The sequence below is a fragment of the Cibotium barometz genome, chromosome 11 (genome assembly GCF_041138505.1).
Source record: "Cibotium barometz isolate CiBa-2024 chromosome 11, ASM4113850v1, whole genome shotgun sequence".
Lineage (NCBI taxonomy): Eukaryota > Viridiplantae > Streptophyta > Polypodiopsida > Cyatheales > Cibotiaceae > Cibotium > Cibotium barometz.
Window position 1 is genome coordinate 30547475 of NC_141056.1, and position 72089 is coordinate 30619563.

The 72089-nt window shown below is 40.3% G+C and overlaps 3 protein-coding genes, 1 long non-coding RNA gene and 2 pseudogenes across 6 annotated transcripts; 4 read left to right on the forward strand and 2 right to left on the reverse strand.

Annotated features, from left to right (window-relative positions):
• Positions 1-10594: 10594 nt before the first annotated feature.
• Positions 10595-11412, forward strand: LOC147634043 (uncharacterized). Its single transcript, XR_015266968.1, has 2 exons — positions 10595-10852; positions 11161-11412. It is a non-coding gene; the product is annotated as an uncharacterized LOC147634043 (long non-coding RNA).
• A 3360-nt stretch (positions 11413-14772) lies between these two features.
• On the reverse strand, positions 14773-18089 carry LOC147634044 (uncharacterized). The gene is made up of 3 exons (XM_086805618.1): positions 17974-18089; positions 15632-17776; positions 14773-15310 (listed from the first exon to the last, which is right to left on the reverse strand). Exons 1-2 carry the CDS (start codon positions 18087-18089, stop codon positions 17344-17346), a joined length of 549 nt encoding a protein of 182 aa, XP_086661744.1. The 3' UTR covers positions 14773-15310; positions 15632-17343.
• Positions 18090-31182: 13093 nt separating this feature from the next.
• LOC147634045 (uncharacterized) lies at positions 31183-38284 on the forward strand (annotated as a pseudogene).
• A 5339-nt stretch (positions 38285-43623) lies between these two features.
• LOC147634046 (uncharacterized) lies at positions 43624-47272 on the reverse strand (annotated as a pseudogene).
• Positions 47273-57605: 10333 nt separating this feature from the next.
• LOC147634047 (uncharacterized) lies at positions 57606-58544 on the forward strand. Its single transcript, XM_086805620.1, has one exon. It carries the CDS (start codon positions 57606-57608, stop codon positions 58542-58544), a length of 939 nt encoding a protein of 312 aa, XP_086661746.1.
• A 7651-nt stretch (positions 58545-66195) lies between these two features.
• Positions 66196-68303, forward strand: LOC147634048 (uncharacterized). 3 transcript variants are annotated; one of them, XM_086805147.1, is made up of 3 exons: positions 66196-66573; positions 67115-67169; positions 67272-68303. In XM_086805147.1, the coding sequence occupies exon 3, from the start codon at positions 67593-67595 to the stop codon at positions 68301-68303; it is 711 nt and encodes a 236-aa protein (XP_086661273.1). In that variant the 5' UTR covers positions 66196-66573; positions 67115-67169; positions 67272-67592. The 3 variants fall into 3 exon arrangements, with proteins under 3 accessions (XP_086661273.1, XP_086661272.1, XP_086661275.1); XM_086805146.1 differs by lacking the exon at positions 67115-67169; XM_086805149.1 differs by lacking the exon at positions 66196-66573 and having other exon boundaries at positions 66583-67169.
• The last annotated feature ends 3786 nt before the right edge of the window (positions 68304-72089 follow it).

The following is a 72089-nucleotide window of genomic DNA, read 5'->3' on the forward strand; positions in this document are numbered from 1 at the left end:
CTCATAGGCGCTTCCATTCGTATGGCCAATCGACTGAATGCTTCACTCCTCGACGCGGCACAGCGCTGTTTGCAGGTCGACGCGCGCAGATTTTGGCTACAGGCGTGGTCATACATTAATTCGACGCCTACATCACATTATAGGCTGCATAACCTTAGGGCTTGTGTAGCCCATTGAGTCAAGAGTCCACAGCTCAAGTTTGAGCTCCAATGGAGGTTTGACGCGTGCGTTACAGCAGAAAAACCAGTCGCCTCTCCTCAACTCCATGCAAGTTTTCCATTAAAGCTTCAAACTTGATTTTTTTCTTGCTCTAATCCTTCCCTCCTTGCTCTAATCATTCAAGTAATGTTGTGAATGAGTGTTGTGATTCTTCTCTTGAGTTTGAAGTGGTGGCCAACCACATGAGGTATCCATAAGCCTCATTCTCATCAAGCTCCATCATCAACATTCACCTTCAAGCTTTCAAAGTTTTTCAAAATGTGCTTTATGAGCACTAATAGTGTTGATTAACACTAATGAAGCTGTTAATCCAATAAAAGGAAGTTATTATAAAGTGTTTTTAAACACTAAGAGTATTATTAAACACTAATGGTGAATCTAATCACCAAAATAAGTGTCATTAGACATTAAAAATGTGGTTTTAAGCACTAATTATGTTTTTTAAACACTAATGGTGATCTTAATCACCAACCAAAGTGTTCTTTAACACTAATGAAGCTAATCCCCATCAAAATTAGTAATTGGGCACAAACCCTAAGTGTTAAACCATAAAAATTACTATTTTAATCTCCTATTTATGCAACATTCTTGACTTGATTAGGGTTGTTGCACTCTCATAAGCCTCTCTCTTTCTAATTAAGCCTAAATATCATAAATTTTTGGTTTTTTCTTCTTCATAAATCAGCCCATTACTCTCTCATAACCTCTTTCAATACCCAATGTCAAATACCCAATGTCAAAGGACAACACTCAAATCAAGAAGTTCTCGGGAGAGGGCTTCCACACTTGGCAAGTCCTTGGGAGAGGGCTTCCACACTTGGCAAGTCCTTGTCAAGTACAAGATGATGTCCAAAGGCTTTTGGCCATTCATCTCCGGCACTAAGGTTATTGATCGAACAAGGGCTGAAGATATTGAAGATGATGAGAGGGAACAAGCCATCATCATGCTTCATCTTGATGAGGCACTCATTCACCATGTGGACCAGCTTCCGACTGCAAAGGAGAAATGGGATGAGCTTGATAAGCTCTATGGAGCTCGTGGTAAGAATTCCAAGATCTCACTCAAAATTGAATTTTTTAGCTTGGAACTCAAAGAGGGAGAAGGCATTAGAGCCTTCATCTCACTTGAAGGGCCTTATGGCTCAACTTGCATCAGTGAATGCAAGAATGGATGAAGATGATGTAGTGGCTGTTTTGCTAAAAGCAGTCAAGAAGGTGTACCCCACCTTAGTCACCACCCTGAAGAACATACCTAATCCCACCCTCGAAGGAGTCATTTGGAGCTGAATCTTCAAATGCAACCACTTCATCGACTATCGAACAAGCTTTGTCACATCAAGTGGTCAAAGTAAGATGTGCCCATTGCAAAAAGGTGGGTCACTTGGTAAATAATTGTTGGATCAAATATCCCAACAAAATGAAATGTAACAAGCGTAATAAACAAACGGGACATATCACTTCTAAATGTCCTAACAAAGAGTCAGAGGCAAACTTTGTATCAGCCTCTACCTCTGCTGAGAAATTGTTTTAAATCTCAATGTAATCAAAAAAAATATTCCAAACCTTGTACGCCTAATGTTATAAAGGCATCCTATGTCCAATACCACCTATTCCATTTTTTCATAGTTGGTATTGAGGGGGGGTATTAAGAGACTAAGGTTATGTAGAAGGGGAAGAGAAGGGTGTGAGTGTGAAGGGACTTAAGGTCCACTAGCTCACCTATTTAAAGGTGGAGCTAGGAGGCATTTTGTATTGAGCAAGACCTAGTTGTATTCATAAACAACTTAATAAGCAAGATATTGTTCTTGTATTTTGTGAGTCTCTCCTCTCCACACACTTGATCTAGCATGAGCACCACGTTTTCTCAACAATTTTGCCTTGGGAGGTGCACTCATGCAAGAAGGTCATGCAGTGGCCTATGAATCCCGAAAGCTCAGAACGCATGAGAGGAATTATGCTGTTCACGACCTGGAATTACTTTCAGTAGTCTATGCCTTAAAGTTATGGAGACATTCCCTACTGGGAAAAAGATTCACTTTGATGACAGACCATCAAAGTTTAAAGTGGATCTTCACTCAAAAGGACCTCAACATGCGCCAAAGAAGGTGGATGCAGACCCTACAGGAATTTGATTTTGAAATCAAGTACCGCCCAGGCAAAGAAAATGTGGTAGCAGATGCCCTTAGCAGAGAAAAGCCTCCTTGCTTGCAATTACTGTAGTATCAAATCCTTTGATTATTGAAGAAAGAGAGAAGATCATGCAGGATAGATTCTTTGGCCCTATTGCTATCCTACTTATGCAGAAAAACAAAACTCCTCGGGAGTTGAACAGAGTTCAAGGGTACAGCCTGGATGATGGCATTATGTATATAATCGCAGGCTATGCATTCCCAATGATGAGGGAACCAAGGATCAAATTTTGAATGAAGCCCATGACAGCCTTATAGAGCAGGACATCCAGGTTTCATCAAAACCTACATGTCTGCAAAGAAAAGCTTCTTTTGGCCTGGTCTGAAAAAGGATGTACTGAATCATATACGTCAATGTTTGACATGCCAGAAAGTCAAAGCTAAAAGAGTAAAAATGCCTGGGAAGTTACATCCATTGGACATCCCCGAGATGAAGTGGGAGTGTATCAGTATGGACTTTATTACTGGATTACCTTCAGTGCATTCAGGTTACAACTCCATTTTCATGGTAGTTGACAGAGACTAACCAAAGTTGCCAGTAAAAGAAACCTACACTACAGTGGATGTGGCCAGAGTGTTCCTCAAAGAAATCTCTAGATTGCATGGCCTACCCAGGAGAATAGTAAGTGATCGAGATCCTAAATTTACTTCAAGGTTTTGGACTGCATTTTTCGAAGCAGTGGAAACTTTCTTGGATCTCAGCACAGCTTAACACCCTGAGACCGATGGTCAAACTAAAAGGGTAAACCAAGTAATCGAAGATATACTTTGGTCATGCTGCAGTAGGGAACCCAAGAAGTGACTAAGCTATCTGCACACCTAGTCGAGTGAGCCTATAATGCTTCTTATCACCGAAGTATCGGGATGAGCCCTTTTAAGGCTCTGTATGGACAAGATTGCTTAACTCCATTAACTTGGTCCGACCCATTGATTAAGGTTGAGATGTCCAGACAAATGCTTGAAGACATGAAGCAGCAGATGCAGTCAATTCGTAAAGATATTAAAGCTGCCCAGGATCGATAGAAGAAGTATGCAAATAAGAAGAGGAGAGACAGAAAGTTTGAAGAAGCAAATATGGTCTTCATTAGAGTACGGCCCAAAAGAAGTTCTCTATCTCTTGGGAAGTACAAGAAGTTATCTCCCAAATATTGTGGACCATATCTGATTACAAAGAAAGTAGGTGACTTAGCCTACGAACTTCTTTTGCCTCCTCATCTCAAAGTTCATAATGCATTTCATGTAAGCCTTCTAAAGAAATATGTGCCAAGCCCAAATCATGTGCTTGATGATGAAATCCTAACCTCTTAAACCCAAGGGCAGAATGGAACTCCAACCTGAAGAAATTCTTGATGTTCGAGAAAAGATTCTCAGGAATAGAATTCTCAGAGAATTATTGGTAAAATGGAAGTTCTATCCTTTTGAAGATGCCACCTGGGAGGATGAAGCCGATCTGTTTTGCGGGATTACCCCCAGTTTGCGAGATGAGGGCATCTCGCGTTTTTCAAGTGGGAGAGAATGTAAGATTCCTCCCCAGCCTCTAAAGATGTCCAACATCTTCCCCTGTAATCAAATCCCTCTTCAGAAATATAAAAGATCTTGTTTCTACCAGTTTTGGCCTAGAGAGAGAAAATCTTCTAGAGAGTGATAATTCAGTTTTTAAATATTTTTGGATAGAAAAATATCTCATCTTATTAAAATAAGTTTCCCTGAAACAGAATTTCAAAAAGATTTTCAGAAGGTGCATTAGAAATTAAGTATAATCTGTTCAAGAGGCATTATCCTAGGGGTCCAGATTTTCAAAAAAAAAATTAAGGTTCCTATGGACCAATAAGATTTCATCCAAATGTAGGAAGGAGATAAATAGAAGAATAAAAGAAAAATCTCCCAAAAATGAGTAGATACTCACATAAGATGAAGGGTTGACTAAGGACAAGGATAATAGTTAAAAAAGAGAGATATTTAGATGAAATGATGCATTTTTGACACCTTAGTGGAATTTTCCTCATGAAGGAGGCGCCTATTTCACATGTGTGGGAGAGTTTTAAACTCCCAAATAATGAGATATTTTTATCTCTCCTCTCTCCTGTTTCAACGACCCAAAAATGATCAAAAATTGACCAAACTGATCTAGAAAATTCTAGAATCAGTTGGCTTGGTTAGAAGCTCACTTTTTCCTATAAATAGAAGCCTTCTCCTTTGTTGAAGCTTAATAGTGTTTTTACACTGTTACCCTACTTCTCCCAAGAGCCAGAAAACTGTGAATTTACTCATAATTCATTAGTTTTTTGACCTTCCCTCTTCTAAAGATTGGTGGCCACTCTTGTTTCAACAAGAGTAGAACCCTCAAACCATCAAGCCAAAGGAAAGCTCTCAAATTCCTTCGTAAGTTGGAGATTCTTCTCTTGTCTATTCATTTTATGGTTTTTTTATGATTTTTGACTTCTCTAAATTGAATGTGATGTTATGCCTCATTGAAAAAAGGCATTCCCCTCTCTTCTTTAGTAAATCCAACCATTCTTATCCTAGATGAATGATTAATAGATAAAATCAAGTTTTTCATAATGTTTCTCTTTGATAAAGTAGAAAATGTTTACATTAGAATGATTTAAATACTCTTGGTGAACTTCTAATTATTTGTAAAGAGTTAAAAATTGAAAATGATCAGCCATACAAAGGAAGTTATGGTAAAATTTTTCTAAAATTGTGAAAAATAAGTTTTACTTTTTTATTCAAAAGAGTAATTTCCATCGTATATGTATTCTTAAAGTATTACTTTTCATCCTAGGTATAGAAAAATGCTTACTAAAAATACTTTATAAAAAGAAAGTGTTACTTTCTTTAGAATTAAATTCTATGTATAGAAGGAAGCTTATTGAAATTTTATTTTGATCATAAAAGAATTAATTTTATCATAAATGATTTTTATGCATAAATGGGTGCATAAAAGATATTTTTTATATTACAAGTGTGATTTTCATCATAAATGATTTTTATGCATAAACATATGCATAAAAGATATTTTTTTATATTACAAGTGTGATTTTCATCATAAATGATTTTTATGCATAAACATATGCATAAAAGATATTTTTTTATATTACAAGTGTGATTTTCATCATAAATAATTTTTATGCATAAAAGATATTTTATTAATATTAAAAGTGTGATTTTCATCATAAATGATTTTCATGCATAAATGGGTGCATAAAAGATATTTTTCTATATTAAAAGTATGATTTTTATCATAAATAATTTTTATGCATAAATGGGTGCATAAAAGATTTTTTTTTATTATTAAAAGTGTGATTTTCATCATAAATGATTTTTATGCATAAAAGATATATATTTTTATATTAAAAGTGTGATTTTCATCATAAATGATTTTTATGCATAAATGGGTGCATAAAAGATATTTTTTTATATTAAAAGTGTGATTTTCATCATAAATGATTTTTATGCATAAATGAGTGCATAAAAGATATTTTTTATATTAAAAGTGTGATTTTCATTACAAATGATTTTTATGCATAAAAGATTCTTTTTATATTACAAGTGTGATTTTCATCATAAATGATTTTTATGCATAAAAGATATTTTTTTATATTAAAAGTGTGATTTTCATCATAAATGATTTTTATGCATAAATGGGTGCATAAAAGATATTTTTATATTAAAAGTGTGATTTTCATCATAAATGATTTTTATGCATAAATGGGTGCATAAAAGATATTTTTTATTATTAAAAGTGTGATTTTTATCATAAATAATTTTTATGCATAAAAGATATTTTTTTATATTAAAAGTGTGATTTTCATCATAAATGATTTTTATGCATAAACATATGCATAAAAGATAATTTTTTATATTAAAAGTGTGATTTTCATCATAAATGATTTTTATGCATAAATGGGTGCATAAAAGATATTTTTTTATATTAAAAGTGTGATTTTTATCATAAATGATTTTTATGCATAAATGGGTGCATAAAAGATATTTTTGTATATTAAAAGTGTGATTTTCATCATAAATGATTTTTATGCATAAACGTATGCATAAAAGAAATTCTTTTATATTAAAAGAGTGATTTTCATCATAAATGATTTTTATGATGATAAAAGTGTGACTTTCATCAGAATTGGATTTTATGCATAATTAGATGCATATAGAATCTTTATAATTAAATAAAGGTTCTCCTTAATCCTCTGTTAATTTTCATAAAAATTAGAAAAATGAATAAGTAGATAATATGTGAGAGGAAATTCTACCGTTTCATATTCACTAAGATGGGAATGAGAAAATTCAAATAAACTATCGAAGTCGGAGGTCGAGATAAATGATTATTTTATTCCTCCTAGGAATTCATGATTAGTTTAGAAATCTGTAAGCAAATATTCAATGAACAAAATTTTTAAAAAAAGAGAAATTAAAATATTACCTTTCAAGAAAGATAGTTTAGGAAGAACCTTTCCAGGTCCAAAACTCTGATTCAGACTATTGACCAAGACCTAATTCCTTCGTCAGTTTCAATCAATGACGATGTGCCCAGTTCAGGAAAAATGCACTCAAAACACCCACCGAATCCGAAACTAAGTTAAGACTTTTGATTTTGATCTGAGGATCAAGTTAACAGAATTCGAGGAATTCTGTTTGGAATTCAGACCTGGATCTAGAAGTATTGGGATACGGATTTAAGATTTATTCATGGTATTCAAACAAAATCAAAACTGTAAACTTGCATAGAAACCCTGTTTTCTTAAAGGACTGTAAAATGCTATCTTAAAGGACTGTTTTCTTAAAGGACTGTCTTACGCCAGAATGCTGGAGGGAGCATTTGGCATATATGTTTATTTAAGGGAAGGCCGGTTGCAACAGCTAGCGGGGAGTGTTCAAGGGACAGCTCACGCGGCAAAAACCTGCCCAGGCCTTGACCAGCCTGGGTATGGTGAAAAATGGTATGCTTCCGGTACGATGGGCGAGGGCCGACGAAGCGGTCCCTGAGTGAAGTACCAGGATACCTAAGGAGGATCCTGGAGGTTTCTGACTAGGCGATGCACGGGCTCGCGGTGCTTAGGACACCCATACGTATGTCGAGAAAGATATATATATGTATGTTGACGAAATGATTAGTGTAATCTGTTACTGGATCTCGTTGCTGACCAGCTGGTCCCAACGGAGAGTCCAGAGTGGTACTGTTTTTGTGAAACAAGGGATTGAATGGAAATTTTGAATTATGAAATCTGTGACCATATCTGTTTTGGCAATGGATTATTTTTATATTAAAGTTTTAAAGAGGAGTGTGTGCATATCTGTTTTCTAACGCTAAAGTTAAGAAAGGCATTTCAATTATGGGTGGGTGAGTACTTGTTTGGTTCTACCGATTCCAGTTGGTGGCAGGGTGGTGGCTAACCCATGGGTCGGATGGGGTTAGGCTGGAATCAGTGGAGTTTTAATAATCAAACTGAAAAATCTTAGAATTACGCTAGGATTTGAGTAGCTAGTTAATTCCCTGATAAATTTCTCAATTGAGTGGATCAACGGCTGTGCCTGATCTTGATTAGGAAAAAAGCGTTGAAATTACTCAAATGATCAAATTATATCAGCGATAGTTTCCTTCTATCTGGTTTATTCAGGTGAAGGATAGTTTAGAATTGATCTCGTTACAAAAAAATTCGTTAAGAAAATTAAAAAAGGTGGAATCGTCCCCGCTTTCCAGGCATGGGAAATTTTCCCGGTTTCGATTTTCACAGTGACCACCAGCCTAGTCTCGTGCCCGGACATTCGTGTGGGTGAGGCCCTGAGTGAGAAACCCTGCCCCGCACATGAGGGGGCTACTTTCGCTGTCAGCTACTACCGGGAGTCCGGTGCGCAGAGGGGGCAGAGGGATCTCACACAGTACCTCCCTCTACCTAGTGATCAACCTCCTTTGTGAAAAGAGTCAATAAATCTTGAATTTGATCAGTCATGGCCATGGAGGCCATTGCATCCTCCAAAACATCCCCCATAAAACCTACATTGATTAGGATCTGTCTAAGTAGGATATCGATAAAGTGGAAATGGTAGGATCTATGCAGGCTAGGGTCACAAGCTATAATGCGAAGCTGTGTGAATGTAGCTACACTAGGCAAGAATACCAAGCAGGTGTGGGGCCATAAGGTTTGGAGAAGTAGATGGGAGCTATACACAACTAGAGGTGCTCAAGAACTACAAGGAAAGGCGGTAGAGACATTAGGACCTCAATGGAAGGCTTCTTGGGCCCTTTTATTTGGCAGTTTAAGGAGTCAAACCTTTTCTATGACTCTCATACAAAACATGTGCCATGTTAGGAAACATCTATACTAGCCTATATGCATGGGAGCCTATGCCAAATTTCAAATTTATAATGGCAAATAAGTTATCTTCAAAAGTGAACTTTTGCAACGCCGGGCTCATACTTCCAATACTAGGCACAAATGCATTATTTTTGACACTTCTAAGACAATAATGACATACAGTTATTTATTACCACACAAGGCTAGTCTTAGTAGTGGACACCAGATAACCCTTGCCACTAGATAATGAATGTGACACCTTTCTTGAATTGAAGTGCCACATTGACTACATGCGGAAGAATTGATGGAGGATGATTTTGTGGCAAGAACGAGGAGTTAGGTAAACCATGCATGGACATGGCTTCAACATGGAACATGGTAGAGGTTTTGAGGCTAGTACCTATCGTTCCTTTTTGAATGTGTTCCTTTTTGAATGATGCAAAGAGACTATGTCTAGATGAGCACACCATTGCCAACCAGTAACTTCTAGGAGGACCTACCCAAGTCCAACAAATGTTTGTGGACAAGTAGAAATTTTTATTCCAGGACATGTTTGAATAAAGAAATATTTATGTCTAAATTATGGCTCTAGTCAATCCAAATTAGTGCTAGCAAAAATAACAATTAATGTATTTTTGCCCACCTAAATTGAAGAGAATTTGCTAAGATTTTCAAAACCCTTGCATTACAGAGTATTTTCTCATACATTTAAGTTACAAAAGTAGCACTTTCTATACATTTTGGTATCCAAATTTGGTTGAATTGAGGAGTTATCCTTCTTTTGATCGGTTTAACATAAGGTTTTTATGGAGCACTACTCTAGTTTGTCTAAATGAGGATTGCATAAGCATATACATTTCAAGGTGGTTCAAATGAAATTTGAGACTTGGTTGTTGAGTCACTCCTTAAATTCTCCTCTGGGTTTGGATTAAAGTTAGAAAAAAACGTCATCCCTAACCACTATACTTTGGCCGTATTTTCAAGGTAAGAGAAAATTCAAACCCTCTATTTTTAAATTTGAGCCTTGTAAAATACACTCAAGGTCCTAACACTAATTTGGATGATTCTTCTAGTCTACAAAGACAATATACTAGTTAGCATTACCTTTCTAGATCCACACATGGCATAAAAGGTGGTTGTTGAGTCACCACTCACATTAGCGCTTGAAAAAACATTGTACCCAACCAATCAAAAGAAGAGAGGTCTTTACCTTCCTGTGATTTTTTCTTCAAAAATCTACACATCAACCAATTTGGATTAGTGTTAGAAAACACATTGTCCCTAACCAATCAAAAGGAGACCGGCACTCTTTATCTTGCTTGATTTTTCCTTTAAAGATCTACACATCAAGAAGTGGTTTCATAACTAAGATTTTCAAAAACTTTAACCATATATTCAACAAATCGAGATAAGACATGGTATTCCAATTTGAGCCTTGACAAATACACTTAAGGATGAGGTTTTTTTTCCTCGCATTAGTTTTTATAATTCTTCTAGACAAGGACAACATAACATTCTACATTACGTTTCTTGGACCCCACATGGCACAAAAAGCACCATGGTTGAAGCGTTTAAAGGTATGCTTTAATACCTTGATAATAAGTCAAGTAGCACATGGTGTTGAACACTTTTCCAGGCCGTCCTTGTGAGGGGGGTATGTAAAAATAATTGCAGAAATTTGAAGGTTGAAAAAATGGGTTTCAAAAGAAGGAAATGTTGTTGAGTGATGGAAGGTAAGTACCTTGAATTTTTTGAGTGATGGATGTGTAGGCCTTGAATTTTGAATGAGAAATACAATTTACATTCTTCTTTACAAAAAGTGGGGACAAAATGTGTTGTCGTATCTTTAACTTTCACCAACAAAAGCTAAATAAAGATATGGGTATCAAGCCTGGCATCAGATCGCAAATGCTTCTTCTTCATCTCCAAGCTGAGTGACCAATATATTGTGTGTGTTTTTCTTCACCTCTCCAAGCTCTGCTTGCTGACCTCGACTTGAAGACCTGTAATCCTCCGTGTTAAGAGCTTGCCATTATTTCTTCAACGGTCAGCTATGGATGCCCCGCCCGACCAGACTATGTCTTACATGGATCATGTTGCCAGGCGAAGCGAGGAGAAAGGATGCCTCTATGCTTGGTGTGCTCTCTCTCTCTCTCTCTCTCTCACACACACACACACACAGTCGCTCGCTCACATTGAAACAGTCCCTTAATCAGTTTCTAAAGTCCCTTAATCAGTTTCTAATTACGTGAATATTTGCCCTAAACTTAACACTCTCTCTCTCTCTCACACACACACACACAGACACACCCATTCTCTCTCTCTCTCACACACACACACACAGAGTCGGTCGCTCACATTGAAACAGTCCCTTCCTTGATCAGTTGCTAATTACGTGAATATTTGCCCTAATCTTACCTGATCTCTTGCTTTGGCCTCTGCAGCGTCTTCGCCCTCTGTTGCTGCTGTTGCTGCTACGAGACTTGTGAGTGTTGCCTCGACATCCTTTGCTGCTGCTGTGTCTAATCACTAGCTGTAGCACATGTAGATGAAACAGCTTGTCGAGTAGCAGTATGTAGGAGAAGCTTGCTTGAAATTATATTCTGTGTTCCCCCTCTGAGAATAAACTCTGTAAATATTAAATATTTGTTTCTTTGTATTTTGTGGTTTTGGTAATGTGATGAGTTTTTTTCTGATCTCTCTCTCTCTCTCTCTGGGTTGCAAAAAGATGGGAAATAATAGCAGGGCGTGCCTTTATCAGTCTGATTTTAAATTTTACACAATTTATGTGGCGAGGCATAATCTCTGAGGCTGAACATGGTCTGAAGGACACATTTATTTACACTAGCATATTAAAAGTTTATTTCTACATTTACAGTAGCAGATTAAAAGTTTATTTCTACTTTCCGTTGATCTTTTTTCCACACGCATACGCGTACACGTGGGTACACCATCATCATATAATTGTCACACACATGTGATGGTGAAGTATGTAGCATGTTTTTAAGTGGACACGTAGCACAACGGGTCAAGTATTTGATTTATTTGCAATGACATGAAAGATGGTTTTTCTTTTCGTACGTGTGCAACATCCACTAATTGTAAAACTATACTCAAGTAGAAAGACTAATGTATTTTCATGGAGTGAAAAAGTATAGAAACGCTTTTTCTCTTGGAGTTGCTTCATTTGGATTTTTGTGCATCTTTTAAAGAAATTCCACCTTCTATCTCGATACAAATTAATCGTGTATTGGTGAAGTAAAAAGGACTCAACAAAGGTTGCATTTATTCAAATATATAATATGAATTATGCGTTTTATATAAGCAAATTGCATTTTTTTCAAAATAATTTGATCAAATAACTTACTAACATGTCATCATTTTTAAATAATTTATTTGCAACAAAATTCATTTGAATATGAAATAACATTTTCTTTTTTACGAAAGAACGCTTAGAAAAAAAAAGTTTTCCTTTATTTTTTTGTATTAACTTGCTCAAAAAATTTATCAAGAAACCAAAACAATTGTATAGAAATTGAGCCCCTATGCAAACCCATTTTGTTTCCTGATTGCCCTTGCAAGACTACTGTGTCAAGCCAAAAAATCAAGAAAGAAACCCCGATTGACTGAAAAGCTCTCAAAAAGGTGAAAAGTATAAATGGCTATTTAACATTTTCTAAGTATTATTTATGAGTTTTCGTATGTGTTAAGCCAAACTCAAAGGACTAAAGGATAAGCTAAATCATTATACACACAGTGAAGCCTATTAACCAAAACCAATGAGAGTACTTATTTGTCAAGTGGCTATCCGTTTAGAGCTCTCCAAGAAAGGCTCTCCAACCACTTGGTGGAGTAGCCAGCTTCTCCTGCAGTATCCACCGTTGTCACCTGCGATATTGTAGTAGACCCTCACAGCAAGAAGTTATGGGATATGAGACAAGTACCTGCAAGCTCTCACACCCTCTCTCACCACACACACTCTCAAGAGATAAGGTAGAGTAGAGAAGCTAGTGCTCTTAATTTCATATAAGTAAAGTGTCCATTCTCATTAGAGAAAATATTATTTATACAACTTACTAAGTGTCCGGGCACAGATCGGCCTTACTCTAAACTACTCATATCTGTGTCCTAAGCTAACTAATGTACATCCCTTTGATATCAGCATTACACTTAGCTCGATCATTCCTTGATTACATCATTATGAGTGTGTATTGGAGCGAAAAAATTAAACGATTTACATGAAATGCTAAAAAACCACTCAAACACAGCCAAAATTACAAAGTGACCCAAATGAACAGACTTGTTGATACACATCACTCATAATAATTCCATCTTTATTAAAAATGTGTCAATGGAACCCATCAAAGCCATCCACCACATTTACCACCATCAAGTGGCTAGTGTCCACCTTGGATTATAGAGCATCGAAGTTTTATACTTTATCTATGCCTCCGGCAATAAAAATAATTTTTGATAAGGCCCACTAGAGTCGTCCACTTAGTTAACCATCGAAAATGGGATTAACATCTTCCCCTACCTAATGTAAGCCCCTCCTTGGACCTATGCAATGAAGAACAAGATCGAGAGATTGTTTATAGATTGATGTAAAAGAAGTTGGAGACCTGTAGATGTAGTTCACCAGTATCAATGAAGCATTTCACGAACCGTAAATGCAACTAGGTGTTATCATTATGAGAGTAAACTTTAGTCGACAAAGTTACAGATGTCAAGTGCAATGCATGTGCATGGATAAAAACAATAGAAGAGTGCTTAATGCAAGCGCTTGAAAAGGTGCAAATGCGTATATGCGTCACATAAAGGAACAAAATGACATGTAAGAAAAGCATATAATAGAGCTAAGCGGGTGATGGATTGTACCGCATGCCACTGTTCCCATCGCGAAAGAGCACCCATCTAGCTACTATGTACATGGATGGCTTTTGATGTCAAGGCTTCTAATCTATTTGATATGTGAGTACTTTGATAGTGATACTAACAGCACATTAATTCTCAACATGATTTATTTTCTTCACTTGAGTTTGCTTCAATCACATATACAAACAACTCCTCATATTCTATAAAAGGAGTTGGTAAGGTTGTTTTCCTTACCGCAAATGGTGAGACAATCACACTTGTTGTCAGTCTTTGCCATTGCTAGGACATGCCTAGTGGTCACATTTGTTGATAACAAGTGTACAATTCATGACCGAAGTGATAGAAATATCACTGCAGTATCTCGTACTCTAAGACATGTGTTTTATATGTTATAGACAGGCATGATTCAGAACAATTATATGTACCACTTATGTGCTAAACAGATGTCCCACAAAGGCCTTGCAGATAATTACTCCTTATGAAGCTTGGAACAGCAAGAAGCCCTCTATAACTCATTTACATGTTTTTTTTTGTTATTTTACTTATGCTCTTATGCCTAGACAACAACACAATAAAATGGATGATACGACAATAAAATGTATTTTTATGGGATACAGTTTAGAAAGCAAAGGGTATAGACTCTATCATCCCACCACAAAGCGGATTTTGGTAAGGAGAGATGTTGCCTTTATTGAAAACTTAGTTCAACCCATGCTTTAATGTAAAAAACAACAGAACGTATGCTCATATGACATCTTTGATACACTCCTACCCTTGTACAATGCCAAGCAGCCATATGTGGAGTAAATGAATGCTCAAAAAGGTGTTGCAAATCAGCCGCTGAAAATTAGCTTGAATTTCAACCCATAGATCAACCTATTGATGAGGCAATTATGGATGATGCAATGGATGAGGAAAGGATAGCCATACAAACGCCCAAAAGTATGCCAAAATAGCTAATACACATTGTAAGACAGCAATGTCAAATTAACTACTCCCTTATCTAGCAGGACATGTGCCGATTCTCATCATACATCTTATTCTTTTGTGAATCATGCTCTCATTGCCAGTATATGCAATGAAGAGGAACCTATTTCCGTTGAGGAAACACAAGAAAATGATCATTGAATGCAAGCCATGCAAGATAGGTATAACTCAATCCTCATAAATGACACTTGGTATTTAGCAAATTTTCCTTATTAAAAAGGCCATTAGTACAAAGTGGACTTATAAGCTAAAGTGTAAAGCTGATGGTAGCGTTTATCACCTACAAGGCAAGGCTAGTTGCAAAGTATTATGCTCAAGAGAAGGGCATAGATTATGATGAGATCTTTGCACCCAAGTCTCGTATATGAAAGGGGACCGCGGAACTTTATGACTAAAAAGGTTTGTCCGCTACATTCCTGCCTCTTCCAGTTTTAGGTCTTCTTCCTCCCTTGTTTGCCTCTTCAGTGGTCTTTTAAGCATCTTCAAGCAGGTCCTATCAACATGTCCACCAACATGCTTACCTCTCTACGTAGAAGGTACAGTCCACCAGCATGTCCACCAGCATGCTTACCTCTCTACGTAGAAGGTACAGTCCACATCAAGGCTGATGGTGCTACTGAAATACTCCATCCCTCATCCATCTGGACTGTGCACAAATAGAGGTGCAGCCTGGGCCATTGAAGCTGCAATACTTGTAGTTACTCAAGCTTCCCCATTGGCATGCGTATCTCTCTACACAGAAGGTACAGCCCACATCAAGGTTAATGGTGCTACTGAAATACTCCATCCCTCATCCATCTGGACTATGCACAAACAGAGGTGCCCAGCCCATTGAAATGCAGTACTTCTAGTTACTCTAGCTTCCCCATTGAAGCTTCATGCAAGTAAACTAATATGTTGCAATGGTGAAGGTACAACTGCCGCGCAAAGACTTTGGAGAGTCCAAGCACAAAAAACACAAATTCCTGATAAGCTTTCATATCTAATAATCTACTCATTAACATCACAAATAATGACCAAAAGAAACGCAAAAGATTGGAGAATCAAGAGTACCTGAGATCAGATCTCAAAAACGGATCTCATCAAGTTGATGAACTGGATCACCAAATATTTGATCAACCTGCTCATTAATGTAGAGAATCATGCTTCCCTTAGAATCTGACACCTTCACTATCAATAGTACTTGCAAATCATAGGGGCAACACCCATCAGTATAACTTTTATAAGACCTTGAGAGGATGGGAAGATGGATACTAGTAGATGCAAGCATACCTGCTGTGAGATGAACCCATCAAATTGCTACCTTCACACCAAAACTTGGAAGAGCCCATGTCTTATGTGACCTTGCAGTTGCATGACTGGCATACAAGGTACCAAAAGGCTTGCTCTGACTTGACAAAGATTATGCATACCTTGACATTGAAGTAGGCAGGCTTTGCAGATGGGAACCAACATGCACACATTAGATACAGATGGCATGCATATTATGAGATAAATGATAAGCATATATGACATACATGGAATGCATACACATAAATGGAAGCCATGAGAGTGTGATCGGAGGTGGCATGGCCTAAGGCGATGAGTCTTATTGGGGGGGCGGGGGGGGGATAAAGGGCTGGAAAGAGAGGGGTCTTTGAGGCAGCTAAAGTTCAAATACTGTGCTAGTGGTGGAAGGAAGGTTTCTTCAGTAGCGTCCGACTCCTCCCTCTTCATGTACTAATCATGCCTCCTTGGATCTCCCCTCTCATGTGGATGGATACCACCACTACATCAATGTACAGGCTTAGGGAGGTTGATGACAGCCGAGGAGACCTTTCGAAGCTAGCATCACACTGGCCAATGCCATGGCTCTGTATGCTATCCAAAATAATCTCTAGAACTGCCAGCACCGATAGCTTGTAGGCCCCTGTTCAAATTTTTCCTTTGCATTTGTTCTACAGCTTTAATGCTTTCTCTCCTTGTCCCAGGTCAACATATGTTGAAAACATTGCATTTCATGCCACATTGTCGCACTATGTCAGACCACTGAACCCATTTTCTGCTTCCAGAATGTCCCCACATTTACTGTACATAGTCACAAGACAACAAAGACGTTTGAATCAAAGTGCTCCCTTTAGGCATCAGCATGTAATAACCGGCCAGCACTCAAAGACTGTACTTTGATTGTTTGTCCTTCCAATACGGTAGCTTCTTCCTTCTCTGCAGGAATGCAACATGTTTGAAGGGCCGTCACGAAAGGTTGCTCAGCAGGGCTTGTTCCTTCGTCTTGTATTTGTCCATAGAGCTTTAGAACTTTTGGTATAGGAGGGGGGGCCATGTTCATAGGTGTATTCATGGGTATGTTCATGGGTGGAGGGGCTACAGGCACCATTCCACCTGGCCTAAAATGAGGATAATCTTTACCTGGCCAAAACATTTTCTGCCTAGAAAACCTTCTTTCCAAATGAAAAGAAAAGATGTGATGCAGGGGCAATTGTTAGAAAGCCTGTTTTTTTACTCTTTCACAAGAAGACAAAAGCATGATCAAGCCACAACTTCTCTTGGTTCACAGTGGTCACTTCCACCTTCCAGCATGTGCATGCAGCTCCTAAGATCACCAAGCTCTTGCTCAATCAAGATCAAGCGTTCTCTCAAAGTAAAGTTCTCCTCTTCATGATGAGAAATGTGAAACTCCTTATTAACAAGGCGAACCTCTAATGGAGGTGCTCTGTTGGCATCATCCTCATCGTCAATAATGCAAAGGTACACCAAATCAAACCAGCTTAGACTGTGGTCGAAATGCTACTCCAATTGCTGAAGAGACTCTGCGTACTGGCCTTCATTTTCTTCTTCTTCTCCTTCTTGACCAACTTCTCTTCTTCTTCTTCTTCTTCTTCTTCTTCTTCCTCCTCCTCCAAGCTACCATCCCTTCTCTTGTCTCTCACTTTCATTTTGGTAAGGCCGTTCATAGATCCATAGCCATTCATCCCCACTCCGGTCCGGGAGGATGACATCTCCAGTGCTTCTACATAAGCAAGCCTCCCCCTCCCTTTCTTGATGATACAGCGTGTTTCTTGAAACTTTCCCCCTTTCTTCTTCCTCCATTTGAACCTTGCTTTGTGCTTCACAATGTCCCCCTTACAAACGTACCATTTCCTCTTTCCATTGCCACCATTGCTAGCATACGGTGTCCCATCTTGTGAACGAGGAAGGCCACTGCAGGAAGAAAATAGTTTAAGCTCTGTCAGGCGGTGCAAAATAAACCATGAAAGCAAACCTGTACAGCTACATTAACCCTCCTAGCCTGTTAACTGACACTGTGTAGATGGCTATCTAGACCTGTAAACCACATGAGTGCAGGAAGGCAAAGGATCAAATCACAAAACAAGCCAGAAGAAATCGATTGTGCACACCGAGCATGAAGAAAAAACGTATCCAAAAGAACCTCAATATACTGATAGAAGCTCGAGACAAGCGTAGAGTAAAGGGGCTTATTTAATTTTATATATATATATATATACATATACATTTTTAGGTGTATTAAGTAAATGCGTGAGGTTTTTTATAGAGAATTAGGAACTTAAATAGAAAAGACATGGGACAAGGGCTACTGGTCAAAAAAAAGAGGGAAGTGTTGGAAAACCAAACCCCACTACTAAAGCCATAATGGAAGCCTTTATTCAGTTGGATTACCAAATCTCTTGGGAACAGCCCTATTTTGTGATGGAGGAAGATAGATGGAATCTGTTATGTAAACTTTTGAATGTAGACAAGTAAAGGTTTTTGACTGGGGGTGTGCTCAGGTAGGATTTCTTGTTTAAACAGATTTGAAGTAATATATACACTCACTATTGGTCCAAAAAAAAAGCATATGGGTGGATAGAAACTATATGGGGGTCATCACTTTATTGCCTTAAACAGAGAGGATATGGGGGTCATCATTTCATTGACTTTTCAAGCATTAGTTATTACATACTAAAATGAAACCTTAGAAAAACACTCTTATCCTTGAAAATTTCACATAATATGCTTAATGGAAATGCAAAAAACATTTTGGTACCATATTGTGTAATATATAATGATATATTATATTTTATACACCCATATAGTTTTTTTAAAATTATAATGACACGTGTGTTGTGTGAGTGTGTGTGATATAAGCGTATGTTTGTATTAATGCACACACGAAGAACTAAAAAGTTTTTATGGCACGCAACACCATGAGTATTTTTGGTTACAAGTTTGGAGAATCAAATTGTCTCAAGAGATTGGGTCCTACCCAATTCAAAAAAGTCTCTATTACACCTAGGAATGTACATTCACAAGATAAAGGCACATGTGAGGGATAGCTCCAAGTTGATGAGCAAAAAGACATTCCTAGGGTTTAGGGCTTAGGGTTAGCAAGAGCTTCCCCAAAATACACCAAGTCAAAAACATATTAAAGGCTAAAAATAGCTACAACCAAGAGAGAAGGCCCACTCCTCTATCAAGTCAAAAACATATTAAAGGCTAAAAATAGCTATAACCAAGAGAGAAGGCCCACTTCCTTGATTCCGAGCTATCAATTAACAAAATAGGCATGACCAACAGCTAGCGAGAGTAGCTTGAGGGAGGCCTTCTACAACATTCATGTTTAAGTTACTTTTGTAACCCCCTTGTAATAGACAACCATTGACCTTATGTAGACAAAGAAGAAGAGCTGGGCCAAGTTTTCAAATCGAGCATAACAAACGAAGAAAAGAATTGGGTTGAGTATTCAAATCAGGTGCAGTAGAGGGAGAAACAGAGAGAGAGAGAGAGAGAGAGAGAGAGAGAGAGAGAGAGAGAGAGAGAACTCGTGGTGGTCATACAATAAAACAAAATCATGTTATTCCTTGTGTGGATAGAAAACCCTATGAGTTAAACCCTTAGTTGGTGTTCAAAAAGGTGGTGTAAAGGAACCTTAAATAAGAGGTGGTTCGAATGGGAACCAACGCAAGCATGATTATGGGCTTCATGCATGGAAACTTTCAGATTATGGACTTCATGCATGATTATAGGCTTCATGCATGGAACCTTTTGGATTTCATCTACAAAATCCTTGCCACTATTCCTATGGGAAAGTGATTTATCAACAAGATTGGCATCAACTTTGGGTTCATGTGTTGCTTCTTCGACATGGACGTCATCAATTTTTTTCCTATGTAACCTTTCATGTATGTGGCCATTATGAGCATGCATTTGTTGTGAACCAATATTTGAATGAGATATGTGGAGACTTGGGCTCTAGGACTTGCCACAAGCGAGTAAATTGAAAGGGCATAACTCCTACCTTGTAATTGTAACCCTCCTCCTACCCTTGTGAAAACTCTTATCTGTCTAATTGTGGTTAGTTCTTGATTATTATTCTAATTAATCGTGGAGTTGTTTTGGTACTTTGGACCACCTTAGTTTAGTGAATGTCAATAATGAGCTCATTGTAATAGCTTAAAGAATCTTTGATTGCACGCTAGTGGCATTAATGATAATTTCAATAATAAGCACATTATGATAGCTGAAAGAACATTTGATCGCACCCTAGTGGCATTACGGCTATGTCATTTAGACTATGATCTTTTGCATTTGAGATCGTTAAGCTCCTATGACCTTTTATGTGCTCTTAAATGAAAGGCAAATATCATCAACAGAGGTTCTTGGGCGAGGGTTTCATTCAAAGAAACTTGATGTTGTTTAAGTTCCTATGACATTTTAAGACATTAGAACCAAGCCAAGGATCATCATTGGGTGTTTTAGCTAGAGTAGAAGCACGTCTAATGAGCTGGTGGCTTAAAACGGAGAGGAGATGTCGTGCATCAGATCCTCTCCATCTTCCTTTCCATTATCGTGGGCATCATCACCCAGCCCTTGCCCCTGGTGGGTGCCATTGCGCTCATGGGCCTCAAGGCCTGCGTTCTAACCAAAACCCTAGCCTTCGCTATCCCATGGCTCATCACTCTATCCTTCTTCTTCACGCAGGGCTTGGCAATTGTATCGCATACCAGTTTGTCTATCTCTCTCCTGGCTCTTTGCCTTGCCCTTTATCCTTATCAAACAAAGAGAGGCACATTCCCCTCCACCTTATTCTCTAAGGTTTTCAAAAGTTTTTTGCAGTTTTTGCAAATGAGAGAAAAACTCAAAGAAAAAAAAAATTTTCCTTTCTTCTCACACACAATTCAAATATGCAGAGCAAACAACCATGAAAATAAAAATTGAGATAAACTTATCTCTTTCAAAACTGATTCATGTGCAAGAAGCGGACTACGCTGACTCTGATACCAATGTTACGTCTCTACATACGTTGCCATAGCCAAGGAGGGCTCTGAGCTCTAGTCACCACCCAACCATAGAGGAATGTGGATAAGTGTCCACATTGTCGGGCTTATATAGTGGCCTGCTTGCCCACACTAACTCGACTGCCCATGGTCCTCCAACAAGGGCGCCTTACCCCTAAACCCAGGACACACTCACCACATACGCTCCAGCGTGTGGACCCGTGTCCGGTCAAGCTCTGTCGCCACTCCGGGCGACTCATGCATGCCATTACATGCTAGTGACAGTAGTAAACCCATATCCTTCTAATAAAAGTGCTAAGACACATCACAAATGTGTCCCCTTCCTCACTGAGGACGAGATGGTAGACAAACTATCTAGGCTCGACAAGGAAGCAATGGAAGAAAACCTAGAAGAGGCTAGTGGCCTTATAGCTAGCACTAAGGAGATCGTGCACGACAAGCATGGAAATAGAAAAGAGGTTAAGTTCTTGACAAGATCTTGTATTGCCACATGCTGACAAGCTATATATTATTAGACCACAACCACAACACCTCCATTGTAAGAAGTTGAAAGTATGTGAAGATGACATATGAAAAACTAGTTGTAGAAAGAGAAAAGAGGAAAATGAAAAAATAGGCACTCAAAGGCTAGTAGAGCAACTTTATGATGGTAAGCTTAAAGAAGTGGAAACACATATGTAGTTATTGACTTTAAAGTATGCATCATGCCAAAGAGAGTTATAGTAGCAGAAGGTGCACTCAAAGAAATGGAAATAGATATGGAGTTGCTAACCTTAAAGTATAATCACACCAACGTATGCATCAAGCCAAAGAGAGTTGCAAGTGTGCATAGAGGAATCCACATAATTGAAGTCCAAAGATAGTTGCAAGTGTGCATAGAGGAACCCACACAATTGAAGGCCAAGATCACACGGCAAGAGACACAGATGCAAGAAAAGAGAACATAATATGAATAGAGGCCATAAACTGGAGACATAAAAGTTGAATATAATGTCAACCAAAGTGAAACAAGGTGAAGAAGACTTGTAGAATAATCGTAAGAAAATAGAGGCACTATAAAAGAATAAAGAAGCTCTAAAGCAGCAAATCAAAAACCTCAAAGGTGAAAGAGAAGAACTCAACAAAGCTGTTGCATAAGCTCTTTTCTCCCTTCACAGCAGTGAAATCCAAAAAGGTACAAAAAGTGTTGGAATTAGGGTTGCAGGAATGCACACACAACTTCAAGAAGATGAGGAAGCTTGAGCACAACACTGTAGTGTATTATTAGTGCCAAAAATAAAAGATAACCAACCCTAAAAGATAATGGGCGTATATACAATGCACGGGGGAAAAAACCTCCTAGTGAGGGAAAAAGTGCCCCGGCGGTCCTAAGTGTGTTCACACACATCACTACTATAATATGGTAACAAATCCCCCCTGGAGTGATGCGGTGAACAAGAGCTAGCACTCATGTATAGGGAAGTGTCTAGCTATGTGGACGAATCCACAAAAGGGAGTAAGCCCAAAGCTTTGCGAAAAGCTTCGAACTTTTCACGAGGCAGAGCCTTTGTGAAAAGGTCTGCAAGGTTATCCTGTGTTGGCACATAAGCCAAACTGATCTCTCCTGCAGAGAGTCTCTCCCTGACATAATGGTAGTGTACCTCAATGTGCTTCGTACGAGCATGGAACACTGGGTTCCGCGCAACTGCCAATGCGCTCTGACTGTCAGTGAAGATGGTGGTGGCAGATGGCTGCCCAACACCCAAATCAGCCATAAGGCGTCTGAGCCACACACACTCAACCGTAGCTGTGAAAGCTGCCCTGTACTCAGCTTCACAACTAGAAGTGGCCACAGTAGGCTGCTTCTTGCTCAACCATGATATGCATGAGCTTCCAAGCATGAAGCAAAAACCACTCGTGGACACGCGTGTGTCATAACAACCAGCCCAGTCAGAATCTGAAAAAACATGTAAATCTGGCGGCAATGATCCCCCCTTGGGATAAAACAACCCAAGATGCCGAGTACCACTCAAATAGCGAAAGATACGCTTCACTGCCTGCCAATGCTTAATGCCTGGGCTATGCATAAATCTGCTCACCTGTGAGACTGCAAACTGAATGTCTGGCCTCGTAATGCATACATAAATGAGGCAACCAACAGCTGTCTGATAGAGTGTGACATCAAAGTGATCTCCAGCATCATGAAGACTCAACTTCAAACCTGTCTCCATTGGAGTAGCAATAGGCTTGCAGTCTTCAAGGGCAAATCTCCGCAACAATGTTTCAATATACTTTGTCTGACACAAAGCAATACCTCCATCACACTGCTTAAATTGTATCCCCAAATAATGATGCAAATGCCCCAAATCTGACATCTCAAAAGAGGCATTCAAATCAGCCTTAAAATCAGCAATATGACTCTCATTTGGTCCTGTGAGCAGCATGTCATCGACATAGAGAGCAATGATTAGATGTACACCATCCACACGTTTAACATACAAAGTGCTTTCTGTTGGACTATTCTGAAACCCATGTGCAGTCAAATATGCATGTATTTTTTCATACCAAGCTCGTGGAGCTTGCTTTAAACCATATAAAGCCTTTTTTAACCTGCACACTTTGTTTTCCTGCCCTCTTTGAACAAAACCACGAGGCTGCGATACATACACCTCCTCATGCAAATCTCCATTTAAGAACGCAGTCTTTATGTCCAGCTGATGTACATTCCAACCATTATGAGCTGCTAATGCACAGATGCTACGAACAGTGGTCATACGACATGTGGCAGCAAAAGTCTCATCAAAATCAATGCCCTTCTCTTGAGCATAACCTTTTGCAACAAGCCTAGCCTTATGGCGATCCACTGTGCCATCAGGCTTACGCTTCAATTTGTATACCCACTTAGTGCCAATGGCCTTCTTGCCAGGGGGCAAGTCACATAAAGACCATGTACCATTCTTCATAATAGCATCGTATTCTGCTTGCATAGCAGCCATCCAATTTTCTGAACTTTGTGCCTCATCAAATGAAACAGGCTCACTTTCATCGCACATACTAGAAACAGCCAATGCATAACAATCTGACGCATAAGAGGCACCATGAGAGCCAGAACGAGTGCGACTAGACAAAGGGGCATCCAACTTGCTGTCACGCAAAGTCTGCACCAGCCATCTAGGCATATTCCTAGAGCCCTCAATCTCTTGTCTCTCATCCTCAAGTGCATCATGCACATCTGCATCAGATATAGGCTGATCTGTGCCATCATTTAAAACCTGCATAGGCTGAAAAACTGCCTCATGAGGTATTGCACTTGACTGTGCACCACTGAAAAGAGGCAACAATGTATCATAGACATCACGTGAGCTGATATCTGTCTCCTTAGTACATGAAACCAAGGGCTGAACTGCATCTTCCACAAATACAACATCACGGCTAACCAAAATGCGCTTTGTCTGTGGATGATACAAACGATAGCCTTTGCTCTCAGCACTATATCCAACAAAAATACATTTGACAGCTTTGTCATCCAATTTTCTGCGATGTTGCACAGGCACTAATGCATATGCCAGGCAACCAAAAACACGTAAATGGCCAACAGATGGCTTGCGGCTATGCCAAGCCTCATATGGAGTGACAACCTGTAATGCTTTGGTGGGACACCTGTTTAGTACATAAGTGGCACACATGACAGCCTCAAGCCAAAAACCATGTGGTAGACTTTGACTCTTAACCATACATCTTGCCATTTCCATGAGAGACCTGTTTTTTCTCTCAGCCACACCATTTTGCTGTGGTGTATACGGCACTGTACATTGGTGTTTTATCCCACGCTCAGCCAGAAATGCATTAAATTCTGAAGACATATACTCCCCCCCTCGATCTGAACGGAGGGTGCCCATCTTACTTTCTGACACATTTTCAGCCATAACCAAAAACTGTTTGAAGCACAAAAACACTTCGGACTTTGCCTTCAAAGGATATACCCATGCATGCCTGGTAAAATCATCAATGAAAGTCACGAAGTAAAGGTAGTTTCCAAATGATGGAGTTTGCATGGGACCACAAACATCACTGTGAACAAGCTGCAATCTGCGTTTAGCTCTCACTGATCCATCTTTGGGAAAGGAAGCACGCTGCATTTTACCCAATATGCAGCCCTCACAAACATGCTTGACAGGTGCCTCAAGCTTAGGCAAAGAAGACACCATTTCAGATTTCTGCAGGCGCAGCAAACTTGCAAAATTCAGATGACCAAAACGTGCATGCCACAGTTTTGCATCTGAAATAGCCTGCGTATCCATAATAGCACATGCTGAATCCTCTACACATTTGCCATCCATATTGAGCTTATACAGCCCTCGACATAGTGAACCAGATGCTACAATGATGTCACCACAAGAGAGATCATGAACAGTACATCTGTCATCCACAAATTTTACAACCAAACCTGTTTTGGCAAATGCGGAGACTGACAGCAGATTCTTTTTGATCCCTGGCACATACAATGCATCAAAAAGTGTAAAGGTGTTGCCATTTGCAACATTCAGCACAATCTGTCCAACTCCTTCAACGGGATAAGAGGAGTTATTGGCACAAGTGACAGTATTCCCTGTGGGAGCAGACTCAAGGAAAGTGAATAAACTGCGCTGCGAGGTGATATGCTTAGTGGCACCACTGTCAAAGTACCATACATCTGAATCTACTGCAGACATACATGTGTCATGCAAAGATGGGTCATAACTGCACTGCGCATTGAATGCCCATTCTGTATCTAGCACAACATTAGCAGATTCATTGTTAGAAGGAGAGGCATCTGCAACAGCCATACCAGCCTCTTTCTTCTTAGCCTCTTTCGCAGCCAGCTTAGGACACGCTTTGATGACATGATCATTTCCCTTACAGTACTTGCAAAATGTCTTCTGTTTGTCACCCTTCTTCTCATCTTTGTCTTCCTTCTTTGGTTGCGCAGCATTTGCAGATTTCTGCTTACTAGAAGAAAAGCCAGCTTTACCTTTCCCGCTTCTCTGACTAGCAACGAAAGCTTGATCTGCGACACGCATAATATTCCTGTTTTGCCTTGACTGGTCTTCTTGCAGCAAAACAGAAACTAACTCCTCAAATGATAAGGCATTGGGATTGCCTTTCATCATCAAGCGAAGAGTGGAAGCAAAACCCTGATAAGAATCTGGTAGACCATTCAAAACAGTCTGCACAAGTGAACTGTCTGACAGGATTTCATCTGCAGAAATGAGCTGCTCTTTGAAATCCTTGATCTTTGTCAAAAAGCTATCCATAGAATCACCTTCGTTCATATGCTCACTCTCCAACTGTTTTCGGAGATAAGCAACACGAGCCTCATTTCTTGCCTGATACAATGTGGCAAGTACATCCCAAGCATCCTTAGAAGTCCTGCAGGAGCGAATATGTGGGATAATGGTACGTTTGACAGACAGCGCAATCAAGGCATGAGCCTGCGCATCTCTACCATCCCAACGAATCTGCTCTGCTGAAAGTGGTGGTTCTCGAACAGCTGCTACAGCACTTGTGCCTGCACCATCATCAACAGTACCTGTTTCTCATGTGTTTGCAGCATTCCCAGCCACAATAGGACGTGCATCAATACCCTGCACAATGTTCCATAACCCCTTTGCTACCAATACATGTCGCATCATATATGCCCACAATGGATAGTTGGTGCCATCCAACTTATCCTCAGCAGCCAACATGCGGAATACATCATTGTTGTCAGCCATGGCCAATGATTGTACTACTAGATGTAAATGCTGTCTGTAAGAGGTAAACCTGTATAAAATCGACCTGTGCTATGTAGCACAGCCCAAAACAGACGAATGGGCACCTGTCCTGCAGATTTTAATCTTGACAGAAAATCTGCACAGTAGGACGATTTTGCCTGCGCAGTACTTGGAATGCAAAAACGGAGGGCGAAATGACTTCAGATCAAAATTCTGAAACGAACAAGCCCGACGGGCTTTCCCACGGCATATACTAACCTGCAGACGCTCGTGAAACCTCGTTGCAATCGGAGGAGATGAAGCGGCAGGTGCCGGTGATGCTGCCCGGGAGGAGGAAGCCTGCTCTGATACCAATTGTTGGAATTAGGGTTGCAGGAATGCACACACAACTTCAAGAAGATGAGGAAGCTTGAGCACAACACTGTAGTGTATTATTAGTGCCAAAAATAAAAGATAACCAACCCTAAAAGATAATGGGCGTATATACAATGCACGGGGGAAAAAACCTCCTAGTGAGGGAAAAAGTGCCCCGGCGGTCCTAAGTGTGTTCACACACATCACTACTATAATATGGTAACAAAAAGTAGATGGACCTGACAATTACCAACAAGTGATCCCCCATCTCTAAACAAAGCAAGTCAGAAGTGGCAGCCAAAGATACAATCGTTAAAGAAGCTCAGCTAAAGTTCAAGGCAACCACCCAGGGACATAGAGACATCGAACAAGAAGAATAAAGCTCTAATTCAAGCTAGAGGAACACGAGGTAACTATTATGGCACTCCACCATGACACTTCTCAATGAGAAGGACACAATGATTGTAAAGCTAGTTGGTGGCCCAAAAGTAATAGCCATAGGCCACTAAGCTCGATGAGTGATTGAAGCAACTCATGGAGGGAGCTTTCATAGTTAGCGCCTGTGTCTTGGCATGAACTCCACCATTGTAGATGAGAGGGAAGAAATGCCAAAATTATTTGTGCTAGCTACCCTCCCCTTTACACCTGCCATTTTTTGAAACTATCACTAACATTTTTGCTTGGTTTTAGACATAAGGCTGTCTAGATGCAAATGATACTCACAATGCTTTGTTTTACATGAGAGAACTCTATATATCAGCCCGCATGGTATTCTTAAAATCTATCATAAAATATATAAACATTTAGAGTCACTTCTTTTATTTGTGGTGTGTGATTTTCCCATTGAACTTATCAAATATCCTACACTAATAACACCTGATGATATTATTAATATAGATATATTCATGACCTCCACAAATCCACCATCTGCACCCACTTCAAGAGAACATAAAATGTCTAATTTTGAAAAAACTTACACACTCATTTTTAAAGAAAATGTGTCCGTGATGTGAGAAAAAAGGGTTAAAATGGTGATTTTAGTTATTAAACGAGTTTAAAAAGCATGAAAAAGCTCGCTTGAAAGAAAAAAGGTTTATACTTTCCAAAATACTTTTTTGTAAAATATCAAGTGAGGGTTTGGGTTCGAATCCTGTTGATTACAACACATGGTAAGGATCTTTTAGCTATAACATTTGCAACCCACTTAATGCAGAGCAATAACTTTTCAGCTAAAAGTTAATGTTTTGCATTAACTTTTAGCTGAAAAGTTAAGTTGATGTTTTAACTTAATTTAAAACATCAACTTTTTAACTAAGAGTTGATGTTTTGCATCAAGTTGATATAAAACATCAACTTTTAGGCTAAAACTTGATGTTTTGCATCAAGTTGATGCAAAACATCAACTTTTCCACAAAACTTGATGTTTTGCAAAACATCAACTTTATTACAAAACTTAATGTTTTGCATCAAGTTTCAGATGGTCTGGAGAAGAAAGTTGGAGAGTTAGAGTCGATTTTCACAAACGGTTTGATTTTGTGATTCCTTCCTCTCGCTAACATGCTTAGATGACCTATTCCACAAATTTTGAGTATCAACATAACCATGTTTCAGTGCGATTGTACATGTCATGGAGTGATTTGTAACATCAATCGCTTTTATGACGTTTGAAATTGCGTCGAAACATAGTCATGTTGGTACTCAAAATTTGTGGAATAGGTCATTTGAGCATGTTCATGTGGATGGAATCGCAAATCAGGCCATGTGTGAAAATTGAGCTTTGATCCTCCAACTTTATTCCCCGGAGCATCTTAAACTTGGTACAAAACATTAAGTTTTGTGTAGTAAAGTTGATGTTTTGCATCAACTTTGATGTAAAATATCAACATTTAGAAAAAAAGACAACCATTATGGGATTTTTTTTCTTTACTTTAAAATATTTTTAGATTTTTTATGAGAAATGTTTTATTTTTATCACCAACAAATCTGTAAAAAATCATTCCAAATAGTAAATGATAGTCGATAAAATCTCAAAAAATAGAAAAATCCTATAAATCATAGAGAATTAAAGAAAAAAATATTCCTTGGATCAGGTGACATAGGTTTAAGGCTAAGGACCTGAAAAAGACACATGGTCACAACCTTTGACTACAAATTTAAGATAAGGTCATTAAAAAGAACACATGTCCATGTATGATGACCTGTAATCCATTGGTTTTGATCCAGACATGCAAGATTGGTTTTGATTTGGAAGACCATAAGTCAATTGGTTTGCTAACCCCGAATTGTGTTCTACAACTCAATTTTAAACCTGAAGAGCTATAAGAAAATACACATGGTGGGACCATGTATGTTGGGGAGGGGAATGCATGTGAGCCTAGACTCTGCCATGTCTGTGTGCAGCAGTATGCTCTCCAACATAGGAGACCTTGAAGCTACCATCATCCTAAAAGCTTCAAGCTTCTCTCTTTCACACCAAGCTCCTCTCTACCACCATTCAAGAAGCTCCAATCTCCTTTCTTTTCTCTTTACACACAAAGATAATGTTGCCCACAAACGAAGATTGAATACCTTAGCATCCTTCACATGTCCTCCAAATAATTGTGACTAGAGTTCATTCCTACACTACCCTCCTTAGACATACCATCTCTTAGCATCCTTCGCATGTTCTCTAAATAATTGTTACTAGAGCTCATTCCTACACTACCCTTAGACATACCATCGCCTAAGTTCATGATAATGGACAAAGCTATCTGGATCAACACACGTATACTACAAATTTTTGCCACCACTACGATTTCTTCCCACTACCATATACCTATAATGAATGTATAACAAGCATTTTCTTCTTAAAAAAATGCCTACCTCGGTCAAAATTTACACCCATAGGCTATATGATGTCTCCCTCTAAATGTCCTGCTGAAACCATATTTCAAATTTTTACTCTTTTAACATGCTTAAGTTTACTCAAAGCCTCCATAGTTGCCATCTTCTACATATGTATGAATAGAATTCTACCTTTGCACACCTATGAAGATGACCTCTTTAAACTCTTAGCATTGGTTGTATATCATGCCCACTACCTCCTTATACATAATAGATCAAATAAATATGTCATGCAAACCATCAAGGTAAGCATATACTCAAGGCTTTGCTATTTGGGTCTAGAAATAGACTCAAGGATGTTTGTAAGATTTTGCATAAATTATGGAGCTCATAATGTTATGTATTCTAATATTTTTTGAGTACTTGTCAAATAATGTTCATATTTATACATACATAGTGGTAGAATTTGTTCCAAGAAAGTCCATTAAAAAAAGTGTCTTTCATTCATGAAAATTATAAAATAATTTTTATTTGAAAAAGATTGATATTTCTTTAAGTTGTCTGGACTCCTATTTCTTTTGTAAGTCAAGTTTATTTTTATGTTAGAAACAATACCAGTTTATAAATCTATGAAGGTCACATGTGTTCTCAATCTTGAAAAAAAATTCAAAATTCATGTAGTTTTAAAATGTATACATGAAATTCTAGATGTGCTTTCAAAAAGCTGTGTTTTTAAGCCATTTTTTATGATTTCACGCATTTTTTGAGGGAATCTTTTCAGGTAACCCTTGTCAATTACCTATTTTCCTCGCACAACCGTGTTTCTATGCATACACATGCATGAGGATATGCATGGACTAAAGCTCTACACATACTCATGCATACACATGCATGAGGATATGCATGGACTAAAGCTCTACACATACACATGCACTATTTAGACATATATATAGAGCTCCGCATCATTAGGAGAAATGTGGGCTCATTTTTGGGCCTTTTAGTTTTAGAGAGAGAGTGGCACTCAACTAATGAGGAAGAGGCTTCCGTAACGGAGAAATTCAACATTTTAAAGCAAGAATTCAAGTAAATAGAGTAAAATTAAGCTCAAAATGCATCTTAAAATAACATTTATTCAACTTAAAATAATAATTAAATAATACTACCGAATCTTTGTATGTAAGCTAAAAGATAGTGGTAGTTAATGGTAGAGAATCTCTAAGTTTCCCCCCAAAACTAGCTCTGATCTTCTTCGTCTCCAACATAGTCGTTCTTTCTTTTTCTAAGTCTCCTCCAAATTAAGCTCTCATCTTCTTCTTCCGCGTGTCTTTTGCTACACAAAATGGCAACCTGTAGAAAGCCTCGTACTAGCATTTCAGCTATTGTTGTATTCAATAGTTATAATATGGACGATGGGACATGGATACCGTCTACAATTATAATCGGGAGTTGAGTACTTTTACAGAGAAGGAAGAGGAAGAGGAGAAATGCTAATGAATTTGTGGAGCCATTCAAGGGACAAGTTAAAGAGTTCAAGGTATGTGAATCTAGCAAGCGTGTGACATAGGTACTAATACAACATGTTTTCCAGCATGTAGACTTGAGGGTGAAAAAATTTCCTCCTGGTCTTCCAACAATATCATCCCAACTGTGAGTAGTATCTCAGTCAAAGATTCTTTTATTTTTAAAGTGTTTAATTGTTGTTATTATGCAGTTGTTTATCCATTCAATCATGTCTCCTTATTGTTTTAAAAGTGTCTAATTGTTGTTTTAAAAGTGTCTAATATTTTGGTTTTATGTAGATATTTATCCATCCAATAGGATAAACTGGCAACCAGTGGAGAGTATAAGTGGGATTTTTGACGCTTTCCATGCATATTTAGGAGAACAAATTTACAAAGGGAGAACTCATAGAGACCTTGCAGACCACGGTATATTTTTTTATGATATGCAGTACTTTGAACCAAACACGTCTTCTGGATGGGGTCGTTTGACTCCATTACTCCTCCCATTATTTGGAAGCAAAGATTGGCCATTGCCAACTTCACAAACTAGTAAAAGTTATAGGATCAGGTTGTATCACGACATACAAAAGTCTCTTAAGGCATCTGTTGCAAACAAAGAATATCAAGCTTACTATTTTTATGCCTATCGAAGTGTTTGTTGACTTTTTCTTTGATGAAGAAATAAGAAATACTTCAACAATGTTTATTTGCAAGTCAAGTAAGGCACTGGACTTTTTGGACAATGGTTGGGACAGGAGAAAGACAGAAGGCATCATTTCTATTTTGGGGAAAAAATCAATAGTTTGCAAGTACATTATTGGCTCTCAAAACTTCATTGTAACTTTTCACTACACCAGATATTATTATGTTAATGGAAACCTTGAATTAGATCAAGATTTGGAGTTAGATCTCGAGAATACGCCTCTAGTAATGGAGATATATTTGGAAGGGCAATTGCTTACAATGCTGAACACACTATCTAAAACATCTCTTTCTCAAATTAGAGAAGACCTTACATATGAGGAGATTGAACAATTGCCAAAAGATTATACATTTACAATGGATACTAAAAAGGTAAACCATTTGTATTTACATTCACCATTTAGTATGCTGTGTAGAACATTATGTAAGATACCACTAACAAAATCCTTTTTTTACAGGTGCCAAGGCGAAAAGAGAAAATGGCTTTCTGCAAAGAATCTGTCTCTCATACTATTCACTTGATTAGTCGTTGAATGATGTGACAATCAAAACATTGTAGCCCCAAAAGCAATTTAATATATGAAAGATTTTTTTCTTACAAAATAATGTCAAGTCTCTTACAAAATTAATGTTAATGTTACAAATGTAAATAAAAGTCTAATGATGCTGATGTCGATCAGAAGACTCTAGGGCACGGAAGCGACATCGTGATTGAGAACTCGACTATTCTTGGGACTGAGGCAGCCTTCGATTTTTCTCCTCTTGCAATCTTTCCATTTCTTCCCACAATCTTTCTTCTCTTTCCCTCTCCACTTGCATCTCGACCTGCCTCCTGGATTCCACCCATTCATCCACCTTAGCTTGCAGCTTGCTATAATCATTGAGGGCAGCCACATGTGCTTCAAATTATCTTTTTCTCTCCTCGTCTCGCTGACGTACTCTCTTTGCAACTTCCCTTGCAAATTCATCAGCCCTCCTGATCTCTTCTTCTGCATACGATCATGTACAGCTAAAATAATTCTTTATACAGCTTTGGTCCTGAACTGTTTTACGTGTAAGGGAGCATATTTGTTTAGAATTATTTCCTATACACAGAGAAAATCTTTATTAGGGACATTATAGCTACGTTAGATTATGCAAGTATACGTTACAAACATCACTTACATCAGGAATATCAAAAAAATTTATTATTAAAAGGTAGGCATTTAGGGCCGTCCTTCATCCACAGGTGATATCTCTGGGCTGGAGTGGCACCCTTATCTTACGATATGTCATGTTTTGTACAAGGTTCGGCTCCATTAAGAGATGTTCCAATGCATATACAAATTTTTGAAAACATCTGAGAGGTCGAAAAAACAAGCATCAGCTTATCCTGCTTAAATAAATCTACATGCTTGTGGAAGAGGGAAATGTCAATAGGGACTTACTCTCTAACACGTCCATGATATTATTGAACAGAGTTTGATAAATAACACGTGTTTTAATCAATGTCATACAAAAGCAAACTCTAGTGTCGGCTGAAAAAAACAAAGAGGACATAGGTGTTATAAAACACATATAGATTACCAAATATTTGATGTCAATTTAAAACTTAACATTCTCAATTCTCTGATATTCTCTGCTTCAATTAGACTTAATTCCCTCTCCATCTTGTCTGCATCTTCTTCTTTTGGAACAAATTCAACTTCAGGCGGAGGGTTATCGCTGTGCTGCAGTAGCCTCTGGTTGTGGTTTGTGTTGCGTGACGAGTGGAGATCAATGCAAGGATGCAACAAAAAGATGCAAGCAGGAAAACAAGTGACATTCTTATTTAGGGCTCTTGTAAAGAGTTCCAAGTTGTAGATGAGTGTGGGAGTGGGCTTAAGAATAATCCCACATGGGAAGTTTTGGGAGTTTTAGAGTTTTTGTATAAAAAGTGGCTCATTTGAGAGCTTATGGACACTTTTGGGCTAAGTTCATGCAAGAGCTCCTTTGAGAGAGCTACTCTCCCTCTTCTCCATAGAGGTGAAGACTCTTCTCTCACCCCATCTACATCTTTGTATGAGATAAATCTCTTCATTGAATCAATAGCAATGTTATGAGTCTTTCTCATCCTCTTCTCTAATCATTTTACTCTTATGCATGCTTTTAGTATTTCATTTTTGAGTATGTGGATTGATTTGAAGCTTTCATGGAAGCTTGATGCTTGAGAGTGTGCATGCTTGTAGGAAGATAGGAGTGGAGTGAGGTCTTTCTCTTTGCTTGAGTGCATAGTGATTGTGTTCCTCTTGCTTGTATTTGTGAATGAATGGGTGTGTAAGAATGAGGGCAAGTTGAGCTTGTGTGTGTGCTTAGTCTAGTGTCATGTGATGGTAGCCATGAGTATTCTCTCCATCAAATGGATAAGCTTTTGTGCACCGGTACGGGTTGAATCCCTAGCTCCGAAAGGGATGCAAATCCCATTGGATTGAGCTACACATGGATCATACTACTCTTGCTACAAGTGAGAGAGTTTTCCGTCTCTCCATTGGCGCCGCTGCCGGGGAGAAGACTCAAATCCGGTTGAGAGTGTGTGGAAACCACCACTATTTCCTCTTTTGGTTGCAAAACCATTGAGTGATTAGGTTAAGTTCGGGTGTGTGATCCCGGTGTGAGTGGATAAGGTTAGGATAAGAAAAACCCATTGAGCGGTTGAGGTTTCTCCCGCATTGTTTTTTATGTTTTGTTGCTTTTATGCTTTTTCAAGTACCGTTCATTATGCTTACCTTCATTGTTTTTTGTCATTTCATGCTTTCATGCTTTTCGCTAACATGTAATTAGTAAAAAATAAAAAAAGAAATAAAAGAAGCGCAGGCGACTGCTGCAGCTGTGAGGCGGCGAAGAGAAAGAAGAAGCCAAGGTGGCTGCTGTTGTAGAGTGGCCAACGGGCTTAATGAAACAAATTGTGGGAATTACACCCCAACGCCATAACCTTCTTAATGTGAGAATACCAGAGAGAGGACCAAATCAACATAGATTACCTGAGGAGGTTCAAGCACAACAATTGAGGGATACATGCATAAATGACTTGCAACCACCTATCTTGCAAACCCTCCTTCCCCCAGCCTCAACATGTCAATTTTGGATCATTATGAGTACATATATTGAGCAGTTCCAAAATCAAAATTGTCTGCTTAACCTTCCCATAGAACCAATGCCATATTTTAGCGAGGAAGCACTCCTTCCTCTACCACCTTCTCCAGAGGCCGGTTTTTGTACAGGGTTGTCATTGCATCCTGAAGTGATTGATACCATCTTCCCAGCAGAAGTGGACACGGATCCACCACCAGTGCAAGGGTAAGCTCATCGACTCCACAATAAGATCAACAAGCCAGGGCACTTTTCTCCCACTGGGTTTTTCCCCTCGGCTATATTCGGTGATTGGCACCAATAACAAATTTTATTCCTTTCTTTTCTTTTCTTGTTTGTTAATAAACATTTTGCAGAGATCTCAGCTAAACAGGAGCATACAAACACGCCCCAATAGTCCACCTACTGTGCACACAAATTAGGAAGGGGGAGACATGCAATGCTGACAAAGAGCAAAGAGAAGCAATCTGCACAACATCAGCAATGCATCAATGCAAACGAACAACATCAACGAGCACTACATCAGGTGTATTCAAATCATAATCTTTTGTTCTTTATGTGCTTTTAACTTTTGGATACATTGTTTGCATGTTCACACACAGTTGGCTGGTTTAAGTTTTAAATTAGTTGTTAAAATGTGGTGAGTGATTTCTAGATTCTTAGAGGACTAGTAGAAGGTATTTCTATTTGGATTGCTTGGTACTGACCCCATGAAAAAAATTATGACAATGGGGTCGCAGCGATATAAAACAAACAGGAGTCTAGAAGGCTTAGAATCGCTTGGTACTAACCACATGGCCAACGTTATCACAGTGGAGTCGGTACCAAGCGATATGTACATACAAAAACCCATAGACCTTTGAATCGCTTGGTACTGTCCCCATGACCACAAGATATCACAGTGGGGTTGGTACCAAGCGAGAATCAATTAAACAGAAATTCTCGCTTGGTACTGACCCCATGACCACAAGATATCACAGTGGGGTCGGTACCAAGCGAGAATCAATTAAACATAAATTCACAGGCCTATTAATCGCTTTATACTGACCCCATAACCAACATTGTGCAGGGTTTGTGCCTGCGGGGTTTGAACCCGTGGGCAACATTCCATAAGAGGGTTAGTACCAAGAGACTTGCTAATCACTGGTACTAGACTCGTGGGCAACGTGAGCCAAGGGGCAAAGTATTAAGCGATATGGGACCAAAAGGACCCCAATGAAACCTTGAGCGCTTTGTACAGACACTATTATCAACATTCACAAACCAGATAGCAAAACGTTAATAGAGGGTCTGAAAGAACTCTGAAATACCTGCAATGGATGTAGAGGCCAGTGGTGTTTGGCTCAGTTTGGGGGCGTTGAGGAGGCTGATGTAGTTGGAGACTCGGAGGACGATGGATGTAGCAGCGATGGCATTTGGCACTTGCTATTTTGTTAGAGACTCAGAGGTGAAAAAAATAAACACATGCAAGAAAGTAGAGGAGTGAGCACATAGTACATACCATATTGACGCATCATTAATGCGTCCGACCTTTTAAATGTCAGCATGAGTGGTATGAGTCAATAATGTCCCAAATCTCCTCGTGTGGTACGAGTCGAACCAGATAGCAAAATGTTAATAGAGGGTCTGAAAGAACTATGAAATACCTGCAATGGATGTAGAGGCCGATGGTGTTTGGCTCAGTTTGGGGGCATTGAGGAGGCTAATGTAGTCGGAGACTCGGAGGACGATGGATGTAGCAGCGATGGCATTTGGCACTTGCTATTTTGTCAGAGACTCAGAGGTGAAAAAAATAAACACATGCAAGAAAGGAGAGGAGTGAGCACATAGTACATACCATATTGACGCGTCATTAATGTGTCCGACCTTTTAAATGTCAACACGAGTGGTATGAGTCGATAACGCCCCAAATCTCCTCGTGTGGTACGAGTCGATAACGTCCCAAATCTCCCTTCGGAGAAGTGTTCGAGGAAAATATTTTTGAGAAACGTACCTAAATTCCCATTGGACTCTTCTCAAACCAGTAAATTAAGCAATTTGGGACATACATTTTCAAAAATTTACACTATTTCATAAATTTTCTTTGCAAGCTAAAATGAGGCTAAAATCCTTCTAGGTTTAAGTCTAATAGGAAATCCTCAAAGCTAACCAGCTCTATGATAAGCTGAGACACCCATTTACATTGAGTTACCTACGTTGAGTTACCTACGTTGCCATCCCTCTGCATCACCAACGCCATCGCCCCTTCGTCTTGGAAAACTGAAGCTTTCAATTTTTTCTGCAGGTATGCCCATCTCTCTCTCTCTCTCCCTCCCTCCCTCCCTCCCTCCCTCCCTCCCTCCCTCCCTCTCTCTCTCGCTCTCTCTCTCTCTCTCTCTCTCTCTCTAAAAAACACTCAAAAGGAACAAACACACACACACACACACACACACACACACACACACGCACACACACACACACACATGATCAGGTGGGGAGGAGGGGCAAGCCGGTTTGAGCCCCCCTCCACTAAAGCAAAAACCTTCATATTTTTTCTATAAATATGAAGGCCAAGTAATTTTATAGGCTTTCACCTTGAAGGTTAGGGTAGGCCATCAATTTTTAGGCCTGGAAGACAGACTATTTTAGCTTACAAAATACAACTAAAATACAAAATATGCCGCTTGTATGTTTTTTATGTAATATATAAAGGCTTTATCTTTAAAAAAAACTTATTGACCCCTTTAAGTCTCTTTAAATTTAGGGGTTAGTACCAAGCGGTGATGGGCTCGTGAATTCCGTGTGAGCCCTCTATCGCTTGGTACTGACTCCTCTTTTTTTGGTGCTGGTACCAAGCGACAGGGGGCTTGCATGTGTATATCCAAATCTCCTTATCTTGCCAGGTACTGATCCCATGCATAATAAGCGTGCATGTTCTAATTGACTGAAATGTTTTTTTTAGGCATGTCTTCGAAAGAGTTGGACATTGTCTACGAATCGGATGACGAGGCAGAAGAGTCTTGTGCAGAAAAGCTGTTTATGTTCTTGTTTAATGCACAAGCCCATGAGCGTTTGCATGAGTTGTCTTCAATGTTCAACAAGGAATTTTCTCTTGAGAACGTTATTAATTCTTGTAGGATTGTTCTCGGTGACCGTGAGCAGGAGTATGAAGACACTGTTTCTACCAATATCGCTATGTCCGATGGTGAATGATAAGTTCATCCATCTAATTTTGCAAGAGACAAAGTTATGAAGAGGAGGCTTAGCTGTTGTCTTGAAAATATTCCTAGCTGCAGCACAATAGAGTAGAGGAGAAATTCCCAATACACTCAAAGAAGTGTCGCCTACTCCAATTTAGTTATGGTTTTCTTTGTTTTATGCATCTTCTTATTGAGGACTCAAAGCCCGAGACAATGACTTAAACAAGCACTCAAGTGCCAATCAAGGATGATGGGGTTGAGGAAGAGGTGGCTATAGCCCAGCAGAGGAGAGGGCAGAGGCTGAAAAGGAAACCTTTGAGGCTAATGCATCCCTTATCCCCTTCGATGTAGCACCTATTTCATTGGAAGACTGTCAATCTAATGAGAATGAACAGGGGGAGTTGTCACTACATTCCTTGCCTAGCTTTAATATGGCAGCCCTATAGTAGCTGATTATGTATTATTAACATACATTATGCAACATTTCAATATTCGTGAAGACTACTGCTTGGCTGCCTTAGAAAATTTTAGTGAAGTAGGCATGGGCTGGATAGTGGAAGGAGTTGACAATTATCTACTAGCTGATTTTGTAGTCTAGGACTCCGAGTACCTACCTGCAAAAGGAGATATTAAAGAAGATGTTCGATGAAGCTAGGACATATGAAACCCAATTGCCTTCCGTGTTGAAATTACAGCAATGTGATGAGCTATGGTGGATCAAATCCTAGAATCAACATCATTAACAAAGTGATTAACAAATAATTAAGACGTGATTAGTGAGTAATTAACAAATAGTTTAATGTAGGCATGGATAATCAAAAACCAATAAATTCTCATTAGGCCAATGCCTCAATTTATAGAGTTTACATCCAAGCATCAAATCCCACTGATTTCTCCTTGATTCACTCCACCTCCTTTGCTTGATTCTCTCCACCTCTTCACTTTTCCCAAAATATCTCCCAGAATATCTCCACACTTCCTAAATCTTCTCATGCTACCCTTTATTCTCTCCCAGTAGATTCTTCTCACCTTTTCACAGGTTCTCTCACATTTACACATTCTCTTTTACAGCCTCTTGCCAAGGGCTTGTTCCCGCACACACCCTATTCACTTGTATATTTCAACACCTCCCCTCAAGTGAATATTTCCTAGCACACCTGGACCCTATACCAAATTTCTCTCTTACTTGATAGTTCGCGAGCGACCAGTGTCTAGCACACCTCCCCTCAAGTTAACTTAGCACACTTGGACCCTATACCAAGTTTCTCTCTTACTTGATAGCCCGCGACCAGTGCCTCAAGTCCCTAAACTCATAGTCCTTGACACTCTCTCTCTCTATGTATCCAGGGCTTACTATACAAGTGCCCACGACCTTGACTAAAGTGCTCACACATACATCTACCACGTGGCCTACATCATCGGTGGCTCAGAGGTGGTTTTACTTTGTTGGGGCAGGTTACATTGGGTTGTGGGGTTTCTCTCTCTCTCTCTCTCTCTCTCTCTCAGAGATTTTCACATGGCTCCTCACTCTTTGGAGCCTCACATCTTCTCTTGTCTTCAGTCTTCTTCTCGTGGCAACTTCTCTTCACGCATCCATGCCTTCCTCTTCTTTCAGTCTTCTTGTGGCAGCTTCTCTTCACACGTCCATGTCTTCCTTCAATGCTTCCTCTAGATCTTCTTGGTGTGGATCTTCTTCTTGGAAAGAGATGTTCTTCTTCTTTCATGGCTAGGGCCATGAGCTTGTCCGTCAGGTCTTCTTGCTCCATGTGAGCAACATGTTTAAATGTTTTGCTGACAGTTCCTTTGGGTTTTTGATGTTTATCTTGTATCATTATGCAATGCAAACCCAAATCTATGTGGGAGGTCTTATCTCTTGCCTTATTCTGGACAAGGGCAGTGTTTGATCCCATTTTTACACTGATGCAATGTGCCCAATACATAATGCGTATAGCATTCATTCGTATGCACATTCCCAAATGCAACTCTGGCTGTGAATAATCTTGAATTTGAGTGAGATTTACAGGCATTAAGCAAGGATTAAATGCAAAATGATGATTATCACAAATTTATCAGCACAATTTTACCAGAAATTATATTAAATCAAGGGTAACCAATTTGTACGGAATGGTTGGAGTATCAAACCAACTCCGAATTGCAATATGAAGTTATAGGGATCTGTATCACATACCTAATGGTTAATTTGAACCCTCAATTGCACCAAAATACAGTGATTAGTACTGATTAATCACTGATTAATATAATGATTAGCACTGATTAATCATTGATTAACAAATTAATCCTCTGTTTTGTGTGCAGAAAACAAAGTATGCGGGGAGTCCAGATCTGGGGCCTTAGAATTCAAATGAGCTCCAATGCTTTCAAGGCCATCAATAGAAATCAGTCTAGTAGAGGATGAAGCCAAGAAACACAAGATTTGACCAAACATTGAATGCTTAATCTCTGTTTTACCAAAGTCACCTGTAGATTTGAAGAAGAGCTTGGATCTCACTGTAGACTTGCTTAAATCAAATCAAATTCTGACTTCACCAGCTTGTAGAGCATGCTTGAAAACACTTGGAGCTATGAGGAATTAGAGCAATTTGATTGGATAAAGACAAGATCTGCACTTTCCTCAGAAAAAATTACGCTGGCTAAAATCGCGATTTCTCCTTCGTCCACCGGTGGTTTGCGCTTCTTTCTTGATGGGCTGGATCGTGGAGAGGCTGGCTATGTTGGGCTAGAAGGGTTTGGCCTAATGTTGAGTGTGCAAGGAGCTAGAGCTCCTCCACCAGCTGGGGGTACAGAGGTGAGCTCCTCCACCAGCTGGGGGTACAGAGGTGAGTTGAAAAATAACTAAAAATTTGATTAATTTCTAATTATCTACTAATCTTGATTAATTAGATAATGGACTCATAAACTTGATGGATTCTAGGCATGGCTCTGATACCATGTTAAAATTACAGCAATGTGATGAGCTATGGTGGATCAAATACTAGAATCAACATCATTAACAAAGTGATTAGTAAATAATTAAGATATGATTAGTGAGTAATCAAGACATGATTAGTGAGTAATTAACAAATAGTTTAATGTAAGCATGGATAATAAAAAACCAGCAAATTCTCATTAGGCCAATGCCTCAATTTATAGAGTTTACATCCAAGCATCAAATCCCACTAATTTCTCCTTGATTCACTCCACCTCTTTTGCTTGATTCTCTCCACCTCTTCACTTTTCCCAGAATATCTTCGAGAATATCTCCACACTTCCTAAATCTTCTCATGCTACCCTTTATTCTCTCCCAGTAGATTCTTCTCACCTTTTCACAGGTTCTCTCACATTTACACATTCTCTTTTACAGCCTCTTGCCAAGGGCTTGTTCCCGCACACACCCTATTCACTTGTATATTTCAACATTCCGAGGAGGAGGCTACAGCAATTTCTGTGACCATCTTGGTTTGGCAGATATGGACAAATTTTTGACACCTACTCTGTATGAAGATAGTAAGTCCACAATCCCTTTGTGGACAAGATCCATGCTTGAGGGTGATGAAAATCAACAGGTAATAGAGCTGAAGATTTTTCAAACAATAAGAAGTTGATTTACGTGGACTTTGTCGATTGTGTCAATTAAACATATAACATTGGTACCAGGTTTTTGTATATGATGATGATTTCCTAAAGAGAGCAGGAGGCTCAAGATCATTTGGAGCTTCCACTTCAAAGTCAACAGGTCATCGAAAGGATGTTGCTCTCGCTCAATATATAAGACATTTGAATCATTAAAAGGTACGTGCAATTTACAACACTTGCTTAAAATTGACAACAGCTAAAGCAGTGACATGAGTCATGATGATTATAATTTTAATACGCAGATCATTATATTTCACCACCAGGAGTTCTCAAAAGATAATGCAAAATTCCCTTTATTTGCATTCAAAGTACTATCCAGGTTTTGTGGTGGACACGAAGTGCCTTTAAATGTTGAGAAGGTGGTGCTTATCGAGAAATAGTTTGCACTGCGAGTGTTTGGTCAGGGGTATGGTTTTCCAATCACTAAGATGCTCCTACTACTTGTCATATACAACGCATGCTATTGTAGTGAGAATTACAGACCCAGACACATTGCATCCATATGGAAAAAGATATCTAATAAGGACAAGAAAAAGCTGGTCGGAACTATTGCCTCCAACGATGCAAATGCCAAAAATAGATCTCCTAGAGCAGATGAAGAGGAAGAAGAGGAAAAGGAAGACGAAGAAGGAAGACCACTGAAGAAGATCAAGCCCAGCTCATCTAGACCACCTTCTCCCAACCCTGACTCTTGAGCGACGCCACAACTGATGGCGCTCTCTCGCAGTTTACTGATTCCAAGCGCATTATCACTTTTCTTTATTAATCAATTGTATTGCACGTGTCAATGATGAGGACTTGAATGTGTCTTTTTATTTTGCTTTGTGAATCAATTTCCTGTAAGTACATTGATGTAACTCTGAAAGACTATTGGCTTGATTCTTGCCTCCACCATGCTTCAAGTAACTTGTTCTTGCCATATAATATGTGACTTCTCCATGCCTTGAGTTGACCATATTGACAAAATGAACCGTATGTCTTTGCAAAATATGGTGTATGATTATATAGTATATGCTACAATAAATGACAAAACAGAAAAAAATCAGATGTATGTATTAGTTGGTCTCACGGTATTGAGATTGCAGCAATTTTTAAAGTTCTTACCATGTAATGAGTTACATGTTGATCACTCCATCCTACAATGAATGCCTTCCTCCAAGTCTCTAATATGTTTTCAAATAATGTAATCTCACTATTGCTCTAGCTCTTTTTCTCCATGAATGCAAAGATCTTGTCAAGTGAAATCCACACATCTGCCTTTCGATTTTGGATTAAACCTTCATTTCCAATTTCCTTGACTGCATTATGTAGATCTTTCCATCGCTTAAACATCTTTTGCTTGTTTTTATCTCGACATTCTTTGAGGCAGTATGACAAAAATCTTTTAGCTTTCACACCACCTATTGATGGTTTTTTTGGTATTTTGCTGCCCCCTTGTGACCGCTTGTCGTCCTCCTCAATTTTAACATGCCCCCCCCATGCAAGCCAATGTCTGATAGCACTTTTTCTATTGCTTTGATTGCTTTTAAAGATTCTTTTTTAGGCTTTAACATCCATGCAAAGCATATGTACAAATACATTAGCTTCTCTACAATTCTACATAGTGCATGTAATGTGCATATGTGCACTCTGGATAGAGGAATATCAAGCACTGCTTTGAAATCTTTATCTTTTAAATGCTTGTCAGGAACTTTGTTCCATAGTACACGATCTAAAGTCTTAGCACCACTTGACATGCCATTCCACTTTATAGTCACCGAACGAGGCACATGAAGGGCCCTTCCAATTCTTTGCTCACTAATTAGTGATGGAATTGTAGTTTGATGAAACACCCAATGCAAAATTTCAAAGTCTTCTTTATCCACCTGTGTCATTAGGAAGAAGCTCATGTTTAATACAAGTTTCATGTTTAAATTATTTCAACGTAATACATAGTCATATTCAATGATAAAGAAGATGCCTCAAAGATCCAAGTGGCAATATGTTATTCTTCGATTGAACGCTGAAATATCTTGCATCATCTTTTGTAATTGATGTATCTAAGGCCCTATTTATTAGAGTGATAGTAACCCTCTCCATTTTTCTGTTCTTTAAAATCTCACACTCATCCAGTTTCAAAACAAATTTTAGAACTCCTTCACATTCTTCTTGAATAATCTCAAAGAACTGAACTCCGTACCTTTGCAAAGCTTCAAGATCAAAGAAAGTATTATTGTCCTAGTTAAAGAGTACCTCTCTCTCTTTAGCACAACGAATGTTGCTTCAATATGTACTGGTGGACCAAGCTTCTCAAACACCTCTGAGTTCACATGTTGGCATGCAGACTTTACTTGCATTGGTTTTGGAAGTAACGAACCTTTATGCTTCTTACTTTGACATTTCTCTGCTAGTGCCTTAAACAGTATACTATATGCTTTCTGAGAGATGCCAGTCTCATCCAGCATTGTTTGCACCCGAGCTGGTTCTTGTTCATAAAAGAAGACACATGCTTCTCATTGATTTTTTGAAACTTCTTTTGATACAGCATCTCTTCCACTATTCCTTTTGGTACCAAATGACTGTAATGCACTCCAACTTCGGAATGTACATTGGACTCTAGATGAAGTAAAGATCTAAAAATAGAATAACATCAAATCTGATTACTTATGTCTAGTTTCAAACAAGGAACCTAATCTAAAAAGAGAAATATATATGAAACAAGAGTTAACATTACCTTACATCCTGTACTCGCTTCTTCATCCCTCCACTTCCAACTTTCATTTTCTCTATGTTGCAAAGTTGCCTTCTTCTTTTACGTGGCCCTAAGTGCTGTGTCCTTTCTCCTTAAAGCATCAATCTTTTTCTCCAAGTCTTGAATTATTTCTTTGTTTGCCATAAGCTTCTCTGCATACAACCCATTTAGTTTTTTTATTTCAGTGTTCTCTATTTGTAGAAAATCCCTCTGCTGTTCTACAACCATCGCTTTTGTTTGGGCATAGCCCAGCAAACCTTGTCTACCAACCATCACCTGTGAAATGTAGTAGGTTTGTAATGTTGTAAAATGGAGGTGGTGCATTTGTAAATGGATCCTTGGGATACAGTGACCCATCGGTCCACAAGTCCAAATGACGCTTTCCATTATTCCTCCTTTGCTCTTTTTGCTCATAACATAAAAAAAATCTCTTATTTTGTTTCTTCAAAGGCTGGTACTCAGATTGTATGTCCACATGAAGATGGTAAGTATCATTAGTTCTTTTACATGCACCATTTCTACTACTGTTATTGAGAATTTAAGTGTTTCCATGTGTTGAAGGTGGATTAATTAGAATCCCCAAATTTGGATTAATGTTCTCATTTGTAAAGCTAGTATTTTCTGTCATCATAAAACATATTAAAGAATTGAAACAAGAATTAACTTGATTAGTAAGGACATTTTTTTAAGTTTCAGCAGCAGTAGGAAAGCCCCCACAGTCGAGATGATGATTAAAGCTTTCCTCGAATCTGTTAAATGTATAACTATCTCAAATTTGTGAAATCTTGGTTCTGACACGTTTTACGTGCATCCAACAAAGAATGCCGCCTCATGATAAAACCTCATTGAAAGAAAATGTATATTCTAATATATTTAAATTAATTATTATAATAGTAACAAAGAATGCCGCCTCATGATAAAACCTCATTGAAAGAATATGTATATTCTAATATATTTAAACTAATTATTATAATAGTAAAAAAATGAGCTGAATTGCAAATTTGGATATGTTTTAAACCTTTTTTTTCTCTCTCTAATCTGAGTTGGAACTTCTTATAGGGCCCAAAATTGAGTCCACATTTCTCCTAATGAGAAGCTCATTGCTCCGTACTCTATCTCTATGCTCTATGCCCATAGTTTACTTGGAGCACTCCAAAGTACACTTCATAATGCTTTCCACATAATGGACAACTGCAAAAGGAGCAAAGTGACCAAAAATTTCTTACAAGTGGAAGGCATTATGAAGTGTGCAAAGAAGTGTTTCTCTTAAGGTATGTCCACCTGCTGAGGATGCATAGTCTGTATAAGCTTTATGCTATCTTCTTTGCTTATTTTGGTTCTTTATTTTAGCCCCGCATATTTGCTTTGGGTTTGTTTTCTTATGTAAACTAATGTCATGCTTTGTATGTATACCCTTATCTATGTAATTCTCCTCCTCACATCAACAGACCATTGTAAATGATCGAGACTATTATCAATGTATCTATGTATAAGCTTATGTGTGCATGAGGCCTTACTCTATATGTGACTTGGACATGATGTATGTATGTTTTTTTCTAGATCTATGGGTGACACAGAGCATGAGATTCAAAACTTCTTCAAGAAGCTCTCCCCTAAGTAGCGAGAGGCAGCTAGGCTAGACCTTGGCACACCCAGCCCATCGTCCTGCACCCAACCCATTGTCCCACATTGTAGGTAGCCAGGCTAGCAACACAAAGGGAGTTTGCATCATAGGTACCAACATAGTGGTAGCAATCTATAGTACTAGTGGTAGCGGTGGTGGTAGTGGTGATGGTGGTGGGACCAATGCTCATACTCCACCACCTCATCTCAGATAGCTAGCATTACCTCAGAACAATTGCATTGCTTGAGAAGTTGGAGAAAGAAGAGCATCAAATTAATTGGACCATGTTGTCAAGTACATAATGGTTTGCTTATTAAGTTTACAAGTATGCAACTTATTTTTTGGTAGCATGTAATTAATGCCTATATTTATGCACAGAATTCCGAAATAGGTTTGCAACAATGACGAGAAAGGGGAAGGAGGCAATGGTGGGAATGATGACGAGTAGATAAGCGATCGTGTAATATAGACTATTTTTTGCTCATAATTTTTGTAAGAGCTTGGCTTGATTTTTTTTCAAGAGCTTACTCCATTTTTTTTGTAACACAATGATGTATAGACTGTGCAACACTAATTTATATCACTGTAAAAGACGTTTATGCAAATGTTAATATCAATCTAGTATTTATATTTAAGTATATTGGCATGCCTTGTAGCTATGCTTTCAAACATAATTTCTTGAATATGAGTACTTGTTGTGGTACCAATAGTAGAATGGGATTTCCATTTTGTAAAAAAAAAACAGAGTCAACATAGGTGTTGGTATGGGTGTGGATAGGAAGCCAGGTCCTCCACACTCCACCAAGAGCTTCCCACCATCACCTCCGTCATCTTTGACCGCTCCAACTGCTAGTGCCCTCCGACTGCCGTCACCACCAGTGCCCTTCGACATCTCTGACCGTCATACCACCGATGCCCTCCGACCACCTCCAACCGCTGTCATTGTGCTGGTACCCTCCGATCGCCGCCGTCACCACCAGTCGACCGCCATCACCGTCGGTGCCCTTCGACATCTCCGACGTGCGTGGCCAACTCCAATGGCACTCATGGAGGCAACACCCTCTCCCTTCCCAAGGAATGGCGAGATCCTCTTCGAGATCCTCTTGAGAGCACCATCTTTATTTTCTCGATGGAAGATCTTCTCTCTAGATCTTCCCTCTACACTACATGATGATGAGGGTTGGGACTTTGAGGAGGAGGACACCCAAGGAGGAGATAAGGGAAGCACTCTCTCAGCAAGCAGGATACACTCTCTCGAACAGACACTCTTGTAGGCCCATTCATTGTAGCACATTATGGTAGGAGACTCTTTCTTCTATCACATTCACTCTAGCACATTCTGACAGAGGAGACTCTCTCTTGTATCATTTTGGTCTACAATTTTGTATACAATGTTGCGCTTTTGTGGTGTTTTGTCTATCTCTCTGTGTGAGCAAAGTGAGTGAGTGGTCAGTGGTGGGTGTTGTGTGAGTGAGAGGCCTGTAGGGATACTGCGGTGCTAGGTGGGGGTTAGAGAGCACGGTAGACACTGTAGAGCATAGGTCTTGCATGTCTAGCTAGTGAGGTCGACTCATCCTTGTTGGTGGGTATACTTCTCTGAGAGGATCCACGCTCCCTTTTCCCCAACCCTAGTGTTTGTGTCGGTAGTCCTTGAGTTCCTTAGCGAGGACCGATGGAGTCATCAATAGTTAAGACAAAATTTGGTGATCTCACGATGGGACTCTCCTAGAGGTCAAGGATAGCCTAAAAAAAAATTTCTTTTTCTTTTTGGTGATTTTTGTTTGTGGTGAGAGGAGTGTTGTGTATGCCACCGACGAATAGTGCTTTTGGAGGTGATTCACCCCTTCATTCTCCTCTTTGAACTAGTCATCGTAGGGTTCATCCTCATTCCCTTACTCTTCCCTCAGCATCTTCCTCTTCTAACCCTATGGCTTCAGGGCGAGAGCCATTGGCTACTGTCCTTAACCGTGTGCAAGTTAAACTACCAACCTTCAAAGGTACCATCACTGAAGATGCGAAAGACATGTGCGGTAGTTCCGACTCAAGAGGTCTCAACCAAGATGATGCACACTTCGTCTTGTTCCCAACAACACTGGAAGAAAGTGCCGACTCGTGGTACAATCAATTTCCCAGATTGGGCCATCCTGAGGCTACAGTCAACCACTACCCAGATTGGGCCACCCTCAGGCTACAGTTCTTGGCTACCTTTCGGCCTAGCAATTACTTCGACCTCATTACTCAAGAGCTCAACCAACTCTCCATGAAGTCGGGGGAGTTAGTGGCCCAACTTGTCACACGAGTTAAAGTTTTGGTCGCTCGGCTACCCCAAGATCCTGGAAAATACATGCTGCACAATAGTGGGTGCTTTGAGCACTCCCTACTCAAACGGCCATGAAGATGAGAGAGACCTTTCCACCCCAAGGCACCTTGCGAGACTTCCAAGACAAAGCTACTCATGGTGGAGCGCAGTACCTCTTGGTCCCCACTTATCCCCAACATGTCTTCGGCTCCTCCAACTGTTCCTCTAGCCCCGAGATGGTAGCTTCTACATCTGCTTCCATGGACGAGCTAGCCAAGCTCAAGGAGCTAGAAGATTTTAAAAGGTCACAACAAGAGGACGCGGCCGTGGGTGGCAACACTCAGGAAGGAGATCGAGCAGCTCAAGGTCAAAGATCATAAGACGAGTCCATGGTGCCCGATATGTATCTTGCAAGGCCATCTTCCAAATGATTGTCCCACCAAGAAATATTGCTCATTTTTCTCAACGGCGGGCCATGAGGACAAGGAGCGTTCCTACCTCAAGGGACTTTGCCTTATGCAACAACTTAAGCAAGGTGCCACCCTGCTTAATCCCTTCGCCGAAGACTACATGGTGACCCCAACCAGTAGCGCTTCAACTTCTGCCCAGGCCTCTAACCACCATCCAAACCCAACACCCTTCTTGAACCCTCAATCAGCTGGAGTAGCTACCCCCCAATCCCAAGTGTATATTAACCCTATCACCGCTGGTCCCTCCTACATAGCTGCCCCACATACCCTTCCCTTTCCCATGGCTACTTTTGTACAAACCCCTCCACCACCCCAGACCACATCATCTCAAGGAACTCAGTTAGCCACAGTAACATACACCAATACCCCTCATCCCATGTTCTATGCGGCAGCTCCTCTAGTACCTCCGAACGTCGCTACCAACACGTATGGGGCTCAGCCTACTAACCAAAGGTTTGCCAATTGCCGTCCTCCCAAAAACCCCATCAGCCTCTTATATGCTACCATTGTGGGGGGAGCGGCCACATGCAAGCTCAATGCATTGTACAAGGAGGCTCGCCCCCAGGCCTCCATTGCTCGGAGAGCCGAGTATTATTTTATTTTATTTATTTTTCCAAAACACCCATGCTTTTTTTCAAAAAAAAAAACTCTCCCCTCTTAATTTTCTTTTTTCTATTACAAAAAAGACTAGTTTTTTTTCCCAAAAAATTTACAAAACTCCCCCCTCTCAGTTTTTCGTTTTTCTATTAATAAAAAAAACACCCGCAACACCTCTCTCTCTCTCTCTCTCTCACTCACTCCCTCCCTCACCCCACTGACCACCCCCTCATGCCCTCTCCTCACCGACCACCCCCTTTTGCCCCTCACTGACCTAGCCCACCCCTCTCTCCCCACCCCACCGACCATGCCCCTCCCTCTCTCCTCACCCCACCAACCAGCCCCTCTCACCCCCTCTCTCACCCCCTCTCTCACCTCTCCCCACCGACCACACACTCGCACCCTGCCTTGTCAACTTACCTCACTGCCCACTGCCCCCCTTTCTCACTCACTCACTCGACCCCACCTCTCGTAGCTCTCTCTCCCTCCCCCCCTCATCAACCCTCACCCTCCCCTTATCTATCGCTCACGCAGTCACCTTACCGCCCACCCCCTTGCCATGTCACTAGCCCACCCCTCACCTACCGACCCACCTACCAGCCCCCCCTCTCACCTGTCGCCCCCCACACTCCCCTCGCGACTCTCACCCAATTCTTCCTCTCACCCGACCCCCCTATACAACAGCAACCCCCCCCCTTGTGGTTCTCACCCACCACCCCCTCTCCCCTTCCAAAAACATAAATAATATAATAATTATTTTATAAAAAAAAACAAACCAAAAGGTTTCTCTCTCACCCACGCTCCCTCTTATACTGACCACCCTATCTCCCCTCCCACTCACCCTCACCTCCTCTCTCACCTCACCCCATCGAGCAATCCGCCCACCTCCCCCTCTTTCACTCACTGACCCCCCACTCTCCAAAATCACTCGCCCCCCCACTCACCCTCACCCCCTCTCTCATCGTCACCCCACCCTCCCCTCTCACCCGACCCCCCTTGCCTCGCTACTCTCCTGACCCCACTCTCACCTGACCCCCCTACGTACAACTCACCGACACCCCCTCCCTCTCTCTCACTTGTGCAGCCTACTCACCCCCCCCCTTCCCCTCTCCACCCTCTCTCTCTCACTCACTCCCCCCCTTCCCCTCTCCACCCTCTCTCTCTCACTCACTCCTCCTCTCACCCAACCCCTCCCCACCCTTCGCTTCCCCTCTCGCTCGCAACCCCCTCTCCCCCTCACCGACCACTCCCCCTCTCACCAGCCCCCCCCTCTCCTTCTCTCTTTGGTGCAAAACCCCCCGAGCTCAAGTCCTAACCCTGATTTGGAGCTCCCACTATGGTCGAACAACTCAGAGGAGAGCAGATCCACTGAGTTGTTCCAGGGAGCCTTCGGTCTCTTTCGACAAGGATGGTGATAGTTGTATCACCAAGCGCTAGGAACTGTGATGTGCTCGCTTGGCCAAAACCCCACAGAAGTTGAGTTACAGGAAATGATTAATGAGGTGGACGCTATTTCTCAATTTCATGGCCCGAAATATGAAGGACACTAATCCTGAAGAGGAACTTAAGGAGGCTTTCAAGGTTTTGGACAAGGATCAAAATGGCTTCATTTCTGCACGGCAGAGCTTCATCACGTGATGATAAATCTTGGTGAGAAGTTGACTGATGAAGAGGTGGATGAGATGTGCTTTTGCTGTTGTTGGATAATGGGGCTATGGTGGATGCATGACTTCATCACAACCAGACACCCTTGATGTCTGCTTGCACGCATGGAAGTAGCTTGCATTGAGTTGTGGTGGAAGGGGGAGCTAATGTCCTTAGGTTTCGATGCATCCCATGGGAGGATTGGTAGGCACTACACTGTAAACAGTGCCCACTGTAAACAGTGGGCACCTCCATTGCCTTTGGATAATCTTGAAGCAGCCTCAGATTTGAGAGCATGCCTTTACATTTTGCAGACCAAGGTGGGTCAACTGAATGTATAACAAAGCTTCTAGCATAGGGTGCAGATAGGTTGCCAAGAACCTCTCAAGGGCACACTCCTTTCTTCATCGCTATGAAGTACCCTCACACAGCATGTGCAACTCTTCTCAACCCTTTGGTTGCCGAGCCCTTGGTATGGCCATCTCTGTGTGACAGTTTATGAGCAGTCTTGACCTTAAAGAAAAAGTTCTGGTTGGAGGCTGCCTTGGCACATGCTCATGATGCTTGGGAGAAGCAAATCTTTTTTGTTAATGAGAGGGATCTTCCTATAGTGGCCATGGTGAGGTTTCATTTTGTATCTCTATATGCTTGGACTTCGTGCCAAAAGTTTTTCCTGGGACGAAGTGGCTAGTGATTATTGTTTAGATTGGTTTTATACTTTTGTTGGCAACATCAGTGTAACCTTCCTACTGGATGCTTTGCCCGGGGGGATGATAGTGGTAATACAAATGTGATGGCTTAGTGGACGAAGTGCCCAAGAGCTCTTAGTTTAATCATTTTTTCTACAGCTCGCTTGTTGCTGGATGAAGTTGCCCACACCAAGAGCCTAGTTGAATCATTTTTATTATTTGTGTATCTCTCTAGAAAGAAGGTTTTCCTAGAAAGATCATTGTATGAGGTATTCTTGGGAGCCCGCCTGCCGGGTGTTTTGCCTAGAGTCTAGCTTGCCAGAGAACCACCTGTGTTTTTCCCATGCCATTCACTGGGACGATGAATGGAGTAGTAGTGGGTGACTTGTGGATAGGAAGCCAGGTCCTCCACAATCCACCCAGAGCTTCCCACCATAACCTCCGGCATCTTCGACCGTTGTCACCGCCGTCGCGGGTGCCTTTCGACATCTCTGACTACCGTCATCGTCGATGCCCTCTGACCGCCGGTGCTCTCTGACATCTCTAACGTGCATGGCCAACTCCGATGGCACTCATGGAGGCAACACCCTCTCCCCTTCCCGAGGGATGGTGAGATCCTCTTTGCGCACCATCTTCCTTTTCCCAACGGAAGATCTTCCCTCTACACTACATGATGAGGGTCAGGACTTCAAGGAGGAGGACGCTCGAGGAGGAGGACACCCAAGGAGGAGATAAGGGGAGAACTCTCTCCGTATAGCAGGACACACTCTCTTGGACAAACACTCTCTTGTAGGCCATTCATTGTAGCACATTCTAGCAGGAGACTCTTTCTTGTATCACATTCACTCTAGCACATTCTGACAAAGGAGACTCTTGGCGGGTATACTTCCCTGAGAGGATCCATGCACCCTTTTCCCCAACCCTAGTGTTTGTGTTGGTAGTCCTCGAGTTCCTTAGTGAGGACTGGCGGAGTCATCAACAATGGGCATGTTGGTAAATAACTAGAGTCAATATAGGGATCAGTATAAGAACATCGATAAATAACCATATTCAGGTATAGGCATCAATAAGAATGTTGATAAATTAAAAAGGTCAGTATAGACATTAGTATATCTCGTTATCAATCTCGATGCTTATATCGACGATCCTGTACCGTCTCATTTATAGACGATGAGAGGGAAAAAAGAGAAAAAAATCCTAAGTCTGAGGCGTCAATATGGAGTCATTCCCTTGTAGTGATTATTTGAATTATGTGATCTGAAGCTTGGTTAATATAAAAGGATCTTGGATATCATTTGCTATAGTATTGTCTGAATGGACGAATGGACATGGTTTTCTAAAATTATCCCTAACGTTAAGTACATTAATTTGATTGGCTCAAGATTGAACCTCTCTTGCTCATCAAAAATATTAATCCTTTTATGCTCCTAGAATAAAACCCAAACCTTAAAAGTTTCACAAAAGTATTCAAATTTCGAATCTCAGTTTGTTTTTTTAAACAATTATATATCTATTAGATGCATTTTTTGGCATACAACTGCAGAACTTTGTCTGATGTATCTTTCTAATTGTATGTGTACAATTGGACATGTTTAATGTACAATCTTTCTAATTGTATGTGGTAGTTTTTTTGGGGTCTTTTTGTATTATATAAAGCAAGTTGTAAGCATACAAAATGAAGTCATTCGACGTACCAAACAAAGTATATAACCTCAATTTTATGACGCTTTACCAGCTAGATATGAAAATACATAAAAGAGAGAGGTGGCAACCTCAATTTTATGATGCATTACTAGCTAGACATACAACAAATACATAAAAGAGAGAGGTGGCTCATGTCATGCACTAGAGGGTTGGGCACAAGGCCAAACATGTTAAATAAAAACAAAAAAAAAAGGACTATGCCTTGCATATTTGAGGTTTGGGTTTTGTTTGTTTGAGCACATAAAGTCATGAAAAATGTGGCCACGTCAGCAGGTGTAATGAAAATGATTGCAAGAGGATAACACGCACAGAGAATGCCAAGATGAGAAGCTGAGTCATCATCACAAGTTGAGTCCATAGGTTGATCATCCATCAATTTTCTCAATGATTGCAAGAGGATAACACGCACAGAGAATGCCAAGATGAGAAGCCGAGTCATCACACAAGTTGAGCCCATAGGTTGATCATCCATCAATTTTCTCAATGACATGTTTGCTATTGTGTTGTAGAAGGAAAGAAATGTGATACTGCATTTGGTGGGAAAGCCTTTGGTCTCTTCGACAAGGATGGTGATAGTTGTATCACCAAGCACTGGGAAATGTGATGCGCTCGCTTGGGCAAAACCCCACAGAAGTTGAGTTACAAGAAATGATTAATGAGGTGGACCCTATTTCTCAATCTCATGGCCCGAAATATGAAGGACACTAATCTTGAAGAGGAACTTAAGGAGGCTTTCAAGGTTTTTGACAAGGATCAAAATGGCTTCATTTCTGCACAGCAGAGCTTCGTCACGTGATGAGAAATCTTGGTGAGAAGCTGATTGATGAAGAGGTGGATGAGATGTGCTTTTGCTGCTGTTGGATAATGGGGCTATGGTGGATGCATGACTTCATCACCAGACACCCTTGATGTCTGCTTGCAAGCATGGAAGTAGCTTGCATTGAGTTGTGGTGGAAGGGGGAGCTAATGTCCTCAAGTTTCGATGCATCCCATGGGAGGACTGGTAGGCACTACACTGTAAATAGTGGGCACTTCCACTGCCTTTGGATAATCTTGAAGCAACCTCAGATTTGAGAGCAGGCCTTTACATTTTGCAGACCAAGGTGGGTCAACTGAATGTATAACAAAGCTTCTAGCATAGGGTGCAAATAGGTTGCCAAGAACCTCTCAAGGGCACACATGAAGTACCCTCACATAGCATGTGCAACTCTTCTCAGCCCTTTGGTTGCCGAGCCCTTGGTATGGCCATCTCTGTGACAGTTTATGAGCAGTCTTGACCCTAAAGAAAAAGTTCTGTTGGAGGCTGCCTTGGCACATGCTCATGATGCTTGGGAGAAGGAAATCTTTTTTGTTAATGAGAGGGATCTTCCTATACTGGCCATGGCCAAGTTTCATTTTGTATCTCTATATGCCTGGACTTCATGCTGGAAGTTTTTCCCAGACGAAGTGGCTACTGATTATTGTTTAGATTGGTTTTGTGCTTTTGTTGGCATCAGTGTAATCTTCCTTCCGGATGCTTTGCCCGAGGATGGTAATACAATTAGTGATGGCTTATTGGATGAAGTGCCCAAGAGCTCTCAGCTCAATCATTTTTCTATAGCTCGCTTGCTGGATGAAGTTGCCCAGGAACCTAGTTGAATCATTTTTATTATTTGTGTATCTCTCTAGAAAGAAGGTTTTCCTAGAAAGATCATTATGTGAGGTATTCCTAGGAGCCTGCCTGCCGGGTGTTTTTCCTGGAGTCTAGCTTGCCAGAGAACCGCCTGTGTTTTTTTCGTGCGCATTCACCGAGACAATGAATGGAGTAGTAGTGGGTGACTTGTGGATAGGAAACCAGGTCCTCCACACTCCACCTAGAGCTTCCCACCATCACCTCTGGCATCTTCGACCGCTGTCACTGCGAGTGCCTTTCGACATCTCTGACTGCCGTCACCGTCGATGCCCTCTGACCACCTTTGATAGCCGGTGCTCTCTGACATCTCCGACGTGCATGGACAACTCCGATGGCACTCATGGAAGCAACACCCTCTCCCCTTCTCGAGGGATGGCGAGATCCTCTTCGAGCACCATCTTCCTTTTCCCAACGGAAGATCTTCTCTCTAGATCTTCCCTCTACACTACATGATGAGGGTTAGGACTTCGAGGAGGAGGATGCCCGAGGAGGAGGACACCCAAGGAGGAGATAAGGGGAGCACTCTCTCAGTGTAGCAGGACACACTCTCTCGGACAGACACTCTCTTGTAGACCATTCATTGTAGCACATTCTGGCAGAAGACTCTTTCTTGTATCATATTCACTCTAGCACATTCTGACAAAGGAGACTCTCTCTTGTATCATTCTGGTCTACAGTTTTGTATATAGTGTTGCGCTTTTGTGGTGTTTTGTCTATCTCTCTGTGTGAGCAAGATGAATGAGTGGTCAATGGTGGGTGTGGTGTGAGTGAGAGGCCTGTAGGGATACTGTGGTGTTAGGTGGTGGGGTCGGAGAGCATGGTAGACACTATAGAGCATAGGTCTTGCATGTCTAGCCAGTGAGGTCAACTCATCCTTGGCGGTTATACTTCCCTGAGAGGATCCACGCTCCCTTTTCCTTAACCCTAATGTTTGTGTTGGTAGTCCTCAAGTTCCATAGTGAGGATCGACGGAGTCATCAACAATGGGCACATTAGTAAATAACTAGAGTCGGTACAGGGATCAGTAAGAACATTGATAAATAACCATAGTCGGGTATAGGCATCAATAAGAACGTCGATAAATTAAAAAGGTCAGTATAGACATCGGTATATCTTGTTATCAATCTCGATGCTTATATCGACGATCTTGTATCGTCTCTTTCATCGATGTATAAGAGGGAAAAAAGAGAAAAAAATCCTAAGTCTGAGGCGTCAATATATGGAATCATTCCCTTGTAGTGATTATTTGAATGATGTGATCTGAAGCTTGGTTAATAAAAGGATCTTGGATATCGTTTGTTTTAGTATTGTCTGAATGGACGAATGGACATTATTTTCTAAAATTCTCCCTAACCTTAAGTACACTAATTTGATTGGCTTAAGATTGAAACTCTCCTGCTCATCGAAAATATTAATCCTTTTATGCTCCTAGAATAAAACCCAAACCTCAAAAGTTTCACAAAAGTATTCAAATTTTGAATCTCGGTTTGTTTTTTTAAACAATTGTATATCTATAAGATGCATTTTTTGGCATATAACTGTAGTTGTCTGATGTATCTTTCTAATTGTATGTGTGCAATTGGATATGTTTAATGTATAATATGAGTTGTATGTGGTAGTTTTTTTGGGATCTTTTTGTATTATACTAAGCAAGTTGTAAGCATACAAAATGAAGTCATTCGACATACCAAACAAAGCATATAACCTCAATTTTTATGACGCATTACTAGCTAGATATGCAAATACATAAAAGAGAGAGGTGGCAACCTCAATTTTATGATGCATTACTAGCTAGACATACAACAAATACATAAGAGAGAGAGGTGGCTCATGTCATGCACTAGAGGGTTGGGCACAAGGCCAAACATGTTAATTAAAAAAAATAATGGAATATGCCTCGCGTATTTGAGGTTTGGGTTTTGTTTGTTTGGGCACATAGAGTCACGAGAAATGTGGCCACGTCAGCAGGTGTACTGAAAATGATTGCACAGAGAATGCCAAGATGAGAAGCCTAGTCATCATCACAAGTTGAGCCCATAGGCTGATCATCCATCAATTGTCTCAAATTCAGTCTTAACGCGCTGCCAAGAAGCCCCTCTTATTCTGCCGAGTTAAGAAGTCCTTCTATCTTTGGACCCTTCAATTCTTGCTCCAATCTCGGCCTCATATTCTTGCCAGCCGCTTTTATATGCTACTTCTACTACTGGTTTTTTTCTGTAGCCCACCAACTCGTGTGAAGATCTTGCTTTGCTTTTTTCAATCTATGCTACCATGGCTACTCTGATGCAACACCCCCTCATCAGCATTATAATAATCCTCTTGCATATCATGATTTTCTGTGCAATGCTTTCCCAAAGCTCCCATGCAAGGTACCCTGGTGCTTATGGGGACCCTCACTTCACAGGCTGGGATGGTGTCAACTTTGATTTCACAGGAGAGCCCGGTGGAATATACTGCATGATCTCCGATGCTTCTCTTCATATTAACATGAAGCTGGGCGGCCAGCTGAAGCTCCTTTCGGATGGGCACACGAAGCCTCAGACATGGATAAAATCACTCGGGATTCTCTACAGAGGCCATAGGATCATAATGTCTGCGGGAGAAGGCGATGATATAAGCCACAAGCAAAGCTTTATGGCGTCAATTGCAGTAAATGGGGAGGAGGTTGCTCGCAATATGATCAAAGAGGGTGATGAATACAAAAGCTTAGATAATGGGGTGATTATCAAATATGAGAAGAGAGAAAGCAATGGCGTGATCCCGTATGACAGCTACAGTGTAGTGCTGGGTGATGTAGCGGTGATGAGGGTGAAGGCGGGGCCGGAGGTGCCTGAGCAGAGGGCGCCCGGCCGGGATGCGTTTTTACACTTGTCTGTGGAGGTTGTGGGCGGGGGGGATCGGCTGACGGGAGGGGTGCACGGAGTGCTGGGGCAGACGCTGCTGAATGCGAGGGGGAGGCTGGTGCATGGCGCCGGCACCTACAAGACGGCGTGGAACCCTCTGCTTGTGCAGCAACAGGTTGCCGGGCCTAACGGTGAGGGCTACCTTGACGGCTCCGTCTCCGACTACGCCTCCACCGACCTCCTTCACTCTGACTGCCGCTTCTCTAGGTTCAATCCAAATCTTATCGGTAACTTCAACAGCCCCGTCGACGTCACGGTGTCGTCCGGCTATTCCCGCAGATATCTGTCCGGCGCCTCTCTCTACTAATCTCATTTACACCATTCTATACAATACCACATATCAAATGCCATAGAAAATATACATGCATCCAAGCTTCCCCCATGACATCTTTGGACCTTGTCTTGATGTGCATCTATAACTTCTTCTTTTCTTTGGGGTTGTGTTTATAACGTATGCACATTCCAAGTTATCTTCTTGTGCTTCCACGTAGGATTTGTGGCCCTTTGCTCGCTTGATCCTTGTAAACTTGTGTACAATACTTGGGTTTTCAACATGAAATGAGCTTTGAAAGTTGGGTTTGGACTTAATGAAGCGTAAAGCAATTGAAAATAATCACCTCCTTTGAAGCTACCAAGATGATGTCCTTATCTTAGAAAGAAACGTCAATGCAAGTCCCATAACTTGAGGCTTACTTATGTAATACCAAGAAAACATGGGTAGAAACATCTCATTTTGAAAGAGTATGTGGGTACAAATTGCACTATATGAAAACCACATATCATATGCAAGTGAAATTCGACATTTAAAAGACACCCCCTTTTATAATTTAGATTTGATAAACTACCCCTTTTTTAATTAAACTTTGTCGAACTCATGTTCAACCCTAAAGGCATAGATTGAAATAGAAAGGTGATACAATCATATACGGGAGAAAAGTGACTTAAAGGTGCTATGTGTGAGTTGGAATGAATATATGAGTATGGATGAGGTATGGACATCTACATAGGTGTGGATGCAAATGTGCTCCTCTTTGTTTTCTTTGAAGCTCCACATCTAAAATGTTTCTCGACAAGGATATGTGCTAATAGTTGACTTCTATAGTCACTCATAAAATCTTGCCCTCAAAATGAACCTTATGCGAGACTAGTTTTAACTAATGTACGGCAATAAAAGCATGAAATCATAATCCAAATGAGTAGAGGTACACTCATGTATCCTCACCCCATGATTTGAACAATGTATGTCTATACTTATACTTAAGGTCATCAATGCATAGATATGCCATAATACTAAAACAATTAGACCTAGTGTAATAGACCAAGCCATGCTATGATCTTACATCTATATACATACTAAGGGTGATTCCAATATCTTGTTATACTATGTCTAGATCACTTCATGATGTCATCCAAAATGTGAATGAATAGGACATGCAAGGCATATATCCAAGTTAAAAAACTACTGCTAAAATCTAGATGGTCTAAATTGATGTCCATAAATGTGGATCCACATCAACAAATGATGTCCATGACTTGCTACATTATATCATTTATGTATCCAATGTATCCATGCACCTCTCCATCATGGTAATGCATGTGAAAGTATGTATAATGTCCTACATAAAATATTTTAAAAATGATGTAAGTAAATTCACCTACATATTTTCCATCTCATACCATGCCCATCATTTGGATAAATTAGAACTTGTATGCTATGTGAACACTTATTGGTTGATGAGAATATCAAGTATCATGTCAAATCCAAATGTGTGGCATCAAAATGTATGGAATTCACGTTTGTATTTTGACATTACATGTTAGCCTATCCATTAGCCTAACTTAAATGAACCTCCATTTCATGCCAAAACTTATCAAATTCTCCTTGAAGTTTGAACTACACACTAGCTAGGCTCCCAAAATTTACTGTATGGAAGCCTTGTATAAGACATGCATTTGAGGGATATTAGTAAAAACCCTTCACTATATATTTGTGTTAAACAAAGTGGTTAATATGATCCACCCCTGATTCTACTCTCCACCATTCCCTACATTCTAGTGATCTTTATGTGTTTTGTTAGCAGTGGCTCTCACTTGTGCTTATTATAGTTTGATTCTCTTTTAGGGCTTCTTCTAAAAGAGAATGCGAGGGAGAGGGAGGGCTTGAGTTCCTTGTAAGGAAACACACACACGCAAGAGAGTAAAAGACACAAGAGAGAGATGGTAGGATGAATTTTCTTCTATCTTCTTCTCTTCTCTACAACCATATAAGTAAAAGATAAGAGTACATACGTAAAGGGAAAGTACTCTCCTACAATAACATATAATGGTCGGTCTATAGTGTGAACCCGACTATATGAGGTGGTGCTATAACTATGCCAGAGCTCATGTCACACATCTTGTCATTTGCTGGTGGGGCAAATCAACCATAATCTCATCAACCATGCCAATGATATAAGAGCGGAAGCTATCACCCGGGCGGGTCATTAATGTCTGCAGCACTAGTTGAGCTTGATATCTTAACACTTCCCCTTGAGCTTAACTCCACACACTACACTCCAAGTAAGATTCTAAACGTGTGGAGCTTCTTTGTGCCCAATGCCTTCGTGAATATGTCATCCACCTGATCCTCTGTGCTTACATATACTAGATCTATATCACAATGTTAGAACCTTCTCTCTCACAAAGTGATAATGCACCTCAATGTGCTTCGTTCTAGCATGGTATACTAGATTACTGGCCAATTGTATGCTAATCATGTTGTCATAATAAATGATAATTTCCTTATCCACGGGCTCATCCATATCACCAAGTAGCTTTTGAAACTAAGCTACCTCATAAGTTGCCATAGTAGCACCCCTGTACTTTGCCTTTGTACTTTACAAGACAACTGTTGGTGGCTACTTCTTACTGCTCATCCATATCACCAAGTAGCTTTTGAAACTAAGCTACCTCATAAGTTGCCATAGTAGCACCCCTGTACTTTGCCTTTGTACTTTACAAGGCAACTGTTGGTGGCTTCTTCTTACTGCTCCAACTCACAACAACACTCCCAAATGAAAACATAAAACCATTTTTAGATCTCCTATCTGCAACACTACCAATCCAATCAGCATCTGTGTACCCTCTCTATAACCATCCTCATAGAAAAGTCTATAATCAACTGTGGACTTTATGCATCAGGCAAAATATAGACTCTCATTTTTACCACTTAAGGATTTCCACACCTCCTCTCTCTAGAAAAATGGGATCATTGTGAAATTTTTACAAATCAAATCCAAAGTTGGTGGATATTGCACATTTGGAATCTACTCATTCAAGTCCTTTCCAATTATATATAGCATGATGGGAAATTTTGATTATTCAATAAGTCATGCCATATCATCACCAAATTAGGGGATTTCAAAATTTCCCATCATGCCATATATCATTGGAAAGGTCTCGATGAGTAGATTCCAAATGTGCAATGTAACATGCCATGTCATCACCAATTTGGGGACTTCTTGAATAATCAAATTTCCCATCATGCTATATACCATTAGAAAGGTCTGAGTAGATTCCAAATGTGCAATCTCCGCCAACTTTTGATTTGATTTGCAAAAATTTCACCATGAGCCACTGTAGACTTGATCAAATCAAAATCTGTCTTCACCAGCTTGTAGAGCACCCTTGAAAACCCCTAGGGCCAAGAGGAATTAGAGCCATTGCATCTGGAGCAGCAGAAATCTCAGATTCTCCTCAGAAAAATGACACTGGAAAATTAGCAAAAATCTACAGTTATACACGGCGGTTTGGCGATTTGTTTGAATGGGCTTATGCCTTGGGAGTATGGCTAGCTATGGCTGAAAGCTTTTGAGCTAATGTTGAGCCTAGAGGGAGAGGGAGCTCCTCCACCAGTTGGGGGTATTGAGGCTACTTGAAAAAGAGGTAAAAAATTATAATTATCTACTAATCCTAATTAGCCAAGTGATTAGCAAGATAATGGGCTCATGATGGATTCTAGGCTAGGCTCTGATACCATGTTAAATTTGCAGCAATGTCATGAGCTATGGTGGATCAAATGCTAGAATTAACATCATTAACAAAGAGATTAGATGATAATTAAGACGTGATTAGTGAGCAATTAACTGATATCTTAATGTAGGCATGGATAATAAAAAACCAGTCTCAATTTATAGAGTTTACATCCAAGCTCCAATCCCACTGATTTCTCCTTGATTTACTTCACCTCTTTTGCTTGATTCTCTCCACCTCTCCCAGAATATCTCCACACCTCCTAAATCTCGTCATGCTACCCTTTATTCTCTCCCAGTAGATACTTCTCACCTTTTCACAGGTTCTCTCACATTTACAGATTCTCTTTTACAGCCTCTTGCCAAGGGCTTGTTCCCGCACACACCCTAGTCACTTGTATATTTTAACAAATCTTCCAAGTCTTCTTTACCTATAAAATATCCAACAATAAATTGGTGAACAATTATTCAATAGGCATACAAACCATCACCACACACTCGTTCATTAGGCATAAGTACTCTAGGGATCACCCTACCATATAAACCAACTGCAACAACCATAGGAAGCCACAAGCATATATCAATATATGCACCAAATGTATTCATATTTAAAATGGCATAACCCATGATATTAACATAATTTGGCATGACACAAACATAATCTAAGACTCCTCGAATCATCTAAGAGGCTAGAATAATATTTTTAAGAGGACTTAAAATACATTCTCATAACATTTCCTCTTGCTTGAATTTGTAATTGCCCTCAATTACGGCTTTGTTGAAAAGAATGGAGGATATTGCGAAGGCACATAAATATTTCGCAGGTACCCATCTCACATCCTAATGAGAATGATTTTAAAAATTCACTAAATATTTGATATATTGATTGCTAGTACGGGTCGATGTAATCTTCTAGTCAATGATAGTTTCTAGAACCAAAACTTCTTCTTCACCCTCAATAAGAGGTGGGTCATCATACATAGGATGAGTGGGAAGTGATCCCATAGACATTTAAGGAAATTAACATCATGAAATGAATTATGAATCTACCAATGAGAAGGTAATTTTAGTCTATAAGCAACATCATTAACTTTGTGAATCACCTTAAAAGGTCTATAAAATCTTGGGGTGAGATTAATAGTGTTGGGAATTTCTCAAGTCTGCATTTCTCAATTCTCAAAAGCACATAATCTCCAATTTCAAAAGAGCTCTTTATGTTTGCATTTTTCTTTCTTAACATATTGCTCTTGTGTGTGGGTATACGAGCTTGAGTGTGGGTCAAAATATGGTCGAAATTAATCTTGCACTTAACCACTACTTGAAATTAATCTTGCACTTAACCACTACTTGAAAAATTCAATTCTAGTTCCCAAAGCTAAAAGAAAATTTCCAAAAAAATTTGGATTTATTTGGGATTTTTGGTATTTTGGTCTATTTTTGGTCTTTTTTATGCTAGAAATAAGCTCATAGTTAAGTTTCGGGTCCCGAAAAAGTACAAAAAATCACTAAAATTTTTCAAAATTATGAAATTGTCTAGCTAAACCTATAAGTATCTGCCATGAAATTCACAACTCATTTAACCACCACCAAAAATCCCAAAATTTGATGATTTGAGCGTTTTTTAAGCCTTTTGAGATCATGGAGCTTAATCATAATTAATCAAAACTCCTTGGCTAAAAATAGGTGCTTTCTAAAAATGTTTTGAAGGTAGAAGTCACCTAGAGCCCTTGAATTTGGAGGAGAAGAAACAACATGTTGGGATGAGATTGAAGCGGTTTTCAAGCCCTCAAGCTTTGCTAATCACATCTATGCCTTCCGATTAAGAAGAGCGTTAATTGAAAAATGGTTTTCAATTTTTTGGGTGATTTTGAATTTACAAGATGGTTTTTCACCTTCTTTTGCCCTTTGGCTATTGATGACTAATGGTCACAAAAACCTCTACTCTTCAACCTTTGCCTTTAGTCTTTAATTTCTTCAATCCTTTTCAATGGTCACAACAACCCCTAGTCTTTATTGACCAATGGTAACAAAAACCTCTACCTTTAGTCTTTAATTTCTTCAATTCTTTTCAATTTCTTCCACAAATTGACCTAGCAAGTGCTTTGCCTTTAGTCTTTAATTTCTTCAATCCTTTTCAATTCTTCCACAAAAATTGACCTAGCATGTGTTGTGATACCATTGACACAAGGATCCCTATCTTAGAATTTGTGGAAGACAATAATTATTCAACTTAAGCTATTACTACAACATAAATCAAGCTTTAGAAATTAACACATGAATATACATGAAAATACTTAGCTCTTTTACTTCACAAACATTGGGTGCAATCTTCCCCCCTCATGTGTGTGGCCTATTCCCCACACATGAGTATTTTTAAGCATTCAATTTCTAAAATAGACCATAGCCTTCAAAAATACAAAGTTATGCTTTTTCTTGCACAACACTCTCTGTCTTTTTCCAAAATAGAGAGCTCTTCAATATTAGATTACTTGGGGCTAGGGGAAAGCTTTTAAGCTTTACAAAATAAATATTTGCAAGTCTATGCGTCAAGTCTAAGCTTGTAGAAATAAATAAATGGATGTGCACAAGTTAGCTTGTCCAAAATAATGAATGCCTTCCAAAAAAAAAGTTTATGCTCTTTCACCTCAATCTTTCAAGTCCTCTTCACCTATGAAGTATTCAATAACAAATTGATAAACAATTATTCCATAGGTATACAAACCATCACCACATGTCCCCAAGGCAAGTAGCCTAGTGGATAAGACGTTCAACTTTCAATATGGAGGTTGTGAGTTCTAAATCTCTTGGGGACATCTATGTCAATGGGTCCATGTTTCATCATGATCCACCCTACCCAAGCGGTCATGATGTTCAAAGCCCTGGTATGGGTGTGTGTGGGTAGTAGAATGGGTGTGTGTGTGTGTGTGTGTGTGTGTAGCCGAGTGAAATTCTCGTGTGCGACTGGAAAAAGAGGTGGGGTAGGATCCACTCATCCTAATGAAAAGAAAACCATCACCACACACACGTTCATTAGGCATAAGTGCTTTAGGAATCACCTTGCCATACAAACCAACACCAAACTTAGGAAGCCACAAGCATACGTCAATGTTGTGCACCAAATGTACTAATATTTAAAATGGCATCACCTATGATATTAACACAATTTGGCATGACACAAAGATAATCCAAGCGTCCCCGAATCATCTAAGAGGGTAGAATAATATTTTTAAGAGGGCTTAAAATACATTCTCATATGCAAGGTGATCATGTGGGCTCTACCATTAGGCAGTAAATTAGTAAGGAGAAACTTCACTAATGGAGTTTGCCAGAGATGTGGATCTGATATGGAGGATGGTAGACATGCCTTTTGGAGTTGTCCTACAATTAGGGGGTTTTGGAAAAAAAATGAATAGATGGGCATATCAAGGTTTAAGGGTGAGATTAACTTGGTCCAACAAGTGGATTGGTAAGGAGCTGGAACAAGGGGATGAATGTACAGTGATTGTGACCATTATCAGATGTGGGACTTTGGGAGTTGTGGAACTCTAGAAATGCCATATTATTTCGGAAAGATACTTACCAATGGGTAGATTTCGAAGGGCTTAGGCAAAAATACATTTCTGATTGCTAGATATCGTACTTTACTGATAAAAGCTGCTGACAAAATAAATGCTGATAAAAGCAGTTTGAGTTATTGCATCAGTTACATGTATAACCATGGCTTAAGATGCAGAATTACAATTGAGGCATCACACCTGGTATTACAAGTGGCATGGGGATCCTTGGGCATACTGGGTCTAACCTCACTCATATTAAACATTTTTCTCCATACATCCTTAAACTTCCATCTTCAAATTTGGGTAGGTTCAAATCTCTCTTTTTATTAGGTGGTGATGAAAAGTCCGGGTCTACTTTTAAAAAAGTACTCTCGTCTTTTAGAGAGTGGCCTGCAAGCCTGGCCTGGAACTGTCTTCGGGAGTTCACTTGTTTCAGTTCTTTTTTCAGCTCTTCGACTGCCTTTCCTTTTTTGTTTTTCTGCCCTTTGCTTTTCCCTCTTCTATCCCATTCATTTCACGCTCAAGCTCAGAAACTTCAATGCATTGTTCTTTAGGGTTTCCCGAGCTTTCTGTTCACCGTGCAAAATGTGTAGCAGAATTGATGTTTCTTTAGCTTTGACAAGCTCTGCAAGACCCTGTCCAGAATGCTATCCCTCTTGATGATGGCCCTGCAATTTGAACAGAATCGAGCCATGGGGTGCGTGCAGTCTCAAGGGAACCGTCAGAGTTTTTTCACAGCCATTAGCTAGAGGACATATGACTCCCAAAGGTAAGATTTTTGAAGAAATCTTCAAAGGTATTTTTCTGGGGGGTGTACGGCAAGAATCTTCTCTTACTGTACGGCATGGATAGTGAGAGAATCTTCTAGTTATGATTCAATCCTGCCAAGTATCTTGATTTAACGGTAAGAATAGTGGGAATCTTTGAGGATTTCCTGCATCATGCATGGATAGTAAGGGAATCCTCTACAGGAATCTTAATACCCCCAAGAATCTTGATTGTACGACAAGAAGAGTTAGGGATTTTGAAAGAACTGTTGAGGATTCTGAGGTATTTATTTGAGTATTCTGAGGTTAACAAGTCAGGCAGGCTCCTCTAAGGGGCTTGATCTTTTCACCTGTCTTGCCTAGTTGTCAATGGAAAGATCTTGAGTACTGTTGTAAGTGCAATTTTGTCATTGCCATTGTGGTGCATCTTTGAGTAAACTGTTTCTCGCCTCGTAACCTTCAACTTGATCTTGCTCATTCATGTGAGCCTATCTATGGACCTCTGTTGTGCCATGATGACAATTTCATTTCCATTTTTTGCAGTTTTCAAAACATTTCGACGGTTGTCATCTTGACAGCTATGTGCCAAGGTCTCCAGGCACGTGCCTGTGATGCCAAGGTTTTTTTCCCCTTGTTGTTCCTTATTTGATGCAATGGACTGGGGCTTGATTCTTGTATCTTCTTGCTGTTTTACTGGCAGAAGCATGGATGATGGCCAGGATGGGTTTTTTGAAGTGAAGCTGTGCCACACTGTCTTGGCCAATATTGCTACTCTTCGAGTAGCCATTGTAATGCAGGTTCTGGGTTGAAGGGCCAGGTCTGCACTTCTCGCGCTACTGTCTCACAGCCAAGAGGGGCCATCCTAATGTGTTTGTGCTTTTTTAGCATGGGAGCAAGGCTAACCACCATGATGCAAGTGCAATTGTTGTAATGTGGGTTTGGGAGAGAGTGAAGTGCTTGCTTTCTCATCATGACAACGTGGGTTCCAGAGGGAAGGGCTTAACCTCGTGTGCTCAGGAACATGAACAGAGATGCAGCCAGAGGGAATTCACTGCAGCCGGCAGCTTCTTCAAATTACTTGGTTTATCTCTTCATCTTTAGTGCTGCTTTTGTAATTTTTATACCTTACCTGTTTCCTCTAGCCGGCATGCTGGTACGACCGAGCAAGAAGGCAGACACAGTTGGGAAGATAAAAACCGACAATTTCAAGAGTAGCTCTGCATCCTCTACTACTTATGCTTCTTTTCCAAGCGATTCCATGCAAAGAGCTTATCATTCGGAAACCAAGTGTGAAGCTCTGGAGTCTCTTATAGTGGATCTCCAGAGGGTGGTGCAGACTGAGAGGGAGAAAACTTTAGTGTTGGACAATGAAATTAGGGTTTTACAAATATCAGAGAGGTTTTTGAAAGAGAGAGTACAGAAGGTAGAAGATAGAAGCTTAGACTCTACAAAGGCGAGTTATAGCTCTATAGATTTCTTGCTGCAAAACACAGTTCAAAGCAATCCGGAGAACTTTGATGGACTAGTGCATGAGCTTTTGAGGATGGTTCAGGTGGAGAAGGAAAGAACAAGTGCTCTAGAATTAGAAGTTGGGAAGCTAAGAAAGTCTGAGACCAATCTTATAGACAGGTTTGAAATGCTTGAACAGAAATTTGCTGCGTTTATGGCCGAATGCAAGAAAAAAGATGTATACGATATTAAAAATGAAGAAAGAGAGTATGTTTTTAGCTGATTTTGTTTTCTTCTTACTTCATATATGTTTTTTTTAAAAAAAAAAGTTGGAACCGTACTGAAACACACATGGCGCTTCCTACCCTGTAGACATCACTCATGTTAGGGCGGAAATTTTAAAACATTCAAGTTTATCCTGCTGCTGCCACATGCAACATTCGATGCACTACTCTTAAACTGTAGATTTGTACAGACTGACTTTTTATGATTGGAGTTACAGGCTATAACCAAACGTCTTCTCTCAAAACATAGGCCACAGTTTGTATATTCAGATGGTATTGCTACAATCACACACACACACACATATACACGAATGCACATGCTTTTGGCAGACATCCCTTGAACATTTGAACTCTACTGGTTCTCAAATTTTTACGTGTCCAATATATATCAATTGTAAAATTCTATCCTTTGGTGTAGTTCAACATGGGGTGCTAAGGAGAAAGAAAGAAAGATACATTAAGCGTCTACGAAATACCCAATGGGCCTAAGAGACCAAAGTGATACGATAATATCCATGGCATTTCTTATCATGGAATAGCAAATAAAATAGAACAAATAAAATCTATGTCATTGGAGTGATACAAAAATGTCCATGAAAATCTCATCATGGAGTACAAAGAATATGAAACATGAGAGGAGCATCAGCCCCCAAGAGATGGCATTATACCACTCCCAATATATCAAGCATGGGGCTCATGAGTATGGTCGAGCGGTCTCCCTCAGCTATGTCATGTGGAAAGGTAGCTTGATGGTGGTGGAGCATGTCTTGGATCTGGAGCTGATGAGTGGATTGTGGTTGTCATCTTGGGAGCCGTGGGCATTGAGCACACCGGAGTGCGCATGCTTGGTATGAGGTAACTCCTCTTAGGGTGAGGTGGGCACCCAATAGCTTGAAGTGGGGCATGGAATCCATTGTGTGTCTCGGGTGTGGAGGAAGTTGGTGATGGTTGGCTGGCAAGGGAGGAGGTAGGGTGGATGGAGCCAAAGCTCTCTCAAGAATGTGTCCTTGTGTCTACAGAGCTTAAGTAGGAAGAGCCCTAGGTAACACTAGTTCAGAAAAATCAATGACCTTGGAAAGTAGGCCAAACCTCTCATAGAACAAAACAATGAAACCTTTTGCGAATCTCATAGTACATTGGGCAATAGCATATGTAATGCTCCTTTGTCTCACCTTTGTGTGGCACAATCGACAAATCCTCTCCTCCTTGTGTCTTCGTATGAGCTCCCCGGCTGTGAAGATGTGCTCATGTCTCCCTATCTCTACTCTGAGGCGATGAAATGAAACCCGTATTAGGCCAATCACAATCCGCATGGCATGGGACATTGTGAACACTCAAGTAGCTCGACTATTGGATGAATCCATCCTCAGTAAGCTTGAGAAAGCGATCTCTGTAGAAGTGCATTTTCGTTGTTGGGAGCTCCAAAGACATGTGCAGTGAGTGTAGAGGATGAAAAGATCTAACTGGATAACCCGGTATGTGTTCTCATGAGAGAGCTAGAGATAAGGAGAGTCCAAATTGTATTGGAGAGGTGAGAGGCGGTCCATGTGGAGCCCATATCTTGAGAACCAAGTGGAAACTCGAGCAGATCGTGCTCTAGGGTAGCCCTTGAGCTAGCTATCTTGAGGACTTTAGGGCAGGCCTTGAGTACATATGCGGATCTATCTCACTAATTTGATGAAGGTATGTGATTGTCTGGAAGAGTGCATCCACTACCATTGGGGCTACAATAAACTATGCCTAGATGATCTTGTGAGGGAATGGTTTGTTGCGGATCATATAGGAGAACATTACGACGTGGGGCCTCTCTACTCATTGCCAATCCTCATTAGATAATCTGGTCCCTAGAAAGTTGTTTCATACATCAAGGCTAGTGTGACGAGGGTGTCAAAAAGCCAAACCCATGGGCTCTTGGAAATGTGCACGGAGCACTTGCTCAAGTAAGCTCAAGGCTGCATATGCCCGTGTCACTCTGGCATGTGCTGCAAGAACCATGGTGAAGTCGGGCCACTAAAAGTGACACCAAGGTAGACATAGGATGAGACAATCTCCATAGGATCCCCTCTATATGTGAAGCTCAATGTGGATGTGAAGGATCCCCTCTATAAGTGAAGCTTAAAAGTGACACCGAGGTAGACATACCGTCTATATATGAAGCTCAATGCAGATGTGAAGAAGCGGGAGGTATTAAAGATCATTACCTTGGTTTTACCAAGGTTAACAATGAGGTCCCACTGAGTGCACAAATCTTATAAGGCATCCAAATGTCTCTTAAGCCTCTCAACTGAGGATGATGTCATCTGCATAGCGTAGTAGGGGGGATCAATATGTGTGCTAGTGTGGAGCTAGCCCCGTCTAATCTGTCAATGAGCTCGAGATCTCATCAATGTAGAGGCCAGAAAGAGTGGGTGATAGAGGACAATTGATAGAGGGCATCCTTGTTTCACCCCAATAGTGTTGGAAATCTCCTGCTGCGATGACATACCTCTTGGGGCTCTCACTCGTCGTCCGGTGAGAGACTCATAGAGGGTGCTCCAAACCATGTTAGATGGGACTCCTGTCTCCTGTAAATGGTGTCGGGGGCACGCTCCGGGTACAATATCAAAAAGTTTGCAAAAATCCACAAAGCAACTCTAAATCCTATGATGTTGTGCCATACCCTCCTCGACGATGGCATGGAGGTTGAAGATGTGGTTAAGGGTAGAGTAGCTCCTCTTTCATGAGCTCCTCTTTCATGAGGATGTGCATCCGTGTCTCTCTACAAATGAACTAAGCTCCGCCTCTAGCACTGATCCATAGAGTTTGGTGAGTGTGTAGTTATTAGGATCAAGTGGATCTCTGGCTTTGAGGAGAGAGAGAGAGAGAGAGAGAGATTACAAATGTCATAGCCAAGCCAGCAAACCATGGGGGAGTGAGAGAGAGAGAGAGAGCTTTCAAATATCATAGAAGTGCAGGGCATGGGACGGTACATAAACAGCTAGCTCAGCACTACAAACTTTTCATCACATCGGATGGCTTGCTGGCCTGTCCTTCTTACTAGAGCACCGAATGATCCACTTGGCAGCGCCTGGTTCGCTCGTTGATTTTAATAACAAAAAGCGCAACCCTGAAAAGGTCTGCTCGCATTGCTAAAAAATCAATAGCTTTTTTATTAAAAAGCATGCTGTGATAATGGCTGTTTTACGTCGCCATCCTCCACAGGCTCGTGGTGCGGTCCTGCCTGCTCTGCGAGGTGAAGTCTGCGGGCACACCTTGTGCATGAGCTCACAGAGGCAGAGTAAATGCATGTGTTGAAGCTTTTGCCGGCGATGTGGCAAGAGGACAAGAGTTGGGCATAAGAAAGTTAGACGTGCTGGAGCAGTCGTCCTCAAGCTTGTGCTTCCCTTCCAAGCACAGCCAGAGTATATCGGCAGTGTAATAGTCCTCCTGTAGGATGACCTAAATCATAGGCTAAACACAAGATTAGTACAAACAAATAAAATCATAGGCTATAAACACAAGATTAGTACAAACAAATAAAAGGGTAGCATGCAAGCTCACCACCCACCAACCATGGCAGAACTTACCCCATCTAGGGGCTAAGGCTCACTTCCATAGATCCAGCCAAATATAAGCCTTGGCATTCCATACCTCCTGAGCCTCCCTGTACAGGCCCTTGGTAAGGCTATCTGTGATCTGGCATGTCTTGTTAGAAACAATCATCCATCAGCCATGGCATTCCATACCACTAGAGCTTGGCTGTATATAGGTCCTCGATAAGGCTATCTATGCCATGTCCTGTTAGA

Excerpts from the sequence above, each read along its gene's own strand:
- LOC147634048 (XM_086805147.1), top strand. The coding sequence starts at position 67,593 with ATGAACAGAGATGCAGCCAGAGGGAATTCACTGCAGCCGGCAGCTTCT.
- LOC147634047 (XM_086805620.1), top strand. The coding sequence starts at position 57,606 with ATGGCTACTCTGATGCAACACCCCCTCATCAGCATTATAATAATCCTC.
- LOC147634044 (XM_086805618.1), bottom strand. The coding sequence starts at position 18,089 with ATGTATATGTATATATATATATATATAAAATTAAATAAGCCCCTTTAC. Across the intron at positions 17,777-17,973 it reads ACGTTTTTTCTTCATGCTCG|TGGCCTTCCTCGTTCACAAG; the intron begins GTGTGCACAATC and ends TTCTTCCTGCAG.